Genomic DNA, 72,089 nt, shown 5'->3' with positions numbered 1-72,089 from the left:
GAACATTATAAAAGAAATAAACAAAGACATGGTCAGAGATTTTTACCTATGACAACCTACTACTCGCCAGCCGGTAGCACCAAATCTGGGTCACCCTAGAAATTCATCCCAGCATATGGATACTTGGCATAAACCATCTGCTGAAGGTTGAACCACTCAAAGAAGGCATCAGAGAATGAAATCTGCAATTGACCAACATGCCTTGCCATAAGATCGACCCATCTCTGCATCTGTGGTTCTGTCGGCACTGGCACTCCGAGTGAAATGTACTGTGGTTGCATCAATGGGATCTTCTCCAAGGCAAAAGCGGTCAGAATAGAACCATAACCAAAGTTCTTGGATCTTTCGTTCTTCACCTTGGTAAGCTGTTCTTTTATCACCGGAAGTACTGCATCACACCAGTTGAATACCTTTGGTTCAAGGCATTCCAAGGCATACTGCATATAGGACCTATTGGCCAAGTGAAGAGCCGTGCTGCCAGCCAATCTAGAAAAGGTGAATAAGATAGTCCTCAAGGACCGGTCAGTAACATCTCTAATACTGATCTTGCCATCCTTGCTCGGCTGAGATCCATCTCTATAATATCAACGAATGTAATCCCTCACGGATTCGCCCCCACGGGTGGAACCTGATAGTGAGAGAGGGGCACCATGCCTCGACAAACCGGTCAAAAAGTAGACATCCTCAATAGTCAAAGGGATGGATTTACCTCTAATCTAGAACACTTGGTTGGTAGGATCCCAGGCATCAAGAAGATATTGCAACAAGTTGATTTGTTGCCTCATGCTAGATATGCGGAAGAACTTGAGCAAGCCACAGTTCCGCAATGCAGTTACCATACCCAGGTCATGTAAGGCAATCATATCCTCCTCTTCATGCTTGCGTTCACACCATGTAATGACCATCTTGCTCCGATGAATCTCTGAAAAACAAACAAGAGAAGAATTAGGATCCTGATTTGGGCAAAAACAGGCAAAAATTCCATCAAAAATCAGTGCATAAACTTTCCTCCTTGTACCCATCGCACCCTAGCTGTGTAGTGGGTGGGATGCATACTGATTGGCCAATGGCTAGCTCAGTATGCATCACACCTTTCGATGTGTACTAGGTGCGATGGGGAGAGAACGAAATGTTCAAACCCCAGAGGCTCAGAAAAGCAGGAAAACATGCTCAGAATCAGAAAAGGAAAGAATGCAATTGAAGAACTCAGGTTTAGCTCCTACCTGGTCTAGACGGCACCGAAAATCGTCCACAGAATCTCCCGGAATGAGCTGATGAAAATTGAGGGGGAAGAACACCTCCAGAGCTCCAACAATCCCAAATTTGAATGAAATGGTAAAATCAGAGGTTAAAATTACTTTTTGCTCACGTAATTCAAGTAAGGTATTAGTTTTTTTTCACATTTTCAAGCATGTATGTACATTTCTAATCAGTTTGATGGAGAAATTGAACAGGTAGTACGACTGTCAAGAGAACATAGTGTTAATGGTGAATCGAACATCTTTGACTATTATCACGAGTAATGTTTCCGCAAAGTTCAAGCTCATTAAAAAATAAACCTAGTAATGAGCATATGTTCCCCTAGAGTTCAAGCTCATTAAAAAATGAACCCACTTCTAGTAAATAACCTTTGTGATCACATTACTATGAGCTTTTGAGCCTTGGTCATGTTCTTACCAGCACCTCCACTTTTTAGCTGATCATCTGCCTCCACTTGGTTGTTTACCCTTTGAGGAACAGCTGCGACAAGTGATTCTATTAGCCACCTTCTTTACACTGTCATGATTGAAAAGTTCCAAACCTTACCTAGAACCAACTACTACCCAAAAATATCACTCGTTCCTCAAAGATGAGTCTCTTTTAAGCTCTTTTTAGACTCATAAAATATAAAAATATTGCCAAGAAATTAGCCTCTCCAGCTCGTTAAAGTGATTGGAAGTGCCATCCCTCCTCTAGATTTTAAACTTTTTGGACTTGAGGGATCATTACACAAAAAGATTGAGTGCTTGTCTTTTTCGGCTCGTTAAAGTGATCGAAAGAGTCATCCTTTTCATATTATTTTATACTTTTTTGGACTTAAAGGATTATACTACAAAAAAGGATTACTGGAGTTTCCTTTCCATCTCTTTTCAGACTCTCTAAAATTGAAAAGGGTGGAGTTATCTTTGTCATTAAAATCGTTAAACAATAGTGACAAACTTGTCCATGCAGACAAGAGCGAGTTTCACTGTCGCTAGGCTCACTAAAACATAGCGACAGGTTTGCCTGAAGGGAAAATTATAGAAGAAGCATATGTTATCCTCGTCAAGCTTGACAAAAATAAAGAACTACTGGTCAGAAATGATTGGGGAAAAATTGGGAAGAAAACTTGAAGAAATTTATTGGTAGGAGGTCACTCTTGAACATGACACTTTCACTCCATCACCATGATTGAGTTGAGTTGGGTTATTCCATTCACCGGTCTTATCACCATTGGTCCTCTGTACCATACATTTTTGGGGTTAATGCTACCAATCCATTTTAGTGTCACCGATATGTTCAAGAGAAGTCGCTCAGAGAATTCACCAACCCAGCTAACATCTCATCTGCTGCAATACCTTCACGCTTCATTCATTCATGACTGCCACCCTGAACCTTGTATCATTAGATCGTTTTCACCTCCACAAAAGCATTTGCTCCGTTTCGTGTCATAGATGTGGGATTCGTTAAGGCCCTCCTACGACGGGTCACTTCTTGTCGACATTAGCTCATTATCCAAGAAGTTAACTTAGGAAAAACCCTTTTAGTACTTTCAAGCTTGCATGCCTCAATGGCAAGTTTCTCACTTCCGACGATAGGTTTACATCAATGGCCTTCGACCAGAAGATTTTGCGTGGTGTTTGACATCGACTCATGTATTCGCACCACGTGAATTGTACTGCAATACCTTTAGGGTCATTATCATTATCAGCGATTCCTCTCGCACCTATTAACAGCTTACATCATTAGCTGGTAATCAGGCAATGCCTTTCCATGTTCGACACTAGAACATCTTTTCACATGGATTGACTTGTACTTCGGTCGAATATTGAATGAGATTGAAGACCCTGGATCTAGTTTCATCCATCCGGGCTACAATATATTTAGGAAAATAAAGACATCAAATGTACATCATAATTGCACAGATAATCATCCAAGCTAAGGGATGATGGCTCTACCAGAATCATCAGTTTGCCACATAGACGGTTGTCTGTCCTGTGTACATGAAAATGAATTTATAAAGCTGAGCGTGGGAATTCCTACCTCATCTAGATCATGAAAATATTATGAAGATAATGTATTGTATTATATCTTATTACAGGTCACCTTCCAGTTCGAAAAACCTTGGATCCTCATGATAAAGCATTTCACCCGACATCAAAAGATTTACAACCTCATGCTTTAGGGGGCAACCGTTATAGACATATTTGGGCACTACAACCCCAATCTCATGTGACCTCCTGGGAAGTCCTGGTTACCGGGTGCAAGCCCCGGAAGTGATGATTGATGCTATGTGATTCGTTCTCCACATTTCACTAGTTTCAATCCCACTTCTTCACCCCTGTGAGCATCACCCGATGCAATGAGTGCTAAGTGAACTATTCAAAAATCATGAGAAATTAGTCAGTTACGACTACCTCTCATGGAAATGGTCATGCGTTTGAATGACTTACTTAACGCAGTTGAATCCCAAAAATGATATCTAATATAATGCACTGCGTAAATCCCCCATACTTAAATTCAAAAAGAGTCAAGGGATCTCTACTTGAATGGTTCATGAGGCACAATACTTGCTAAGGTTTTGCAAATGGGGTAGCAAGCTAAGTGGGCTTGATTGTGGGAAAAACTCCACAGTTAAGCGCGCTTGAGCCAGAGGAGTTCTGGGATGGGTGACCTCCTGGGAAGTCCTGGTTACCGGGTGCAAGCCCCGGAAGTGATGATTGATGCTATGTGATTCGTTCTCCACATTTCACTAGTTTCAATCCCACTTCTTCACCCCTGTGAGCATCACCCGATGCAATGAGTGCTAAGTGAACTATTCAAAAATCATGAGAAATTAGTCAGTTACGACTACCTCTCATGGAAATGGTCATACGTTTGAATGACTTACTTAACGCAGTTGAATCCCAAAAATGATATCTAATATAATGCACTGCGTAAATCCCCCATACTTAAATTCAAAAAGAGTCAAGGGATCTCTACTTGAATGGTTCATGAGGCACAATACTTGCTAAGGTTTTGCAAATGGGGTAGCAAGCTAAGTGGGCTTGATTGTGGGAAAAACTCCACAGTTAAGCGCGCTTGAGCCAGAGGAGTTCTGGGATGGGTGACCTCCTGGGAAGTCCTGGTTACCGGGTGCAAGCCCCGGAAGTGATGATTGATGCTATGTGATTCGTTCTCCACATTTCACTAGTTTCAATCCCACTTCTTCACCCCTGTGAGCATCACCCGATGCAATGAGTGCTAAGTGAACTATTCAAAAATCATGAGAAATTAGTCAGTTACGACTACCTCTCATGGAAATGGTCATACATTTGAATGACTTACTTAACGCAGTTGAATCCCAAAAATGATATCTAACATTTTTTTCGGAAAACTGGGGGCAACATGGGTCCATGTACTAATGTTTTTCTTCCCAAAGTTGTAGTTCTCGAATAGATCTTTCTAACGAGATATTGTGCATGTCAAATGGAGATCGTATGCCAAAGTTACGACCCCGGGAAGTTGATGTAACAATTTACCCAAACGGGGCCCATAATTTGGCATTTCATCTTCTAGGGTTAGGTTTTTGGATGTTTATGGTTTTCCATTGTTTCTTAACAATAAATAGGCCTTCGAGCCTCATTGTAACATACTTCAGAGGCATGTAGCCGCCACATCTCTTCTCAGAGATAAGCTACCATTGCCCTAGCTGGTTTATTTCCATTTTTGTTTGTAAGCATATTTCAGTATTTTACATTAATGAAAAGAAGTATTATTTCCACTGCATCTATGTGTTTATGGTTATCTCTATAATTTGTTGCATTCCTATTTGAATCCATATCAGTGGTATCAAAGTGGTCTGCTTTTTCTCTGCTTTTCTTTGCATGTCGCCGACGAGGTCGGGATATAAGGAGTTAGGGCTGGAATTGGTCGAACCTTTGCAAGACCAGCCTCGCAAATCCCGACGGCCTCCCATGGCGGATGAAAAGAAAGATGAGGGGGTAGGAGATCCTATCAAAATGTTTCTTGAAGAAGCCCTCAAGCGACAAAGGAACGCGATGATGGATAGCTTTGCACAGATCCTTCAGTGGCTACCCAGAGGCGATGCATCGGCTTCCAGCAGCTACTCAGGAAATGCCATGCCCTTTAAGGTACAAGTTAATCTTGAAATCCCCATCTTCGAGGGTCAAATATATGTAGATGCCATAGATAAATGGTTAAATCTGTTTGATGGGTATTTCTCTGTTCATGAATTTTCGAGTCGGGAAAAGATTGTTTTCGCTCTTCTCAAAGCAGTCCCCCACGTGAAGGATTGGTGGGAAACCTACTGCGAGCATAAGGATGAAAGTACAGGCTCACTATTTTCAGCCGCACCCACTTGGGATTCATTCCAAGTTGCCATCAAAGAGCAGTACTACCTTGTCGGAAGCCATGAGGGTCAATACACAAAGTGGACCATGTTGCGACAAGGAAGGGACCAAGATGTGCTAGAGTTTACCAATATTTTCCATACCCTTCACACAAAGTTGGGTATCAAGGATTCAAAGCAGCATTTGGTACTCAAATACCGCAACTTCCTACACAAGTGCATCCATGAAGAAATGGAATTCCTGAACATCCCCTCACTCAGCATGGCATACCGATATGCTGTCAAGGTCGAGAAAAAGTGTAAACAGAAGAAACGAGACTTTGGATCTATGAATCTGGAGCAAGGGAAAGGTGCCCCCAAACCGTAGAATAAAGGGCAAAGCTAAGGTAGGGTTTCCCAAGAGAACCCGCCAATGCTACAAGCAAAGAACAGCACCGTGAAACCGAAAAAGGACACTGGAAAGTGGTGTGAGTCCATAAGAGCTCCACTCACAACAAAAATGAGTGTCAGGCCAAGCAGTCACTAGTGGCCGAGCTAAAGGTTTCAGAATCAGATGCATGTTCTGACTCTGAGTCAGAAACCGACAAGGGGAATGACAAAGGGAAGCAGATTATCGATGTAGAGCCCAACGCCACCATTGCCACCATGAAGATCCAGAAGGAGGAACTCGAAGATCCATAGGAGGAGACGTGGGTAAACGACTCCCCGCTATAGTTCATTGTCAACAGCGGGAGCCAAAAAAACCTCATTTCAGTAGAGGTCGTGAAGTAGCTAGGCTTACTGACCACAACACATCCACAACCATACACCATTGGGTGGCTTCACCAAGGACAGGATCTTTGCTTGAGCTAGCAGTGTTGCCTTCCATACAACATCAAGCCCTTCACAGATGAGGTATTGTGTGACATTGCTCCCCTTGAAGTTTGTGATGTATGATTAGGACAACCATACTTGTGGAAGTCACATGCTGTGTATGAATTAAGGCCCTGTGTTGTTATTGTTACTTTGGGAAATAAGTTGTACAGGATATCGGAGGTAGCACCACCTACCTCCATCTCTTTGATTACTGCAAAACAATGCAGTAAGCTCATTTCCAAAACTGGGAAATTTTCTTTCCTGATGATACACCCTCAAGGAAAGAAGAAGACATTGGCCACGACCTCCAGACAGGGACCCTCCACATGACAACTACAGATGGACAAGGTCATGGAGGAGTACGAAGACATCTTCACCTCCCCCACATGGGTTCCTCTGCACTGTCAAGTCAAGCACTCCATATTTTAGCAAGATCAATTTGAAGTTAGGATATCACTAGGTGCCAATCGAAACCCTATGATGTGTGGAAGACTGCCTTCAAAGCTAAGGAGGGCCTTTTCGAATGGTTGGTTATGCCTTTTGGATTGACGAATGTGCCTGCAACCTTCATGAGGCTAATGGATGATATGTTGTGGCCATTCACCAACTCATTTGTAATGGTATACTTAGATGACATCCCGATCTTCAGCCAGAGTTGGGAATAGCACCTCCACCATATCCGACAGGTTCTCCAAACACTGCAACAACACAAGTTATGTGCTAATTTGGAGAAATGCACTTTTGGCATGACCAAGGTTCAGTATCTAGGATACATTATTGATGAACAGGGGCTGCATGTGGATCCATCCAAGATCCAAGTCATTCGAGATTGACCATCTCCAACCACTCTGATAGAGCTTCGCAGCTTTCTAGGTCTTGCCAACTTCTACCGCAGGTTCGTGTTGGGATTTTCTCATATCACTTGGCCCTTGAGTCAAGTCACCAAGGGAGGAGCAAAAGAAAAATTCTTTTGGTCTGAATCTCAACAGAAGCCATTCACGGAGTTGAAAGATCGCCTCTACACGACACCAGTTCTTGCATTACCATACTTGCAACAACCATTTGAGGTCGAGACAGATGCCTCTGACTATGCTATTGGGGTAGTATTTACTCAACACGAGCATCCAGTGGCATATCACAGTGAGACATTTCCATACACAGTCTGAAAGTATCCCACTTATGACAAAGAGATCTATTTCATTGTGCAAGCCTGCCAACAATGGAAGAAGTTCATTTTGGGGAAGGAAACGGTCATCCACACAAACCACCGACCCCTGCAGTTCATACAGACCCAAGAGAAATTGTAGAATGATCACCATCAGAAGTCATCCACATACCTGCAACAATTCCATTTGAATATCAAGTATAAGAAAGGTAGCACCAATAATGTTGCAGATTGCCTCAGTCGACCACCGATCATGGCGTTAACCACTGTGCTCAACTCTTGTGGGCACAAGACTTCTGATTGGCCACTTCTCTACAAAAGCGACCCAGAATTCGGCCACACATACTAGACACTCTTGGAGCGCCGGCATGTTCAAGATTTTCACCTCTAGGATGCCCTGTTATGCCATGTGGGTCACCTTTGTGTTCCTTCAAGCGAGCGTGCCAAGATGATTTGGGAAGCACAATATAGTCGGGCTGCTGGACATTTCGAGGTTGAAAAAATGGTGGCAGTACTGCAAAAATATTTCTATTGGCCGAATCTTCGACAGGATGTCAAGAAGTACATCAGATCATGCACTGCCTGCGCCATTGCCAAACCGACCATCAAGAAGCAAGGCCTCTATACCCCGCTACCTACCCCTAGTCAACCTTGGGAATCCATCTCCATGGATTACATGTCAGGCCTCCCTTCCACTAAGCATGGAAATGGCTGTGTTTTTGTGGTCGTCGACAGGTTCTCGAAGATGGCCATTATGACTGCCTGTAAGAAGAATATCACAGCAAAAGCTACTGCTGAACTCTTCTTTGAACGAGCGTGGGTACAATTTGGGATCCCACACTCTATCATCTTCGATTGGAATAGCAGGTTCCTCTGTACATTTTGGTCTAGTCTCTGGTTGATGTTCGAGACCAAACCCACTAAGTCCACAGCCTTCCATCCTCAAACTGATGGCCAGACAGAGGTTGTCAACAGGATGATGATACACATTCTACACATGTACAACTCAAAGCATCCACGCACATGGGATGAGAGCCTCCCTTATGTCCAACATAGCTACAACCAGGCTCTCCACAGCTTGACTGGCCATAGCCCTTTTTAGGTGGGCCTGGGCTTCTAGCCACTATGTCCCATTGATGTGGCCATGCCTTTTGCTGCTACTCACGCAAATTCGACTCATGTCTAGTCTGAAACAAATAAGGAAAACAGCTTCATTGAGCACATCCAACATACTCGCCAATAGGTCCATGACATTTTGGAGAAATCAAATGCTAAGTACAAGCAGCGACATGATCAACATCGGGTGCCACACAAATTTCTTGTGGGCGACAAAGTCTGGTTGCATTTGCAAAAGGAACGCCTTACCGGAGCTTATTGGAAACTCAGACCACTCCCACATGGTCCTTACACCATTACCAAGGCTATGGGAGACAATTCATTTGAGTTCGTCATTCCCCCCCATTCCTTGGCCTGCACCCAGTGTTCAATGTGGACCGCCTTCAGCCATACTTTCCACCATTACTATACACATCCAACATTGCAGAACAGCTCACACCCACAAAGTTAAATCTAGATTGCATGGAACAAGCTGCAACTGATAGGATCATTGACACAGAGATCAAGCACACTTGCCAGAAGAATATCCAATTGTATCGAGTTGTCAAAGCAGGCCAACTCCTTCACCAGGGCAAGTGGCTCACTAGGGACCAAGTTCAGTAGAAGTTTCCTCATCTCATGGAGGAACGCAACACAATGGAGACCATTGCTTCCTAAGGGGGGGGAATGATCCAGGTGGATATTGGTGGCCACCTACCAAGTCCACTTTGACCCCCACCATTGTTTCTTTCAGCTTTTTAGTTTCCTAAATTGTATTACAGTTTACTATTTTTAGCAGTTTTTCAGGTCCTGAACTTCTAGAGCCGTTTTGAGGCCTAAATGATGTTTTTGGGAAAACTAAGAGCAACATGGGTCTACAAATCGATTTTTCTCTTCCCAAAGTTGTAGTTCTCGGAAAGATCTTTCTAACGAGATACTGTGCGCGTCAAACGGAGATCGTATGCCAAAGTTACGACCCCAGGAAATTGATGTACCAATTTACCCAAACGGGGCCCACAGTTTGGCATTTCAACTTCTAGGGTTAGGTTTTTGGATGTTTAGGGTTTTCCATTGTTTCTCAACAATAAATAGGCCTTTGAGCCTCATTGTAATATAGTTCAGAGGCATGTAGCCACCACATCTCTTCTCAGAGATAAGCTACCATCGCCCTAGCTAGTTTATTTACATTTCTGTTTGTAAGCATATTTTAGTATTTTACATTAATGAAATGAAGTATTATTTCCATTGCATCTATGTGTTTATGGTTATCTCTATAATTTGTTGTGTTCCTGTTTAAATCCGGTTAAGCGTGTTTCGAGAAAAAATATTTCTGGGGACATAAGTGATCGGAGGATTGATGCATTTGCTCAAGAGATCGACAAGATATGGTCATGATGGTAGGAAAAACAGAAGTTGTAGCCAAGGCTTTGCTTAAAAGGGATGATCAGAGTAGAATTTATTATTGTCAAATGAGGTTTGAGAAGAGGCTACAGCTTGTAGATCACAAGGTGAAATTCCCATTAAGGCATGTGATGTGTGCCAATGAACATTGTTCAAAGTTGTTCTCAGCTATTCACTACGAGGAGCATGATGGTAAATGTCCATTCAAGTTGTTTCCCTACAAGAAAATTTGTAAACTTAGTATCTTAATGGAAGACGCGAGAACCACTATTCCACAATCTTCCCAAATAAAGTGGTCCCCTGCCCTTTCAACAAGGTTGGTTTTCCTACTGTTCTTACACAAGGTTCATTGGATCAACACTTCAATGATTCTATAACCTTCCATTCCTCAATGTCATACAAGTACTCCAAAAGAAGGATACTATAGCTGTGAGCCAGGTAGAGTGCATTCATCTTCTTAAAAAGGTATGCCAATCAATTTCACACACATAGACTTTGATGCATGGAGTAGTGGTAGTTTTCATTTTCTCAGTTTTCAATCTGGATCCTATTTTACTCATGGTTTTATGCTATAAAAGGTCCCTTGAGGTTTTTATAATAATTAATTCAAATATCCTTCCTCTAGGGTTGACTCTGAAAGGAAGAAAGATTAATTCATATCAATATTTCCTGGTTTCTTGGTCCATTGCTTTTTACTGAAAGAAGCATTGAGCTTTAGGAATAAAGCCCATATGCATTCTCAAAATTTATATAAAGAATCAATTAATAATGGATATATTGGTTCTAACTGTAAAATATTTTCTTCCTAGTCTTTTATTTGGACATTGTGCATCTTATGCTATTCCTCTACATTTGTGGATCTGAAATATTTTCTTTTGGTATTTGGACATCAGAAAAATATCACAACCATGATTAGTGGCTTTATTTATCTCATTGTTTTTACTTATTAGGACTTTTGTTCCAATTTTATTCAAATCAATGTTAGTTGTTCAGTGACGACACAAAGTTATACTAATTTTCTCATTAGTAACAAGAAGATTCCAGGTTTATGTGATATCATCCTCCCTCTCTCTGGTACTAGAAATCACTTTGGGATGTATGTTTGGTTTGTGGATTCCCTTACATGTAATTGCTTCTCTTTGTTATGATTTCTTAAATGCAAGCTAGTTACAATGACAGTGGAATATCTCTCATTAGAGATATTGTATATTATTTCACTAAAAAGTGTAATATCTCCTAGTTATACTACGGTTAGGGGAAGAATTTGAATTTCATGAAGGAGATCTCATATCTTTCTGCATTCTTTGCAGACCTTATCCATAAGTCAAATATTCGAAGTAAAACATAAAACAAAAAATGGAAAAAGCATAGGAAATTGGTATGAAATAAATGAACCTATTTAAGAATCATACATACAGAAAGGCATGCGAATAAGAGTAAATAAACTAAGCAGACCATGTAAACATCACAGACAAAAGTCTAAGGAAATCAAGAACAAGAATGAAACAACTTCAAGATTAAGGAAACAAAGACCAAGAACAGGAACAATTATAAATAATATATAAAGGAAAAAGCGTTCTTCCTAATTGCCATACATGTTGCACACTTAATTCATAGGAAATTCAAATCCTTAACAGTAACATTAAATTTCTCCTTCTTTATGATAGTTCTCCAAATTCTAATTTATCTGTAACACTAACATGCAATAAGAAATCTTCTATAGAAAAATAATTACAATATAGGCATAGTCCTATAAATAAATTTGTATGTTCCATGCATATAACACAATCATTTATCTCCACGACACATCTTAAACACTCTTCAAAGACACTTTCTGGGTAAAAACAACCCAAGTTGTTGGCTACATTCCTTGATTCGAGGGAAATGCGTTAAATAATTTTAGGAACATTACAGTCACCCATCTTCAAATATATTCCATTTTATCTCCACTTTAGCATAAGAAGAAAAGTAGTTGTTTTTAGGGGGGAAGAATAGTTACCAACTCCTAGAACGAAGAAATAAAATTGCTTAAATTTCATCAATTATCTCTTGGTTTCAATAGCTGCATTTCTTCAAGACTGAGCAAACATAACTGAAAATGTATGTCCTTTGAGCAGTAAATACCTGGAAAAACAACATATGTAAACCAATCAAAATTTCCATATTCCAAAAGACTGAGCTACTCCAATGTCATGGCCATTAAAACAAATATTGGTCCAGGACTCTACCCTTTTTCATGAATTCCACATTAATCATTCTTCAATGGCACTTTGGAGAAGAACATTCCAGTAAGCCTCTAATGGACCCACCATATCCATTGTGGCCTGAAGAATTTTCCTTAAACACCTAGAGAGATTTCAATAGTGAAATAAAAATAGATGACATCCAAATATCTTAAACATACTTGATATTTGTAGTGGTGGGAAATTGCACCGGCTTTGGTATCAATCGAATGTTCTTCCCATATAGTCAATTAGCTCATATGTTGGGAAATCTTGGTGTAGATATTTACATATTAGACATAGTCATCATATGTTTTGGAATTCCAATGGGTTAATTGAGGTATATTCTGAGAGAATTTGTGTATGTAGGTATATTTCGAGAGAATGTGTGTGTGTGCATAACTAAAGTAAGAAATATTTTGGCAAAGTAAAATGTTCCATTTCAATGAGAAAACAATGACCCAAATATTTTAACCATAGAGAGAAACATGTTAGTTGCATAGAAAAGTGAGATGGATTTATTTTATTACCCATAGAATGCAATATCTTATTGGATATGAAGTATCTGTTGAGGTTGTCAAGCAATTTGTTACAACCTTTGAAGATTAGACCTTCAATTCACCACTAACTGAACTTAATAGAAAATAAATGAGCTAGTAATCTAGGTTTGAGTCTCTTCTAAAACTTTGGCTTACTTTTTATAGGCTTTGAGTCCTATAAGATTCCCTTCCCATTTAGTTTTGGGCATTTTATGTGTTTTTTGGGGTAGCTTGACAATTCCCTCACTATTTTTTAAACCCTCAACCTTTGTTAGGGACCTACAAATCTCTGTTTTCTTAGTACCTTTATTACAGACCTCAAAAATCTCAATTTTCTCAGTGACAACATTATAAAACCTCTATTTTCATTACTGAGAATCACCTATTTTTTCTTGTTGGTCTTCTTGGAGGAATTTATGCTATCATTCAATTCCTCCAGTGGGGGATTGATTCGCCCCTAAACAATTGGAATTGCTGGAAATTATGATGTTGTGCCCGATTTTAAAGAGTGTGGATATTATGACATGCAACAAGTTAATTTGATTGTCTGACAATTGTTAAATACTTTAGTTGCAGTTAGTGTGGAGAAAGCCTTTGCATGTCCATTCAAGAAGCCAACCTCTTTTGCAGAAGAATTAAAGAATGAAATGTTGGAATACTTGCATCAGCAAGTTGAAGCCTATGCAACTAGGAGTGGGAATGGTGGGATCCAGAGCCCAATTAACGTCTTAGGGGATGATTTACAAAGCTTTATAAGGTCTAAGACAAGTTTTTAGTGGAGATATTGGTTCTAACTATAAAATAATGTTCTTCCTAGTCTTTTATTTGGACATTGTGCATCTTATGATATTTCTCTACATATTTGGAGTTGAAATACTTTCTTTTGGAATTTGGACATTAGAAAAATATCACAACCATGATTAGTGGATTTATTTCTCTCATTGTTTTTAGTTATTAGGACTTTTGTTCCAATGTTATTCAAATCAATCTGAGTTGTTTAGTGATGACACAAACCTATACTGATTTTCTCAATAGTAACAGGAAGATTCGAGGTTTATGTGATAGCATCCTTCCTCTCTCTGGTACTAGACATCACTTTGGGATGTATGTGTGCTTTGTGGATTCCGTTACTTGTAACTGTTTCTCTTTGTTATGATTTCTAAAATTCAAGCCTGTTACAATCACAGTGGAATATATCTCGTTGGAGATATTGTTTATTATTTCACTGAAAAGTGTAATATCTCTTAGTTATACTACACTTAGGGGAATAATTTGAATTTTATGAAGGTGATCTCATATCTTTCTGCATTCTTTGCAAACCTTATACATAAGTCAAATATTCGAAGTAAATCATAAAACAAAAAATGGAAAAAGCATAGGAAATTGGTATGAAATAAACGAACCTGTTTGAGAACCATACATATAGAAAGGCATGCAAAGAAGAGTAAATAAATTGAGGAGACCATGCAAACAACATCACAAACAAAAGTCTAAGGAAATCAAGAACAAGAAAGAAACAACTTCAAGATTAAGGCAACCAAGACCAAGAATAGGAACAGTTATAAATAATATACAAGGGAAAAATAATTCATCCTAATTACTATTCATGTGGCCCACTTAATTCATATGAAATTCAAATCCTTAATAGTAACATAAAATTTCTCCTTCTTTATAATAGTTCTCTAAATTCTAATTTATATATAACACTGACATGTAATAAGAAATCATCTAGAAAGAAATAATTATAATATAGACATAGTCCTATAAATAAATTTGAATGTTCCATGCATATAACACAATCATTTATCTCTAGGACACATCTTAAACACTCTTCAAAGACACTTTCTAGATAAAAACAACCCAAATTGGTGGCTACTTTCCTTGATTCTAGGGAAATGTGTTAAAATAGTTTCAGGAACATTGCAGTCACCCATCTTCAAATATATTCAAGTTTATGTCCACTTTAGCATAAGAAGAAAAGTAGTTTCTTTGAAAGGGGGGAAGAAAAGTTACCAACTCCTAGAACCAAGAAAGAAAATTACTTGAATTTCATCAATTAGCTCTTAGTTTTAGTTGTTGCATTGCTTCAAGACTGAGAAAACATAAATGAAAATGTATGTACTTTGAGTAGTAAATACCTAGAAAAACAACATATGTTATTAAGTGTGGAGCTTGATTATTGATGAGGCCCAAAAATGGGTAATTATATGGGCTCATTTTGCCTCTTAATTCGACTTAATCCCCCATTCTCATTAGTTTATTGCATGTTTTTGAATATATTTATGCTAATAAAGTGAATTGGGTTAGACATTTTTCCATGTAGTCTAATGTGTGCTTTATGCAGATTTTTTGGCCAATTTTGGACAAAGTCAAGGGATTTATGAGCAAATGGCAGCAAATACTTGAGGGAAATAGGGAAGAGAATTTGTAGGGGGGTGTCTCCTTCATTTATTACCCCTTTCCTCGAATCCTCCATCACCAACGCAGAGCACAAAGGTCCACATTCCAAGGGGCAGTTGAGCAAGTAAAGAAGGACTGTTGTTTATCTCCAGTTCTAGGAAGTCGAGCTCCTTGATTTTAGGAGGATTGTTGGAGGACTCCATTTGTATAAATAAGGGGTCTTAGAACCTCAGTAGGTTAGCCAGTCATTAGTAGAATTTTCATACTTTTGTGTAGCACTTGTTCAGCTCATTTCGAGTTTCTTTTTTAGAACAGTTCATGTAATGTGACTATTATTATTGATAATGAAGATGAAACAGTTTTTGAGCCATCACTGATATTTTTCAGATGGCTGAAGCTCTTAGGTTAGGGCCCAACCCAAGTTGCCCAACACCTCTTGCTTGTACTTATATGTTTTTGCTTCAGTTCATGAGTTAATTTCTGTTACATAGATTCATTTTACTTTGCTTAGATTAGGTTGCTTTTGATGGTTTGCAGAGCTGTTTTTGTTTCAGTTGCTCAAGTAGGTTAATGCAGTGATAGAATAGGTTTCAAAAAGGCCAACAACAGGCCCTGATCTCCTTTCTCCCTTCTTGGGACTATGAGGTCAAGGCACTACTGCTGCCACCAAAAACACAGTTTTACTCTTCCATGCAATTTCTAGTGTGATGACTTGATTTGGAAAGATTGATATATTGATTTAGATTCAGTTGCCTAGATCATTTCTTATTCTTTTACAATAGATCTCTCTGCATGCTTTTATGTTCAAAGGTTACTATTCAGCATTTTCTATTTGTAGGTCAGAAATTACGTCAAGCTAGAGAAATTTATGTTTTCATGGCATAGTTAGTCCTTTCTTTGATCAGTTTTTGTAAGTAGATGTGCAAATCTCTTGCAAGACACCTCAGCGTACCATACATCCATAAATCAGCCAGCACCAGCTCACTTCTCATAGATTTCCCAAGTCATTCGCAACATTTCGCCAATCTTCCCTAATTTCTGTGTTTCTCCATAAGCTTCCCTCTTGCCATTTAAACAAATCCAACCATAATGTTCTTTCTTGATCTTCATTGACAGGCTCTAGACACCTCAACACCTTCATTTAGCCTTCAGTTACCCTTTCCCATCATTTTTCCACCTTCAAAACTCCAAAAATAGCTCTCGGCCTCCTCCTGTAGATCCCCTGCAGCCTCCTGTAGAATTCCCTGTAAGTGGTTTTTCGAAATCCAATTGTAATGGAAGTCTTCAGAAGGGTACTAGGGGTTTCTTAGGATCTCTCCACACCTTCCTCCACTTCTGCAAAAGCCAAATCCATATTCCTTTGCCACCAAACCTCTGCACAATCACAACCAGATAAATCAAAAGCATAATAACTTCACATAAAAGCACTCAAAAGCACAAAAAGATGTTTTCTTCTCATTTCTTTTCAGAAGTAGTTTGAATAAATGAAATTTACCTTTTCAGTGGTCAATGGCACTCATTTCATCAGTTTTCATCTCTTTTCCTGCAAAAGTAGGGTTAGTAGGTAAATTATGGTTTGCTAGGGTTTGTGTTACATTTCAGTTTTCCTTCTCTTTCTGCAAATAGAATAGCCTCTATCGAGTTAGCTTTCTTTCATCACAGTTAAAAGATTCTTATGGAAACTCATAGAAGTTGGCTTAAGCTCCTAGTGATCTTGTGCCAACTGACCAAGTGACAACCTGTAGTAAGAGCTAGTACTTATGCATACAGCACCATCACTTCCAAGTTTGTTACGAACTACCGGGTTGACAAAAGTAAAGTAGGAAGCCCCAGGAGTTGCAACATTATTGCTACAATATTGGTGCTCACACTTTTTGGTGCCGTTTTCGAGGAAGCATCAAGGTATTTTGTGATTACTGCTTTGTTCTATTTCCTACTGCAACATCCTACTAAGTAGTTTTTTTAAGCAAAATTAGAGTAGTTGTTTCATTTCAATTCTGCAAAAGTAGATTAGGCATTTCCTATTTTCATTTCAATTCTGCAATTTCCATTTCAGCAATGTTTATTAGGCATTTCCTGCTTTCATTTCAATTATGCAATTTCCATTTCAGCAAAAGTAGATTGGTCATTTCCTCGCTTTTATTTCAATTCTATAATTTCCATTCCAACAAAGTAGATTAGTCATTTCCTTGCTTTCATTTCAATTCTACAATTTCATTTCAGCAAGTTCATTTCAGTTAGTTGCAATTTGTGTGTTCAATCAATTTCAGTTTTGCAGGTATAAGTAGAAAAAACCAACAAAAATCACCTAAAAAGAGATTTCCTTTCATGCCTCTTAGGAACAGAGATAATTTAGGGAAATTCCTACCCAACACCTCCACCATGTCACAAAGTCACCCTTCTCTCTTCTTCGGTGGTAGTGGTCTAGAAGAACCTATAGGTGAACCACCAGAGATATACAAAGATCCTATAGCAGAAGAAGAGCAAGAAACCATCCCTCCTGAGACCATGGCTAAAAACAGAAACGTTAGAGGGAATGGGGAAAGAGTAGAGGGTACCTTTCCCATCCGAGAGACCAATGGAGACACTAAAATGAAGAACATAAGTCCTTCAACCTTACCTCACTTCCATGGGTTGACTACCGAAGATCCTAATACCTTGTTTGAATTTGTTGTTATCTATTGGACCTATGACTATGTAGAAGATGAGTAGAAGTTGAAACTATTTCCTTCTACCCTCAAGGATGCAGCAGTGTGCTAGTTCATGGGGTTACCTGGCAACAGCGTCACAACTTGGGCTCATATGCAACAAGCCTTTAATGACAAGTACCGGGACTACTGTAGGTCAAAGGATACCAAGGAAGAAATCTTCCGAATGACCATGGGAAGCGATGAATCTTTGGAAGATTATGAAGAGAGGTTTCAGCTCAGTTATAAAAGGGCTAGGTGCACACTTGACCCTGAATCTCTGAAGTTGGTCTTACTCAGAGGAGTCCCGAAAGACCTTCTAGATACCCTCCATTTACTGGCTGGGGGGGACATCTACCAACTAACTTATGAAGACATAAATACTGTGTTTAGAAACCATTCTAGGGCAACCAAAAAGAGAGGTAGGGGAAGTTAACCCTTAGCCAGTACATCCTCATCCAGTTCATCCCTTAGAGGTGAATTTGGAAATCTTCTTGAAGATTTCAAGAGTGGGATGATGCAGACTCTTGCCATGAAAATGGATACCTTGCATGTCAAAAGGAAACAAGAGGAGGCAGAGAGGGCTTTGGTCATTTTTTGTCCTAGGTTCACCAGAAGGCATCCTAGGAACGAATGTCCATTGAACTCTACAGAAGTGTGTTCAGTTTGTGAAGAATACCATTCTACACATCAGTTTCCTTTCTTGCTCGTACTTAAAGCTGCATACCAGGGGGCCGAAGGAGCCACTGAACCACTCTATTTCATGAAACAAAGGAGGCCACGTGGGCCTATACCTTACGAGCAGGGAATGCAAGGGACATCCCAAACATATTACCACCCCATTCAAGCCACTTCCATGCCTTCTTGGGGTCCCCCTGCTCATCCTTCCTGGTCCACACCCCCTCCTTGGTCATATCCATCTCAATACCATGCTCAACCAGCTGCTCATTCATTCCACTCTTATGCTCAGCCACAGCCTCAGTGGAATGCACCTCATCAAGGGTGGAGGCCCTAGTACAACTCTCCTCCTACTCTTTTTCCTCCACCACCTGCTCAACCACATCCATTGCCTCCTGCTCCAGCAAGGCAACCCCAAATACTTGCTCAACTAAACCTGAACTTGAATAATAGACAAGCCTAGTAGGTATATAGTGGGGAAACATCATGTCCGGCCTATGCTATGGAGATTGAGGAGATTAACCTATGATCTGGGAAGGTTCTCCCAGATAACCAGCCTCCCCCTAAGGAGGATGCAGAAGAAAAAGAGGAAAGTGAACCAAAAGCCATTCCACCCTTTCCTGAGAGATTATCTAGAATAACACAACCTGCCCCTAAAGAAACTGAACTTCTGGGAGAATTGAAACAATTATGTGTAAAGATACCACTTCTCCAAGCCATAAAGAATGTGCCTATATGCTACAAGATGATCAAGGAAAAGTGCTTCAGGCACGCAGGTAGGCGTAGGAGGGATGCTCCAACTATTAATGTCATAGGACAACTGTCCTACCTGATGTTGGGGCAGGTAATTTGTCCAAAATATCTAGACCCTGGAAACCCTGTAGTCGATGTCCACATCAATGGCACCATAATCCCCCATACCTTGATTGATCTAGGGGCTACCATTAATCTGATGACCAAGGACACTATGCTCAAGCTCAACCTTCAGGGCTCCCGGAGAAAGACCACAACAGTAGTACAGTTAGTAGACCGCTCCACCATGACCCCTGAAGGGATTGTGGAAGATGTAATGTCTCCATCAATTCTTGGGAGTACCCTGCTGATTTCCTAGTTCTCCAACCAAAGGAAAAGCTCATTAGGTATCCTCTCATCCTGGTAAGACCTTGGTTGGCTACTGTATATGCCTACATCAGTTGTTGAGCGGGGAACATGACAATCAAGTATGGGCATATGTCCAAGTAGCTAGTCCTATATCCTCCTACCCAACCTTTGTTAGAACATGATTTACCTCTCTGGTTGGAGGAGGAATATGAGTATGAAGTCTATTCCACACCACAATGGGCAATGGAAGCTACCATGGGAGGGGGCCCACAAACCGAGGATGATCTTATCGAAAACTTTATTCAAAATCCACCCCCCAGTGTGTTGCCATTAGAAGAGCTACTAGAAGAAACCCAAGCCAATCCTTTAGTTGATCTCTGTGTGGCTGACCCAACCTCTCTCCGAGTTAAGAATATGGAATTCGGTCTAGAAAGAACCTTGAAAAGCAACTCATCCCTATCCACCTCTCAAGAGAAAGAACTGTGTAGCTTATTAAGAAACCACTTGGATGCTTTTGCTTGGAGCTATAAGGAGATGAAGGGAGTGCACCCTTCAGTCTGTACTCATCACATTTACATTAAGGAAGACTGAAAACCAGTCAGGCAGCCTCAAAGGAAGATGAATCCAGCCCTTAAGGACATTGTCAAAGAAGAACTGCAAAAGTCACTAGATGCAGGATTCATCTACCCTATCTTTGATAGCGAATGGGTCTCTCCTTTGGTGCTAGTGCCAAAGAAAAATGGGAAATGGAGAATCTGTGTCGATTATCAAGAACTAAACAAGGCCACCAAGAAGGACCATTTTACTTTGCCTTTCATAGATCAAGTGTTAGATGGTCTGGTAGGGAAGACGTTTTTCTCCTTCCTATATGGGTTTAGCGGGTACAACCAAATCTAAATCAGCTGAGAAGACCAAGATAAGACCAATTTCACTTGCCCTTGGGGTACCCTTGCATATCAGGTCCTTCCTTTAGGATTGTGCAATTCTCCCGTCACTTTCCAGAGAGAAATATTGAGTATATTTTCTGAACTGGTTCATGATGTAGTGGAAATCTATATGGATGACTTTATCCCTTATGGTTCTAACTTCTAGGAAGCTCTGTCTAACTTAGGAAAAGTTTTGGACAAGTGTATTGAAATGAACCTATCCCTCAGTCTTAAAAAATGTGAATTCCTGATGACTGAAGGGACTGTGCTAGGTCATGCAATCTCTCAGCAAGGATTACAGTTGGACCCCAACAAAGTTGCCATCATCCAAAGGGTCCCACCTCCTCAAAAAGTAAGAGATGTTTGAAGTTTCCTAGGTTTAGCAGGGTATTATAAAAGATTCATTAAGGATTTCAATAAGTGAGCCTCTCCATTGTTTGGTCTTTTGGGAAAAGATGTCGAGTTCATATGGACAGACAACTATCAGGAGGCTCTGGATACCTTGAAAAATAAACTGGTGACTGCCCCAATTTTGAGAGGTCCGAACTAGGCCCTACCTTTCCACATTCATACAGATGCCTCAAACAAAGTGATAGGAGAAGCCTTAGGGAAAGTTGATGAGAAGCTGCCTTATGCCATATATTTTGTAAGTAAAAACTTGTCGAAGGTAGAATTAAACTACACTGTAACTTAAAAGGAGGTCCTAGTTGTAGTCCATTCCCTAAATAAGTTCAGACACCACATCACCAGCTATCAAACATTTGTACACATTAATCATGTTGCAATTAGGTATTTAATGAACAAACCAAATGTAAATTCTCATATTATTAGATTGTTGCTTTGTTGCAGCAATTTGATTTAACCATTGTTGATAAGCCCGGTAAGGAAAATGTTGTTGTTGATTTTCTGTCTAGAATAGATCTACCTGCAGGTGAAGAAGGAATGGTTGATGATCAAATGCCAGATGAACACCTATTTGCTATCTCAGTACTCTCTCCATGGTTTGCTAATCTAGCAAATTACTTGGTTTCCACACAATTTCGGCCACACTTGTCCTCAAAAGAGAAGAGCAAGATCGTGATAAAAAGTGCCCCTTTCACCTGGATTAGGGGCAATCTCTTCAAACTTGGCCCATATCAGGTTTTGAGGAGATGTGTCAGGGAGGAGGAAGTTTTTGACATTCTCCTAACCTATCATGATGGGCCCTATTTTGCAGCAAAGAGGACTGCCTTCAAAATCCTGTAAGTTGGTTACTATTGGCCCACTCTTCATCAAGATGTAAGGAGATATATCAGCTAATGTGACCAATGTCAAAGGATGGGGAAACCTACTCCAAGGGATGAGATGCGCTTGCAACCTCAAGTGACTTTCGAGCCATTTGAAAAGTGGGGCATGGAATTTGTGGGTCCTATCAACCCTCCTTCAAAGCAGAAATCTTACATCATCATGTGCACTGATTATCTGACAAAATGGGCAGAAAAAAGGTGATCAAGGCAGCAACAGAAGAAAAAGTAGCTGAGTTTTCGAAAGAGAATATATTCTACAAGCTTGGATATCCAAGAGAATTAGTCACAGATCAAGGGAGTCTATTTACCTCAAATCTAATTGAAGACCTACTCACACATCACAAAATTAAGCACAGAACTTACACCCCTTATCATCCGCAAGCAAATGGATAGGTCGAAGTCACTAACAGAGCTTTGGAAGGGATTTTGACCAAGGTAGTGAGCAGTAGCAGAAAATATTGGGCAGATCGATTGGTTGAGGCCACCTGGGCCTATAACACCACCTGGAAAACCACCACAAGGTTCACATCCTATGAGCTGGTCTATGGGAAGAAGGATTTACTGTCAATAGAATTTGAATATAGCACACTAAGGATGGCAACTCAGCTGGACCTAGATCTTAGCCATGCACAAAAGGAAAGGTTACTTCAGCTAAATGGATTGGATGAACAAAGAGTGCAGGCCCTTCTCCACTCAGAGGTAGTCTAGCTTCAAAGGAAAATATGGCATGACAGACACCTCAAATAGAAATGAAGGAGATTAGGTGCTGCTATATGATTTAAGGTATAAATATTCCAAGGGAAAACTGAGGACAAGATGGCAGGGACAGTACACAGTAGAAAGGTGCAATGACAATCGTTCAGTTTTGATCAAGACCATCGATGAAGAAGCCATCCCCATGCTTTTCAATGGGCATAGGTTGAAAATCTATAGGGAGCCCCTCTCCAAGCAATAATTCATTGAGAATCTGAGTAAAACAACATTGGTAGTGGGGCAAGTCTCTGCCTCCACTCCAACCACACCCTAAAAAAGAAAAAAAGGGAAAAATGAGGAGAATAAAAGATCCCTGGGTGAAAACCTCCCCTTGGAGGTGCCCAGGGTAGGCAGTGAGGGTGAAAACCTCCTGGAGGCACCCTAATTTTCTCATAAAAAAAAGAAAAAGGAAAAAAAAAAAAAAAAAAACAGAGAAAAAAGAAAAAACAGGAACAGAAAAATTAACATCTTTTGAATGTGTTTCAGATTGCAAGAGGGCCATAGAAGGAAAATGAACATGGCCAAGCCAAATACACCTTTGATAGATCATTTCTCCATTGCTATTGTCTTTTCCCAGCCCCTGGTCTCACTTGTTCTGGAAAACTATGCATCCTACAGGAGGCTCTGTGCATTCTACAGGAGGCTCCTGTAGAAATCACAGAGAGCTCAAAATCAAGTCCAGAAAAGGATCAAAGGGCTAGAAACTTGTCCAAAAGACCTGTGGACCCCCCTGCCACCATTCATCCTCCTAACTCTCCATTCCATACCTACACCACTGCATTTCCACTCACTTCTTTCTTCCCTGCACAGAAAACACAGAAATCCTGTTTCTTTTGTTTAAAAAAAAAATGAAGAATAAAACAACAGCATCCTTAACTTATCTCTTACCTAGTGCATACCAGCTGCTTTTCCTTGACCGACAAAACCTTCCTCAACTACCTCTCTAGTCCCTACTCAAGCCCCAACAAAAACTCTTAGAGGGATAAGTAATTACAGGAAATCCTGCATGATTCCTGTAGCAGCTAATCCCCTTAAAAATCGAGCTCCAGAGGTAGGGTCAGTGTAGCCACAGATGATAAAATGTGCAAGGAACCAATCCTAATTAAAGATCACCAACATGAGGTAGGCAAGGCACCAATTCAAAAGCCACGGGCACCAACAGCAACAATCCATGAATAGAACACCAAAGTTTGAGCATGCAATACCACGGTAGCGACTATCAGGTAAGCGACTAAACCCGTTCCTCTGTTGCATGAGTATAATTTAAAAACTGCATGGACAAGTGAGATGGTTGCAATTAAACGAGATCGGCAGCCAGCTAACTGGCCACCCTCGTCCAGTGCAAATAGCACTCAATAGGTGCAATCGGCACGTGTGTTCAGTCAACTCGGGAAAAGCTCAAAATAGGTAGTGGCAGTGTCTAACGGGAATGATGGAAATGATCGTAGGTAGGCGGCATGAAGTTTCATAACGGCATTGAAGTAGGGACCAACAATCTAGATGAGGGTAATGTACCCTTCCTGCCACCTCACCTCGTCACCACAGAACACTCCGTAAGCTTAAGTACGCTGCAGTCGACTGCCTCCACCACCTTTGTTTTCATTGTATCGATGAGCTCTTGGCTGTAGCAACCTACCTACCACCTCCAGAGCCTCAAAACAGTCACTCTCTGTCAGTTTCAGAACCCTTCCACTTATCAGGCTCTACAAGAGCATTATCAGACTCTACAGGAGTGGAACCACAGTCCTACAGGAGCCTTTCTATAGGAGGGCCAGTGAACAGTACTGCAGATGAAAACTCAGGATTTCAAGACAAATTCAGGCCGAACAAGGTAGGCTTAGTAAAACCCACTCTGCATTTCCATATATATACAAAAGGTGGTGGGATATGATGTGAAGTATTAAGTTGAAAAGAAGGGAAAAGTGAGAATAGAGTCTGCCTGTGTTTTCTTTTAAATATATGCAGTTTCTCCATTTACTCTTTGCACTAAAATACTGTCTCTTTCTCCTCCGTGGTATTCCCCTCTGTAAAGAGATGATGCAACTCTAGAGAATTAAGCATGTAAAAAAGTGAATTTGCATTGGGTAGTTTGCTTATTTTGTGAAAGGGAAAAAACATTGTCCTGTATACTCTCTGTTTTTTAAAGATATTGTTTCCCTCAAACAGACCGAGAAGTAAATTAAGTTTAAGAACAAAGTTTGAAGGGAAGGGAAGTTGCGATTTTTTTTTGTTAAAAAGGAAGAACACAAAAACTCTCTCTGGTTCCAGAAAGAAAACCTCAATTGTTCCTCTATTTTCAGGTTTGAAACTTGCTTCCTTCCTCCTCACCTGAGACATTCCAATAGTACCTAAACATCATGATAGGGGGTTTTATGAGGAAGGAGCCTCTGAATTCAACTAAACTGCATGAACATATAGAAGTGGTAACCCTCTTTACCAGGGAAAATTGGATGCCTTTCTTTGAAAAATTTCATGGGTATGATGAGGAAGTCACAAAGGAATTTTTATTGTCTTTAAAACCTCACTCAAAAGACCATGCCACTGTCAGTTTCAGGGGTCTAACCATATAACTCACACCAAAATTCATCAGTAGGGTCATCGGTCTCCCACTTCGGCTACCCTAGAGCAAATAAGAAAAACCACTGGGTCAAGCTGCCAAGAATACCTTTTTCCAGCCTAATGAACATCATGTGGAGGATAAGAATGGCATCAGGAGGACAAGTATACCTTATCCATGGGGTGAGGTCAGTTATCAGATCATAAAATATATCTCTTGTGAAGGAAGATACAACATAGTTTATGGGTATCATTTCAGACTGTTACATGAACTAAGATATGGCATGGACCTTCCTGCATCCAGAAAACTCAGTATTCCATATTTTCTCCTCCAATCCTTGATAGAGTCTAGCACCAAATTGAAGGCAGGGGTTCCAGACCAATTGGCTCACCATAGGCTAATTAAATTACTCGTGGAGGATGCCCTCCACACTTTCACAATCCCCATAGCCTGGGATATTTTCAGGAACATGACTAAATAGGATGATATAAAAACTCTCACTAATGACCGTAGTCCATTTGGAAGTGAAGAGGAGGAACAAAAAGGGGAAGCTGAGAAGGAAATCCATGAAGAAGAACAGAACATTCAATTAGAAGAAGAGGAACCCCACATAGAAAAAGAAGAAAACCAGAGAGGAGAGGAGAAACATGACGCCACCAAAGATGAGCCTAAAGCAGAGAAGAAGATAGAATCAAAAGCAGAAAAGGGTAAAACCACAACAAAGAAAAATAAGAGACTATGAACTAAAAAGAAGAAGCCTAAGACAATGCAAAATAAGGTTGCCACAAGAAAAGCAGAAACTAAGCAAGCAGAGGAGAAAAAAAAATCAGAGACAACAAAGACAAAACCAGAAGAAACAGGAAAAACAACAGACGAAGAAGAAGAAGCAAAGCAAGAAGAAGTGTCTCCTGAGACACTAGCAAGAGAGGCAGCAGCTATTCTTGGTTCACTTAGTACTCCAGCCAAGCCCAAAGGAAAAAGGAAGAGAAAACTATCTATGTACTTCAAGGCTCGAAAGAGCACCAGAATAAAGATGGGGAAGCCTCAGCCACCTTCAAAGGATCCCATCATCATTGAGGATGTCCCTACTGCAACAAAGGAGGAATCTCCCTCCAAAACCCCCATCACTTATGAAAGAGGAAGTCCTAAGATCTCTACCCAGAAAGGAAGGATCAAACTAATGGATTCTAAAACAGTCCTACAAGAGGTGCAGACCTCTCTACAGGAGACATTGGCAAAGCTCCAAGAGACTGAAAAAATTGAAAATAAGGGAGAAGAATATACCCAAGAGGAAGACAAGGCAAAAGAGATGCCAGACCCTGGACCTCAACCTAACTTAGGCTCTTACTACAACCTTCTAGAAGGGGGGAAGATCATCCCACAAAAGTTTGCAGTCCCTCTTTTCTTTGAGCTGGAAAAGGAAAGAGTAAGGACCCATACACGGATTCAAATTGCAAAATCAAAAGGGGTGGAAGACATTGGGCACATGGAAAACAAATTGAAGGAAATGGGAAAAGAATTGAGCATGGTCAGGCATACAGAAAGCATCAGAAGAGCTCAATTAGAGGGAGAAAATGAAATGTTAAAGAAACAGCTGCGAGAAAGGGAACCTCAAGGAGAAAATGAGCTGTCAATATTAAAAACACAGCAACAGGAAGAGGAACCCCAGGTAGACAGTGAAACATTAATAAGACAACAACAGGAAAGGGAATCCTAGGCAGAAAATGAGGTGTTGATCTTGAGAAGGCAACTACAGGAAAAGGAAGCCCAATTAGCCTGCATGGCGAGCTAGGCTATGGAGGCATTACAGTGCAGGCAGCCAGCCAATTCATATCCAGTGTACCTCAAGGATTAGTGGCTCCAATTTCGGATCAAAACACTGACCCAGAGGTGCACAATACCTTTTCACGGTTATTCCCAATTCATGCATCTATGTGATCACAGTTTAGCTGAGGACAAAGTGAAGCTAGTAGAGTTTTACTTGCACAACATGACCCTTACTAATATGAACCTATGGTATCCCAATGCTACGTTGGGAGACTTGCAGCTGATGGCCATGGCATCTTGGATGAGCCATGAAGAGAAAAGGGCAGCAAAAATCCAGAAAATGATGGAAAAAGAGCTGAATGAACCCCTGATGGTTAGATCAGAACCATCAAACCCCATGGCTCTCATCTATGCCCACCAACAACTTGCAGCTAATCCTCAAGTTGTCCCAGAATATGTTCATAAGTAGGCCCAGGTTATTGCACATTTCAAGGACATGGAGAGATTGTCTGGAGATGACTACATTCATGCTTGCATGAGAAGGTGGAACACATTGCCACACATCCTACAGATCAGGGAGTATCACTCCCCAAATAGGATGAGGGAAGCCATGAGGAGAGTGCCATTGTATAAGCACTCTATGCAAATTTTGAAGGCCAATTGGATTGGCCTCAAATTTAGTCCTCCACTGCTGCTAGGATTGTTGGAAGGAGTAAAAGAGGAGGAAGAATAGAAACAATGGAAGAGGTGGATAGAAAGGAAGGATTCCATGATAAAGAGGAAGATATCACATCAAAAGCATGGGATGTCAGGGAATCTATCAGAGCCATCAAGGATGAAGAGTTGGACTAGTTGCTCAGAGGATGAGAAACCCATTCAGTAGGGGGTGATGATGAGCCCTAGAAATGGGTAATTATATGGGCTCATTTTGCCTCTTAATTCAACTTAATCCACCATTCTCATTAGTTTATTGCATTTTTTTGAATATATTTATGCTAATAGAGTGAATTGGGTTAGTCATTTTGCCATGTAGTCTAATGTATGCTTTATGCAGATTTTTTGGCCAATTTTGGACAAAGTCAAGGGATTTATGAGCAAATGGCAGCAAATCATTGAGGAAAAGATGGAAGAGGATTTGTAGGGGGGTGTCTCCTTCATTTATGACCCCTTTCCTTGAATCCTCCATCAGCAACTTGGAGCACAAAGGTCCACATTCCAAGGGGCAGCCGAGCAAGTAAAGAAGGACTGATGTTTATCTCCAATTCTAGGAAGCCTAGCCCCTTGATTTTAAGAGGAGTGTTGGAGGAATCCATTTGTATAAATAAGGGAGCTTAGAGCCTCAATAGTTTAGCCAGTCATTAGTAGAATTTTCGCACATTTGTGCAACACTTGTTCAGCTCATTTTCGAGTTTCGTTTTGAGAACAGTTCATGTAATGTGACTATTATTTTTTAGAATGAAGATGAAACAGTTTTTGAGCCAGCACTGATCTCTTTCAGAGGGTTGAACCTCTTAGGTTAGGGCCCAACCCAAGCTACCCAACACCTCTTGCTTGTACTTATATGTTTTTACTTCAGTTCATGAGTTAATTTCTGTTACATAGATTCATTTTACTTTGCTTAGATTAGGTTGCTTTTGATGGTTTGCATATATATATATATATATATATATATATATATATATATATATATATTTTTTTTTTTTTTTTTTTTTTTTTTTTCAGTTGATCAAGTAGGTTAATGTAGTGATAGAATAAGATTCAAAAAGGCCAACAGCAAGCCCTGATTTCCTTTCTCCCTTCTTGGGACTATGACTTGAGGTCAAGGCACTACTACTGCTACCAAAAACACAGTTTTGCTCTTCCATGCAATTTCTAGTGTGATGACTTGATTTGGAAAGATTGATATATTGATTCAAATTTAGTTTCCTAGATCATTTCTTGTTATTTTACAATAGATCTCTCTACATGATTTTCTGTTCAAAGGTTACTGTTCAACATTTTCTGTTTGTAGATCAGAAATTAGGTCAAACTAGAGAAATTTATGTTTTCATGGCATAGTTAGTCCTTTCTTTGATCAGTTTTTGTAAGTAGATGTGCAGATCTCTTACAGGACACCTCAGCTCACCATACATCCATAAAGCAACCAGCACCAGCTCACTTCTCACAGATTTCCCAAGTCATTCAGAACATTTCGCCAATCTACCCTAATTTCTGTGTTTCTCCATAAGCTGCACTCTTGCCATTTGAACAAATCCAACCATCATGTTCTTTCTTGATCTTCCTTGACAAGCTCCAGACACCTAAACACCTTCATCTAGCCTTCAATTACCCTTTCCCATCATTTTTCCACCTTTAAAACTCCAAAAATAGCTCTCGGCCTCCTCCTGTAGATCCCCTGCAGCCTCCTGTAGAATTCCCTGTAAGTGTTTTTTCGAAATCTGATTGAAATGGAAGTCTTCAGAAGGGTACTAGGGGCTTCTTAGGATCTCTCCACACCTTCCTCCACCTCTGCAAATGCCAACTCCATCTTCCTTTGACACCAAAACTCTGCACAATCACAACCATATAAATCACAAGCATAATAACTTCACATAAAAACACTCAAAAGCACAAAAAGATGTTTTCTTCTCATTTCTTTTTAGAAGTAGCTTGAATAAATGAAATTTACCTTTTCAGTAGTCAATGGCACTCATTTCATCAGTTTTCATCTCTTTTCCTGCAAAAGTAGGGTTAGTAGGTAAATTAGGGTTTGCTAGGGTTTGTGTTACATTTTAGTTTTCCTTCTCTTTCTGCAAATAGAATAGCCTATGTCGAGTTATCTTTCTTTCATCAAAGTTAAAATCTTCTTCTGGAAACTCGTAGAAGCTGGCTTAAGCTCCTAGTGATCGCAACGCCCACTGACCAAGTGAGAACTTGTAGTAAGAGCTAGTACTTGTGCATACAACATTGTCACTTCCAAGTTTGTTACGAACTACTGGGTTGATAAAAGTAAAATAGGGAGCCCCAGGAGTTGCAGCATTATTGCTGCAATAATGGTGCTCACCAATTATCTTCTTTATTTAGTGGTATCACCACATTGGACTCCAGTTCGTAATGTGGCAACAACGCCGCCTGTAAAATTTATGCCGTCAGGGGGGTCCAGGGATATGTTGATTTAGATATGGCGGGTGATAGAGATAATAGGAGGAGCACCACAACGTATGTGTTTACTGTAGGTGGAACAAATGTCAGTTGGCCTTTAAAACTGCATAGTGTTGTTGCACTCTCAACAACAGAAGCAAATTATGTTGCTCCTACAGAGGCTAGTAAAGAAATTATTTGGTTATAAAGGCTTCTAGATGAATTCGATAAGAAGCAGGAGTTGGGTAGGTTATACAGTGATAGCCAGAGTGCCATACATCTTGTAAAAAACTATGCATTTCATTCCAAACTAAACATATATATCTCAAGTACCATTTCATATGGTCAGCATTGGAAGATGGACAGTTGAAGCTAGAAAAGATACACACTAGCCAAAATTCTATAGATATGTTAACAAAAGTTTTAACTAGGGAGAAAATGAGATTCTTCTCAGTTTCAATTGGTCTTCAAGTATGATGAAGAAGATGAGAAACAAGCAGGTCCAAATTGGAGTCATTGTCTAGCAAATGAAGAAGCGATGGAGTTGATGTAATCAGTTTCCAAGTGGGAGATTGTTGGGTGTGGAGCTTGGTTATCTTCTTTATTTAGAGGTATCACCACATTGGACCTGAGTTTGTAATGTGGCAGTAGTGTTGCCCGTAAAATGTACACCACCAGCGGGGTCCAGGGGGGCAGGCGACGATGATTATTTGGAGCCCCCCCCCCCCCTCCCCACACTGGGGGATCAGGAGCAGTGCCCTCGAAGCTAAAAATAGATGTAAATTTTCCTTGTAAAATGTTGTAATTTCGTAGTCAATCTGAGCCTTCATTAGGCAGAGATCTGACGGTAGAAGTTATGTTTAATTTAGGGTTTTTTACCCTAAAAGTTAACCCCTCACTAAATATGAGGGAATTGTAATGCGTCTATGTAGATCTATATTTTGAGTGAGAAAGAAAGAGCAGATTGTGTGAGAGTGAAGAGGGTATTACAACGGGTCTATTGTAGGTTGTATCTCTTCATTTTGTTGGATAATATAAAAGGAAGGATTGGCTGTTTCTCCGTGGACGTAGCCCAAATTAGACGAACCACGTATATCTGTGTCTCTCCTGTTTTATGTTTTTTCTGTGTTTATATTTCTGCAATATTTTATGTGTTCCATTGCTCTTTAATATATAATTTTCTAACATATGTAAACCATCAAAATGTGCATATTCCAAAAGACAGGGATACTCCAATGTCATGCCCATTAAAACAAATATTGGTCTAGGACTCTACCCTTTTTCATGGATTCCACATTAATCATTCTTCAATGGCACTTTGGAGAAGCACATTCCAACAAGCCTCTAGTGGACCCACCATATCCATTATGGCATGAAGAATTTTCCTTAAACACCTAGATAGATTTTAATGGTGAAATAAAAATAGATGAACTGTAGATATCTTAAACATACCTGATCTTTTTAGTGGTGGGAAATTGCACTAGCTTTGGTATCAATCAAATGTTCTTCTCATACACTCAACCAGCTCATATGTTGGCAAATCTTGCTATAGATATTTACAAATTAGACAGAGTCATCATAAGTTTTGGAATACCAATGGGTTCATTGAGGTGTATTCTGATAGCATGTACATGTGTAGGTATATTATGAGACAATGGGCATGTGTGGATAACCAGAGTAAGGAATATTTTGATAAAGTCAAATGTTCCATGTCAATGAGAAAATAATGACCCAGATATTTTAACCATAGAGAGAAACGTGTTATTTGCATGACAAAGTGAGATGGATTTATTTTACTACCCACAGACTACAAGATCTTATTGGATATGAAGTATCTGTCGAGCTTGTCAAGAAATTTGTTACAACCTTTGGAGCTTAGACCTTCAAGTCACCACTAAATGAACTTATGATAGAAAATAAATGAGCTGGTAATCGTAGGTTCGAGTCTCTTCTAAAATTTTGGCTTACCTTTTATAGGCTTTGAGTCCTACAAGATTCCCCTCCCATTTAGTTTTGGGCATTTTCTGTGTTTTTTGGGTGTAGCTTGAAAATTTCCTCACTATTTTTTAAACCCTCAACCTTTGTTAGGGACCTACAAATATATGTTTTCTTATTACCTTTATTGCATACCTTAAAAATCTCAGTTTTCTTAGTGAGAACCTTCTAAAACCTCTATTTTCATTATTGAGAAGTTGCTTATTTTTTCTTGTTAGTCTTCTTGGAGGAATTTCTGCTATTATTCAATTCCTTCAAGGGGGGATCGAATCGCCCCTAAACAATTGGAATTGTTGGAAATTATTATGTTGTGCTTGATTTGAAAGAGTGTGGATATTATTACGTGCAACAAGTTCAGTTGATCGTCTGACAATTGTTGAATACTTTAGCTGCGGATAGTGTGGAGAAAGCCTCTACAGATCCATTCAAGTAGCCAACCTCTTTTGTGGAAGAATTGAAGAATGAAATGTTGGAATACTTGCATCAACAAGTTGAAGCCTATGCAACTGGGAGTGGGAATGGTCGGTTCCAGAGCCTAGTTAACATCTTAGGGGATGCTTTACAAAGCTTTCTAAGGTCTAAGAGAAGTTTTTCTAGGCGTGTTTTGAGAAAACCCGTTTTTTGTGACATAAATGATGGGATGATTCACAAATTTCCTCAAGAGATTGACAAGATAGGGTCATGGCTGGTAGGAAAAATAGAAGTTGTAGCCAAGGCTTTGCTGAAAAAGGCTTATTGGAGTAGAAATTTATTATTGTCAAATGAGGTTTGAGAAGCAACTAGAGCTTGTAGAACATAAGGTGAAATGCCCATTAAGGCTTGTGATCTGTGCCAATGAAGGTTGTGAAAAGGTGTTGTCATCTATTAACTACGAAGAGCATGATGGTATATATCCATTCAAGTTGTCTCCTTGCAAGAAAATTGTAAAGCCAATATCTTAAGGAAAGACATGGAGAACCATTGTTCCACAATCTACCCAAATAAAGTGGTTCCCTGCCCTTTCAATAGGTTGGTTGTCCTGGTGTTCTTACAAAAGGTTCATTGGATAAAATCTTCAATGATTCTATTGCCTCCCATTGCTAAGCATCCTTCAAGTACTCCAAAATCAAGTGACTATAGTTGTGAACTAGGCAAAGTTCATTCACCTACCTGAAAAGGTATGCTAATCAATTTCACACACATAGACTTTGATGCATGGAGTAGTGGTAATTTTCATTTTCTCTTTTTTTCAACATGGATCCTATTTTTCTCATGGATTTATGCTCTAAAAGGTCCCTTGAGGTTGTCAGAATAATTACTTCAAATAGCCTTCTTCTAGGGCTGATTCTGAGTGGAAGAAATATTAATTCATATCAATATTTCTATGTTTCTTGGTCCATTTCTTTTCAGTGAAAGAAGCATTGATATTTTGGAATAAATTCCATATGCATTCTAGAAATGTATATAAAGAATCATTTAATATTGGAGATATTGGTTCTAAATGTAAAATATCTTCTTCCTAGTCTTTTATTTGCACATTGTGCATCTTATGCTATTTCTCTACAGACGTGGAGTTGAAATATTTGGTTTTGGGATTTCTAAATATAAAATATCTTCTTCCTAGTCTTTTATTTGGACATTGTGCATATTATGCTATTTCTCTGCAAATGTGGAGTTGAAACATTTGGTTTTGGTATTTGGACATCAGAAAAATATCACAACCATGATTGTTGGTTTATTTCTCTCATTGTTTTTAGTTATTAGATTCTTTTGTTCCAATGTTATTCAAATCAATGTTAGTTGTTTAGCGATGACACAAATCTACACTGATTTTCTCATTAGTAACACGAATATTCCAGGTTTATATGATAGCATGCTTCCTCTCTCTAGTACTAGACATCACTTTGGGATGTTTGTGTACTTTGTGGATTCCCTTGTAATTGTTTCTCTTTGTAAATGATTCCTTAAATGCAAGCTTGTTACAGTGACAGTGGAATATCTGTTGTTGGAGATATTGTGTATTATTTCACTAAAGAGTGTATCATCTCTTAGTTATGCTACAGTTAGGGTAAACATTTGAATTTCATGAAGGTGATCTCACATATTTCTCCATTATTTCCAGACCTTATCCACAAGTCAAAAATTTGAAGCTATGGATGTTGGTTCTTTATCTCTCACTCTTAAGGAGCAAGAAGAGAGAATCAAGTCTCTAGAGAAAGAAGTCAACAAGCTACAACAAGACGTTAAGGCTATTGATGTTTATGTGGAAGTATTGTAGCTGCGTAGAGGGTTATGTAACTTACATAAGCAGATAGAAAATTTCAATCATACTTGATGAAGCCTATTGGGCATGTACATTTAAAAATGATTTTCGAACTCTTGAGAAATTAACATAAACATCCTAGCATTTTGAAAAGAGTAGCCATGCCCACTTCCTGAATTGTTATAGTTGAGCACTACTTAATGTAGAACAATGACTAACATTTAGTTCAATTATTTCAATTATAGAAGAGGGTAACAAATAATTTTTTTTTCCTTTGAGGCTGAGGACCTTACAAGACCTAACCTTTTATCTCTTTAAGGGGAAAAATATATTTAGATAAATAAAGGAAGAAATTAATTATGGGAATAATTAGAGAATTTATTCTACTATATCAATAGTATCAGGTATATTAAGTTAGAGGGAGGTTCTGTGAATAAGTGGTAATGGGCACAAGCATATATAAGAGTGTAATATCATCCCTCAACTTATGCTCTTTTAAGATGGGGAAAATATTTCACACCATGTTCTCCTGCTTGGCTATATGAATGGTTTCCAATTTTGGGATGTTGAGGAAACTAATGATGTGAGGGAGTTGATCTCAAAGCAGGATGGTCCTATTTCATTCCTACAAATAATACCAAGGCCAATCACCTCAAGGAGTGTAGATGATGACTTCAATGTTTTTAAGCTGCTATTGTTGGTTGTTACAGGAGATGGAACTCTCAATGGAGGTACTATTCAAGGTGCGTTTGGCTCTAGATATAGGGGAGTCTTTGGCAACCCTCCTCAGTCAGGGAGCAATGGTTTTATTCCCATGGGTGTTTGATTTTACTCGTTAAGATCACACAGTTATGTACATGTATTAAGCTTAAGGTCATTTGTTTATACATTTCGTTGTAGTTCTTGAGTTATAGATGTTGCCCTTGCTACCTAAGTAGGAAATTTGTGTTCATTTACTTTTTTCTATTTCTTTTGGTTAGTTCACATTCTATAATCTAGCCTCCTCACTCTTATTTGGTAGATATATTGTTTTGATATGGCTACTCTCTAGAACACTTTCAGTGTCCTCACTTACCCTATCCGTCAAGGGGGACAAGCTACAGGAAGCATAAATATAAGCTAGGACAACCTACAGGGAGCATAAATATAGGATTTATTTTAATTTATAGTTTTTACTCTATTTCACCATTCACATTTGTATGTTTTATTGTAACAATAGAAAACTTGGTCAAGCTTGGTCACTCTCCAACAATTTTGTACTTCTATATATGCATAATATAAAGAAGAGTGTACCATATGTGGACATTATGATAATTTCCTGTCATCTCATACTTGCATACTTGATCTCTTATTATTTTGTACTCTTATCAGCATCATGCACCATTATGTGACATCATAGTTATGCACTTTGGCCACTAAGGCAGACCTTTGAGAGATTTTTTTTAGATATGGAGGATGGATTTCAAAATTTTGTCTGCATTAGAATTTTCACCTCTACATCTACAACATTTTATCCAAATTAGGTTCAAAATAGAGTTCTCATTCCTCCACCTATAGGTCACCCTCAAGTGGACTGGTTATAACTTATGATAGATGCTAAAAAAAATTAATGATATTTTCCACGAAAAACCTTATGGGGAAATCCAATGGATCCTTCCCCACATTTATGGATGGCATCTCTAGTAGACCCATTGGCATGGACTAGTGTTCCTCACTCTACGGGATTAGAATTGGGTACCTATTGGCATGGAACACGCCAAATGCCCAACAACATGGGTGACATCCAGTTGAGCCAACCTTATGGGATAATTTTTTTATAATTTTTATGCCTATCTAATGCTCTTTCTATGCATGGGGACTTCATTGAAAAAGCAATATGATATCACGTATGTTCATATTGGGGCATAAAAAATTCAAAAAATACAAAACAATATATTGACTTTATAATAAGGGGTTAGAGGGGTTTTATTTGTTATATATCAATATATATATTATAAGGTATTTTTTATATTAAAAGTTGGCCAAGCGGAGGCCAAAACAGGCAGGAAGTATCGTGGTCGGTGGATCAGGTTCATGGGAGTGATAGTGCACACTCTAGCCGATCTTTTTAAGAGCTAGAAGGGTACTAAGAGTGTGCACACTAAGAGGATTTTTAAGGTTCATTTCCAATCGATATGCTACTCTTGAAAACCTCTATAAAACCTCTCCCAAATCAATATATCAAACTTTCTCTGAGTAACCCTAAGGTTCCTATGCACTCTAACCATAAAATCCATCCATTATATTGTGTAATTACATCAAATAATTCTTGCAACTTTGTCTTATAGGCTAAGATCTCACTTTCCTAGTTCTATCTTGCTTTAATTTAACCACTACCAATGGGCTTGCAAAGAAGTGATAGGTGTAGGAACAAAAGTCATCTCCATAGTTGTTTTCAACTATAGTTACATTTACAGATTGTTACAAGATTCCAAAATGGGGAAAACATGTGGAGTGTGTGTCCAAGGACCGTTTTTCTTGATTTAACTTAGCAGTGTCTTCTATTGATCTCTGTATTGATGTTTATAGTTCAATTTCCCCATTGTACCTGTGTTTCGTCTCTTCCACCATTCTTATGTCTTCAACAATTTGGCTCTGTGGGTTGTGGGGGTATGTTTGTATTCTTGTGGATCCCCACAAATGTGGGTTGTACAAACTTATCATGTTTTGGAGGCCTGTTCATGCTTCTTGCAACCTAGAGTTGCAGTCATTCTAGATTTGCATAGCTGGGTCTTGTGGTTTCTACTATATTGTGGATATGTTGATTTTTGGTCCTCAGTTGGACATTGACAATCATTCTTGCAGTCTCCTTGCACTCTGCAAATCTTCACTGTGCACACTGCAACTTCATACATCCTGTAGGTTGCGACTAACTTAACTGTCCATGAGCTTTACACCCCTACGAAATCAACAAATCTGATTTAGATCGAATCTCACCACTTTGAAGTTGATGTTCCTCATTGACATTCAAGTGTTGGGGATTTTCACTGGAACTTGTCTCTTTCTTGGATGCATCTCTTGTCTTTTGCTCAACTACTATCAATTTAATATTCAGACTGGCATTGATTAGGTGCTTCTCTAACGTGATTATAATCAAAGAAACCTTCTCCTCCCTCTTGTACGAATTAATTAGATAAGGTTTGTCATCCTCTTACAATTTATATTGATTGGCACACCTTAAGGTCATTACATATCTTCTCCACATGTAGGGACTATCTACCTTAATCTCACAAATGCCCATGGGCAGTACATCACATTCGAGTTGACTAGTAAACTGGGAAGAACTCATGAACTTGAACTCACATTATTTTGTGACTATCAACTCTATACATTATATGGAATTGTCCTAAGGGATTTAGAGTTGGATGGGCCTTAGATATAATATAAGTTTGTCAATAAAAAAATCTAATATAAAGTTCTTCTGACTTCCTGGATTGAATATTGTAGCCACTGTAAACCTTTTTATCTGCATCTTGACAAGGAACATATTTTCTCTTTAATTTCTTGCAAAAATTATGGGTTTTTAGAATGGTATTGACGATCTTTGGGTCTTGTTACCTTGGCCTAAATGTACATAGCTTTTGCATTCTTCACTAAAGGTGTAAAAATCAAGTGACTCTTAACTCCTTTTTTCAATGTATTCGTGCAAGTTGTTGTCTCTAACTCATTTTCAGTGGAATTGCGCAACTTATTGATGATTCTAATATGATGTCTTTTTCTTCTCTAGAAAGTTGCAACTATATGGTATTCTTGTGGAATTCAGCACTGTAATCATTAACTATTTTCCATGATTTTTTCCAAGGTGTTGTCATTCTCTTTCATACCCTCAGGGTAGAACTTTTGCAATTTTTTCTTTAATAATTTTTTCCCAATTGAGGATGGGAAGTCTTACTTGTTTGCTGTGAGTAATTTCTTTTCCACCACAACATGAATTTTCATTGTATGTATTCTTGTGGGATTTGGAGGTTGTCATGAAGTCTAAAGAGTCCAATTCACCAGATGCTTCTTACCTATCTAGTATACCTTTTCTGGCTAATTTTTACCAGTCTTTACATTCATTCTACCAGTAGCAATCCAACATTCAATATGTATTCCCATGGTTGTTTCAAATTTATGCCCCATTTCACTGTAGAAGCACCTTTGTCTTCACTCTTCATGTGCTTTCATCTTCCCATCCTTTTCATCAACCTAGTGTTCTAAAGACTTTACCACATTAGAAAATAAGGCAAAATAAACTCACTGTTTAGTTTCTTTACCTCCTCTTTTGGTTTGTTGCTTGGCCATTCTTTTCCTAGTTGAGGAGGTTAATTTTCCCTCACATCCTCTAAGGGAGAGTAGTTAAACAATGTTAGTAATGCTTTGGGGAGTAGCTAAGTCACCAGACACATCCCCACCTTTCGCGTCCTGAATCCTACATGTTAGACACGACACGTGGGTGACACGTGGGTGACACATGTCTGACACAAGTTTGACTCGGGTCCTCTTTGTAGGACATGCGTTTGAGCCGTGTCAAGCATGAGACCTACTATTGTCCCAAAATTTAGACACATATATAGTGAAAAGACATCTTGAAATTGATCTATTTCCTCATTGTCATGCAATTTAGTCACAATTTTGGATTTTCAAAGTTTTGGAGTATAGCTAAGGACAATTAAGCAATATTAGAAGGGATTCCAAGTGTTGGGAAGTGGATTTGTCCAAGCCCTACTAATGCTATTAATGGTAATGTTAAATTATTATCCTTAATTTTCATCCTTTTACTTAAATTTTTAACATTACCATTAATTGACTCAAGATGTTGGAGAGTGGTTTCGACCTCATTGGATTTCATATGGAGAAAATAGAATTTTAGATCCCACTCAAAATCCAATAGACTTAATAGTTTTTCAGGATTTTAGGATTGGGGGGATTACAATGTTTCTGTTGGAGTTTGTCATGTATGAGGGTATGGAACAAGCATTTAATTAAGAGGACCAAGCCCTCTATGTATCTTGATGTTGGTGGTATTTATTTTTGAACTCCTTTGTCATGACCCTAGTAAAAATGCACCCATCACTCAAACAAAATTTCAATTTGACATGCTAAGATTTTTCTATCTTATTTTAATGCTTAGAGGGTGATATTGATTATGAGGATCCCAATATAGGCAATGATTTTGATGATATATAGTACTAGACTACTAGTTATTTTTTGTAGCATGATTTTTTTGGGACTATACAAGCCATTTAGGGCCTCTTTGTTGATGTATTTTGGTTTAGAGATGGATTGCATTTGCACTCAATGCTATTTTGGTTATATGCATTAGTTGTGTGATTGAATTTATATCATCATCATGTAAATGTTTTATATATTTCATTTTCATATTTTAAGTGTAATTCACTATATATATATATATATATATATATCTATATCTATATATATATATATATATATATATATATATATGTATATATAGATATATATATATATATATATATATATATATATATATATATATATATATATATAATGTGTCCTCTGTGTCATGCTTGGGGGGTCATTGTGTCATGTGTAGGACACTCATATTTTCATGTCCTTTGTGTCCCGTGTCTCCATGGAGTAGTGTACTTTGTTACTTGCTTTCCTAATCCACTATCAATCGGCATTTTCTTACCTCTATTTTGGAGCAATTTCACCTCTTCATCAACCTATGCATCTTGCACATCAATGCCCATCAACTGCCAATGATTGCCCTGCATCAACTGTTTACCTTGCACCTGAGATGATTTTTAGTCTCAAACTGATAACCTACATTAGATTTTAGATTTTCTCTAGGGTGAAAACTACTTGTTTTCTAATCAACAATGACATCATTGTTGATGGTCACTATTATTGCAAAATCTACTAGCCTAGTGCAAAGCCTCACTAGGCACTCTAGGTTTAGGACAACAATGAGATTAGCCACCATTGTTACCTTGGTGGCTTCACCCCTTTTGTTTTGTTGTTAGATATTATCCCCACAAGGGAGGATTCCCCAATAAGCTTAGAGGTTAGATGACTAAGGGATTCTAAGCCAAATGGTTCTCTAAGGAGCTTGCAAATTTACCCACCTTAGAAAGGTCTTCAGTAAAGGAAGGTACGGGGGGAGAGAGAGATGATGTATTGAAGGAAACCATTGGTTAGGCCTTAGCGCCCAAATATGTCTTATAGATCTTCAAGTTATTTTTTTTACTAGCCACCATCAATTTATGGATTGTTGTTAAATTAGGTTTTTAGGAGATTTCATTTTTTACAGCATGCAAAACTTATGATAGCAATAGGAAAATAACCTATTATAAGTTTGGACAAAAAATACAAAAGGTTTAATTTGTCAACACTAGGTTTTTAATGGTTGGAAATGCACATAACAAACAAACCCTAGAACTCAACCCTAAAAATAGGGGTGAAAATTGCATAAAATGATAGATTTTTCCCTTTTAACATAATAGATGCAATGCTTAATTTTATGATAGTAACATATTGTTGGCATTATGATTCAAGTGTTGTCCTTGATGGCAACTCACTCAGAAGTTGGTACAGGTGCTCAGAGGTTGGTACAGGTGATGGCAACTTAATCAGAAGACAGATCTTAGTACAGCATGCCAAGGAAGTTCATATACGCAGGTTCGTTAAGCCCAAGTCGCGTGTACACGCTAGTTGGATTCAGAAAAAGCGCGTGTATGTGGAAAAGTACCTTTGGTCCATGGTGGTTAGTCCTTGGAAGTTGTGCCTATGATTTCGGACCATTGTGTCTCGACGGGCGTGTCGATCCCCAGTTTTTGAAGTTGATGGTATTGTGTTACTATGGTTTTGGCTCTTGGTATTGAGCAAGGCCTAAGGCTATATAAGGAGAAGAAGATCATTAGGCAAAATCATCTTTCGACAAGGCTTGAATATCTAAGAGAGAAAGAGATATGATATGCAGGGTCTGGGTTGCTTGATATGAGCTAAGGAGAAATCACATCGGTGGATGGAAGACTAGATCTAAGGATAAATCGGGATCTAATGGTTTGAAATGCACTATTATGATTGATTATGCGTATTTCTAAATCTGCATACTGTCGCAATATTATGTTCTGGATCTAACTGATGTCTGGTACAGCTGCAAGTTGAGAGAATCTATTTTTAGATCTGTACGCAGGTTGGCTTAGGTAAAAGCGCGTGTATACGCGGGTTTCGCTCATTGAAGTAGCGTATATCTCTTAAAGCTTGATTTTTGGGTTTGCAGTTGGATCTGACTGTTATTACAGAGTTCTGTAGACTGCTCTGTGTTCTGGTATCTGGTGATTGACAGGGTTCAGTGGTTCAGTGATTCAAAGTTTGATAATACTAGTATTGGTTGTTTTATGCTTCAATGATCTGTTGTGAAAGTTGAATGAATTGGGGTCCACAGATTGTAATGTTGTGCTTCAGGAATATCCAGTCTGAAAATGTATGAAAGGTGGTACCTGAAGGAAAGAAGATTGTAGGTCAGCACCTACGTACTAGTATCTTGGCTAGTACAAGAGCAAAGGGGGTTGGAGCTCCCTTCCAAGGAAGTTTGGAGAACGAGGGAAGGTTGTAGCCTTCTGCAGGTTGTAGCCTGCATACTGGTATAAGGCTGCACCAGTACAAAAGATTGTAAACTGAAGTTTCATATTAAAGAAAGATAGAGACAACTTGCAGCAGGTTTTCACCCACATTGGGTTTCCACCTTATATCTTGGTGTTCATGTGTGTGGCTTTTTGATCTGTTCTGTTATACTGCACCTGCTTACTGTTAATGTGCTGAATAATGTCCTGATGAACTTAACTGAAGAATAAGCTAACTAAATTATGAGTTTTCTTCTTATACGCTGTTTTATTTAGTCACAGTAGCGTGTACACGCTGGTTCACCTAACTGAAGTAGCGTATATGTTTCTGAGCATTGAAAAAGTTTGATTGATCTGATAATACTAATTCACCCCCCCTCTCAGTATTATTTCCAACAATTGGTATCAGAGCAGGTCCTTCAGAGAAGCTTGATCGCTTGAAGGTAGATCATTCATCATGAGCAACTACGAGAAAGAAGCATCAATCAGGCCACCGATTTTTGATGGGACAAATTTCAATTATTGGAAGGTAAGAGTTACTGCATATCTTTAATCTCTTGGTACAGAAGTTTGGAACATTGTAGAAACAGGCTATGCTTTTCCTTCAGCTACTCCTACAGATCCAGCTGAGAAAAAGCAGTATGAAACAAATTCAAAAGCAGTCAGTACTCTATTAGGAAGTATATCCCAAACATAATTCATGAAGGTCATGCACTTCAAATCAGCAAAAGAGATATGGGACAAAATGATCACTAGCTATGGAGGAGATGAACAGGTAAAGCAAGCTAAACTTCAAACTCTCAGGATTCAATATGAGACTCTCAAGATGTATAATGATGAAAGTGTGGCTAATTATTTTCTTCGGGTAGATGAGATTGTTAATTGTATGAAAAATTTGGGTGAAGAAATAAAAGAGACTATAGTAGTTCAAAAGATTCTAAGATCATTATCCCCCAAGTTTGAATCTAAAGTATCTGCAATAGAAGAAAAAGAAAATCTCCGTGTTCTCACTATGTCTCAGCTACATGGAATTCTAACTGCTTATGAAATGAGAAAGGGAGGTCCATCTGACAGAAGGGAAGTTGCTTTTAAGGCATCAGGAAAAGAAGATTACTATGAAGCAAGCCATGTTCCAAAAGAAGAGGAAGAAGAATCAAATTTTGTCAGAAATCTTCAAAGGGGTTCTGGAAGGTTCAGAGGTAAGCTACCTTTCAAATGCTTTGCTTGTGGAAGAGTAGGTCATTATGCTGCAAAATGTCCTTATAAGGATAAAGGAAAAGAACCTGCTAGATGGAACAAGAAACAAAGTGCAAATAAGAAAAGCTACTACACCCATGAAGATAGTGATGGCTTATCAAACAGTGATGAAGATGAACAAGGTAATAAATATAAACTGTTAATGGCATTTGAAGATGATGATTATGAGGATGCTGTAGATGTGGATAATCTCTATAATGAAATTACTAGACTCAAGAGATGCATAGAAGAAAAGAGTGTGATCATTGATACTTTGCAATTTCAAATTGATGAAAAGGAAAAACATCTTGAAAAACTAGAAGGTGAAATTGTTGGTCTCAGAAAAGAAATTGAGAAAACAAAAGCTATTAATCTTAAGTTTGTCAAAGGATCTGAAACTTTGGATGAGATTATCAATGTGCAGCGGTCTCCTCTAAACAAGACAGGTTTGGGCTATAATGGAGAAACCTCTCAAGCATCCACCTCAAAAAGTTATCTTGATGCAGCAAGAAGAAATGAGCAGAAGAACAATGAAGATAATCAGGTAAAGCAGGGACGAATTACAAACAGAAACTATCAGGGACAATCCTTCTTAAGAGTGAACAAAAGCTACAACCAACCACAGGTAAAATCTTCTCAGTTTGGCTCAAGAATAGATGAAAATAGAAATTACAATCAGTTGGCTGGTAGATTCAATAACCGCAGAAGCTTCTTCAATGGACAATGCTTTTCTTGCCATAACTTTGGTCACAAAGCAGCTCAATGTGTTGCATATAAAACGATCATGACTAGGGAAGCTCAAAAACAAAGAAGTATGACAGGGATTACAAAAAGGACCTATAACAACTTTTCGGTTCTTGAAAATGAAGTTGAATGTTCTATTTGCAATAATTTTGGTCATAAAGACTCTGAATGCAGGAGCAGGTTTCAGGAGAAAAAGGAACAAGCCACGAGCACCAAAACATGGAGAATAAAGGAACCTCAAACAGAAAGATGTGGGATAGCATTTTATGCAGAAGGACAGGAAAATCTATGGTACATTGATAGTGGATGTTCAAAACATATGACAGGTGATAAAGAAAAACTTGAATCTTATTCTACTTTAGAAAAGGGAAAGAAAGTTTCTTTTGGAAATGATACTCCTGCAACTATAAAAGGAAAAGGTATTGCTCCTTTGAAAGAAAAGGTCAAGGTTGGAAATGTTTTGTATGTTGATGGATTGAAGCATAATCTACTAAGTGTCAGCCAGATGTGTGATCAAAAAACCGAAGTTATTTTCAGATCGAATGGATGTCTTGTTCGTGATCTTGATACAGGTAAAACAGTTCTCAAAGGCAAAAGAACTCCAAATAATCTGTACACATTTGAACAAGGACAACAACAATGCTATCTTAGCAAGGATGAAGAGCACTGGTTATGGCATCGAAGGTTGGGACATCTAAGCTTCTCACAAATAAGGAAAGCATGCAAATATCAGGCAGTTCGCGATCTTCCAGATATCAAAATTCCAGACAACACCATATGCAAATCTTGTCAGTTTGGAAAGCAAACCAGAACTAACTTTCCAGAGAAGGAAGGATCAGCTAGCTTGCCTCTTGAGCTAGTCCATACAGATGTATGTGGTCCATTTAGGAAAAGGACACCTCGAGGAGAAGAATATCTGATATTATTCATTGATGATTTCTCAAGGTTTGTTTGGTTAGGGCTTATGAAGCACAAAGATGAAGCATTCGAAAAATTCAAATCCTTCAAAGCATTGGCTGAAAATGAATCAGGACACAAAATTAAGTGCCTCAGATCTGACAGAGGTGGGGAGTTCACATCAAATGAATTTTTCGATTTCTGCGATGAACATGGGATAAGAAGAGAATTCTCTACAGCTAGAACTCCTCAGCAAAATGGGGTTGCGGAAAGAATGAACAGAACTATCCAACAAATGGCTCGTGCTATGCTCGATGAATCAGGTACTCCTGCAACCTTCTGGGGTGAAGCTGCACATGCTGCTGTTATTATTCTTAACAAAACAAATGTCCGAGTAAACAGCACTCAAACACCTCATGAGCTTTGGAGTGGTAAAACTCCTTCCGTGAAGCACTTCAAAATCTTTGGGAGCAAATGTTATATTAAGAACACTGATGAGCAACTTGGCAAACTTGAACCAAGAGCAGATGAGGGCATTCTTCTTGGTTATTCTCCACATAGCAAAGCATACAAGTGCTACAATAAAAGACTTGGCAGAATTGTTGACAGTATTGATATAGTGGTTGATGAGAAGGGATATATTCCTAGGCAAGTTCATCATGAAGACATTGAAGAAGATGAAGGTTACTCTCAAAGGCGAAATGATGAAGAAGAAGAACCTCAAGAAGAAGAAGAATCTCAAGAAGAACCAGAGGAGCAGACAAGAATAGAAGAGAAGACTCCATCCAGATATGTTCAAAAGAATCATCCAGAAACTCAGATTATGGGGCAGAAAGAAGCAGGAGTACAAACAAGAAGGACACTTGCAGAAGCTTCAAGCTACTTGGCATTACTCTCCTCCACTGAACCACAAAATGTGAAAGAGGCATGCAAAGATGAATGTTGGGTCAAAGCAATGGATGAAGAACTTGAGCAAATCGAAAAGAACAACACTTGGGAATTAGTTCCTAGACCAAAAGATAAGAATGTAATAGGAACAAAATGGGTCTTCAAGAATAAATTAAATGAAAATGGAGAAGTAATTAGAAACAAGGCCATATGCACAGCAAGAAGGAATAGATTTTGAAGAGACCTTTGCTCCTGTGGCAAGACTTGAGGCCATCCGAATGTTCCTTGCTCTCTCAAGCTTTCAAAACTTCAAGGTATTTCAAATGGACGTGAAATCAGCCTTCCTGAATGGAGACTTAGAAGAAGAAGTATATATTGAGCAGCCAGATGGTTTCATTCTTGGAAATGATCCAAACCTTGTATGCAGATTGAAAAAGGCTCTCTATGGACTCAAACAAGCTCCAAGGGCTTGGTACTATCGGTTGGACAAATATCTTCACCAACAAGGCTTTTCAAAAGGATCAGCAGATAGCAATCTCTATATAAAAGTTGAAAATAACAAATTGCTAATTCTTGTTGTTTATGTAGATGATATTATTTTTGGCAGCAATGAAGAGACTATGAGTCAAAACTTTGCCTTGGTTATGCAGAAAGAATTCGAAATGTCACTTCTTGGAGAATTGGCATATTTTCTTGGACTGCAAATCCAACAAAATGAAGGAGGTATCTTCTTGTCTCAAACCAAATACCTCAAGCAGATCTTGAAGAAGTATGGCATGGAAGAGTCAAAGCCAGTATGTACACCCATGGTTACAGGATGCAGCCTCAGTGCAAATGATGAATCAGCAGCAGTTCACCAACCCACTTATAGATCCATGATTGGGAGTTTGCTTTATTTGACAGGTACTCGACCAGATATTACACATGCAGTAGGAATGGTTGGAAGATTTCAAGCCAATCCAAAGGAAACTCATCTTCAGGCAGTCAAAAGAATCTTCAAATATCTTCAAGGGACCCAAAACTATGGCTTATGGTATCCTAGAAATACAGATCTCACTCTTCATGCTTACACAGATGCAGATTGGGCTGGAAGTGTGGATGATAGGAAAAGCACAAGTGGTGGTGCTTTCTTCATGGGTTCCAGATTAGTATCTTGGTTCAGCAAGAAACAGAGTTCGATTGCCTTATCTACAGCTGAAGCAGAATATGTGGCTGCAGCATCTTGTTGCACACAACTTCTTTGGATGATGCAGACCTTGCAGGACTTTCAAATCACTTGCACTCCACCCGTCTCTATCTTATGTGATAATACAAGTGCAATCAGCATTTCAAAGAATCCAGTCATGCACTCAAAGACCAAGCACATACCAATCAAGTACCATTTTCTTCGGGAACAAGTGCTTGAGCAGAAGGTCAAGTTGGAGTATGTTCCTTCTAAGGAACAAGTTGCTGATATTCTCACAAAACCACTGCCCAGGGAAACTTTTGAATATCTCAGACAAAAGCTGGGAGTAGTTGATGCTTCATCCTGCTGTTGAAGCTTGTCTGTTCTACAGAAAAGTTGGTATACGCAAGTTACGAAAGGTATATACGCGTATACACGCGGATTTATGTTGGGAAAGTCGCGTGTATGGTGTACGCATGTTGCAGGATGATATCTGCGTCCATACGCTGTTTCATGCAGGAGAAATCGCGTATATGAAGTTTTGAACAGCAAGGGCAAACTCTGGAGTTCTGAACAGCCACGGGTATGTCAGAATTCTTCAGGCACGGTTTCAGGGGGTGCAGTAGGCACAGGTTCAGGGGGAGCAGCTTAAAAGTCTCATAAAGTATAGTTGGCATTCAGATGTTTTGGTTGTTGATTTCAGGAAAAGGAGCTCAGAAAGAAATCCTGGTTGCTGATCTAAAAAGATGTTTATCATATGCTGCTGGTGACTGTCATAAGTCTTGATCTAGATCTGTTGTCTCTATGTCATGTATCTCTCTTGTGATATCTCTTTTATGGTGTCAAGGTCATGTAACGGCCTATGTTGGTTTCCCCACTATGCCTGGGATGAATGCTGTAATATAATTGGTTGTTTCTGATATGTCCCCTCTTGGTAGGGAGTATGGATGTATGTATTGAGTCTTTTGGTGATAGGAAGGTCCCTTATGGTGTATAAGTCTTGGTTCTTGTTGAAGAACATCTTTTGCAGATCTGGCCTACTGTCAGGGGGAGCATGAGTCAGCACAGCCAAGCAGAGGTATCAGCATGTCCTCAGGGGGAGCACAGCCCTTTGCCCTTGATGTCAAAGGGGGAGAGTGACTTGGTGTGGTGGTTGCCATCAAGTCCAAAGGGGGAGATTGTTGGCATTATGATTCAAGTGTTGTCCTTGATGGCAACTCACTCAGAAGTTGGTACAGGTGCTCAGAGGTTGGTACAGGTGATGGCAACTTAATCAGAAGACAGATCTTAGTACAGCATGCCAAGGAAGTTCATATACGCAGGTTCGTTAAGCCCAAGTCACGTGTACACGCTAGTTGGATTCAGAAAAAGCGCGTGTATGTGGAAAAGTACCTTTGGTCCATGGTGGTTAGTCCTTGGAAGTTGTGCCTATGATTTCGGACCATTGTGTCTCGACGGGCGTGTCGATCCCTAGTTTTTGAAGTTGATGGTATTGTGTTACTATGGTTTTGGCTCTTGGTATTGAGCAAGGCCTAAGGCTATATAAGGAGAAGAAGATCATTAGGCAAAATCATCTTTCGACAAGGCTTGAATATCTAAGAGAGAAAGAGATCTGATATGCAGGGTCTGGGTTGCTTGATATGAGCTAAGGAGAAATCACATCGGTGGATGGAAGACTAGATCTAAGGATAAATCGGGATCTAATGGTTTGAAATGCACTATTATGATTGATTATGCGTATTTCTAAATCTGCATACTGTCGCAATATTATGTTCTGGATCTAACTGATGTCTGGTACAGCTGCAAGTTGAGAGAATCTATTTTTAGATCTGTACGCAGGTTGGCTTAGGTAAAAGCGCGTGTATACGCGGGTTTCGCTCATTGAAGTAGCGTATATCTCTTAAAGCTTGATTTTTGGGTTTGCAGTTGGATCTGACTGTTATTACAGAGTTCTGTAGACTGCTCTGTGTTCTGGTATCTGGTGATTGACAGGGTTCAGTGGTTCAGTGATTCAAAGTTTGATAATACTAGTATTGGTTGTTTTATGCTTCAATGATCTGTTGTGAAAGTTGAATGAATTGGGGTCCACAGATTGTAATGTTGTGCTTCAGGAATATCCAGTCTGAAAATGTATGAAAGGTGGTACCTGAAGGAAAGAAGATTGTAGGTCAGCACCTACGTACTAGTATCTTGGCTAGTACAAGAGCAAAGGGGGTTGGAGCTCCCTTCCAAGGAAGTTTGGAGAACGAGGGAAGGTTGTAGCCTTCTGCAGGTTGTAGCCTGCGTACTGGTATAAGGCTGCACCAGTACAAAAGATTGTAAACTGAAGTTTCATATTAAAGAAAGATAGAGACAACTTGCAGCAGGTGGTTTTCACCCACATTGGGTTTCCACCTTATATCTTGGTGTTCATGTGTGTGGCTTTTTGATCTGTTCTGTTATACTGCACCTGCTTACTGTTAATGTGCTGAATAATGTCCTGATGAACTTAACTGAAGAATAAGCTAACTAAATTATGAGTTTTCTTCTTATACGCTGTTTTATTTAGTCACAGTAGCGTGTACACGCTGGTTCACCTAACTGAAGTAGCGTATATGTTTCTGAGCATTGAAAAAGTTTGATTGATCTGATAATACTGATTCACCCCCCCTCTCAGTATTATTTCCAACACATATAGGTGAAATCAAGCTATTAAATGTAGATTTAACCAAATCTAACCCTATTTTACCATTGAATAAAGAAAAATGGAAAGTTTAGGTTGATCGACACACAAGGACTAGTGCCTTCTATCATTTTGGCAATGGAGTCAATAGGAAAAGGTTTAAGTGGACCCTTGGACAAAGAGGGAGGAGAGAGAATTTGTTCTACTACCAAACCCTAGTGACTTTCGATTCAAAGAGTGGATACTTGATGACAATTTTTTCATAATAAGAAACAAGAGTGCATAAATAATATTGCAATTTTTAATATGGCACAAGATAAACCCTAATTTCAACAATTAAAGTAAAATAGAAGAAAAATAACTTTAAACTTACACCATTCAAGAAGGCATGACTTCAACAATTCAAATAAAGTCTCCCCATGCAAAACATATCCTCCCCAAGACAATTCACATACTTGGTTAGCCATTGTGTCCAAGTGAAAGAGAGAGAACTAGTGTGCACTCTTTGCAAGAGAAAGAATTGAGTGTCTATGACAATGATCCACTCAATTCAACTCCCCTCTATTTATAGGAGGGTAACCAAGTCGAATTGGACATAAAAGCCCTAAAATTACAACTTTAAGTGTTCACAAGGAAAATAGGTCATAGGTTGACCTATAAGATAACTTTCATAATGTTGAAACATAATAAAATTCCATCATCATCAAGTGAACATATCCATCAAGGAAAGTTCCAATGAGTGTCCAAGAGTGCTCCTCACTCTGAGACATCCCATCAATGTGAAAGGGTGCATCATCAAGCCACAACTCCTCAAGTCGTATGTCATCATCAAGAGGCCACATGTCATCACTTTGGGGTTTGCAAGGGTGATGTTGCAAACCTAGTGCATGAAATCATCTTGAAGGGGTGTACCAACCCTCCCAAAGTCTCTCAAGTCATCATCATCCTCATTTGGGCTTTGGAACAAGACAATTCTCATCAAGATGGTGCAAGGACAACTTGGGGGCATCCTAGGTCCTCTAGGGCACATCATCAATTTTGGCAACATCCTAACCCCTATGTTGAATTGGACACACAAGGACTAGTACCTTCTATAATTTAAGCAATGCAATCAATAGGACAAGGTTTAATAGGACTCTTGGACAAAGAGGGAGTAGAGAGAATTTGTTATACTACTAAACCCTAGTGAATTTTGAATCAAGGAGTGGATACTTGATGACAAATTTTGCATAATAAGAAACAAGAGTGCATAAATAATATTGCAATTTTTAATATGGAAAAAGATAAAAACTAATTACAACAATTAATGCAAAATGGAAGAAAAATAACTTTAAACTTACACTGTTCAAGAAAGCATGACTTCAACAATTCAAACAAAGTCTCTGCAGCTAAAACATGTCCTCCCCAAGACAATTCACATACTTGCATAGCTAGTGTGTCCAAGTGAAAGAGATAGAACTACTATGCACTCTTTGCAAGAGAAATAATTGAGTGTCTATGAGTATGATCCACTCAATTTAACTCCCCTCTATTTATAGGAGGGTAACCAAGTCAAATTGGACATAAAAGCCCTAAAATTATGACTTTAAGTGTTCACAAGGAAAATAGGTAATACATTGACCTATAAGATAAATTTCATAATGTTGAAACATAATAAAATGTCATCATCATCAAGTGAACATCTCCATCAAGGAAAGTGCCAATGAGTGTCCAAGAGTGCTCCTCACTCTGAGACATCCCATCAATGTGAAAGGATGCATCATCAAGCCACAAATCCTCAGCCATGGCTCCTCAAGTTGTATGCCATCATCAAGAGGCCACAGGTCATCACTTTTGGGTTTGAAAGGGTGATTTTGCAAACCTAGTGCATGAAATAATCTCGAAGGGGTGTACCAATGTTCCCAAAGTCTCTCAAGTCATCCTCATCCTCATTTGGGATTTGGAACAAGACATTGGTCATCAAGAAGGTACAAGAACAACTTGGGGGCATCCTAGGCGCTCTGAGGCACATCACCAATTTTAAAAACATCCTATCCCCTATGCTTAGTGTTTCAAGATTTGAATGTGTAGAAGTTGTCATATATCTATGTGAGGACTCATCTATGTGGGGCTAACATTGTGGTTGCAAGGTCATAAGTGTAGTCATGTTGCACTAGACTCCCTCTTCAAGGTACTGTAGAAGTGTCAAGATATCCCTCAAGAGATATCCAATGCATTTGGGAGGAAATAACTAATACATACCCTTAAGATCAAGTGAGATAAACATTATTAGGTAAAGAAACCATGGAAGTATCATAGTGGGCAATATTTAGTGCTAGGGGCACCAAAATACTTCACACAAACCTTGCCTTCAAATGTCATTCTAGCTCATGATTTATAAGCAAGTTACCAAACTTATGTTTGTGATGGCTATTCATTAGCCCTATTAGGTGTTTCCAACCCTAAGGGGAAGGAACAATCCCAGGAAGACATGCCAATCCATAGGTGAATGTGATAAAGGTGGACATGGAACGGGAAAGACTTTAGAGATGATTCCATTTCCTTGTTACCAATGGAATGTGGTTGAACATCTTGAGTGTAATGATGAGAAGATGGAACAATCATGGGGGCTTCAACTACCCTTTCTTTGGCCTATTTTTACCACCCCTCTAGTGTGCCTTTTACTTAATGATTTTTATTTTCGTTCTTGCATTAGCTTGGGTAACCTGCTTGCTTGATTCTTTCAAATACCCCTTAAATAGGTAGTGGTTTCTCGCTCATCGGGGTTGGGACTTTCATAAGTTCCTTATATTTAGATAGAGCATGATATGTGAGGAATTGGGTGATGGTTAATGAGGGGAGTCGAGCTCAGGCCAAGGCTTTGTCCAAACACTTTACTTGTCCTAGATATCTTTTGCATTTTAAATTTTCTTTCATTTGTGGCTATAAATTCTTTTATCTTTCTTTCAACTGCATTAACCTCTTCTAGGCCCTTACTTAAAGATGAGGATGAAGGGTGACAAATGACAATCAACCCAAAAAATGGAAGTGGATACAAAAGATTGTTTTAAAGTGATAAGTTTGAATTACCTTGGGCATGTTGTATCAATCAGTGCCTCCTATTTGTGCCCCTCCTAGATGGTGAAAAGGAAAGGCCTTAGGGAAGGTCACATTGGACTAGGGACAAAGGAATCACCTCCTAGGTGAAGCATGGGAACAACAATCAAGAGCGGTCAATCATCTAGCTAAACCTATGATTCATATTAGAATGTCCTTAGCATTAAATGAAAGCAGATGATTATAGAAATGGTTAGTGTACCTTATAATATATGAACCACCTTCCTTCATGTATTCTAGGTGAGGAAGAAAGCATTGACCGAACATATGTGGAGAGATCTGAGGCATAGCTATATGTCAATCATACTAGGGCTGCTGGATGTTAGGTTGCCATTTAGGAGAAAAAAATTCTCCTAGTGGTTATCTGCTTGGGTGGGAAATAGTCACCTTGTTAGAACTTGGACGTAATATCTAACAAGATATAGGCCTTTAATTGTTCATTATATTCAACAAACATCAATTTGTTGCATTTTGGATCTAAGTTGATATTTCCTCATATAGAATTAGAACATATGCTACTGGAGCAAAAATATTTCAAGTTGCAACCATGCAGTTTTCTTGTGGACTAAGCTTCCATTGGTGTGACATTCCATCCTGCCTTTGGTAGGATTCCTCTTGATATGGTACACTGTAGTGTGCACTCCTTTCACTCAGTACCTGTCTTGAACTTCCCTACATCCCAACAATCATCCTATTTTTTCCTTCTCACAACCCTAATCCGTTGAGGTGTATATGTTGCAGAAACAAGCCTTTGGATACCTTCCTCCTTACAAAATTGAGAAATTCATTAGAGTGGAATTAACATCGACTCTCAAACCGAATGATCTTTATAATTTACTTGATTTCTTTTCTTCTATCTTAATGTTCTTAAATTCAACATATGCATCTGACTTAGTTTAAGAAAGTAAACCCACATCTTCCTAGAGGAAACATCTACAAAGAGAAAAAATACATTGCACCAAATATTTACAGTCACCTCAATGGACCACAAATGTCATAGTTGACCAATTCCAACATTTCCTTAGTCCTTCAAGCATTCTCCTCATAAAAAGCTAATCTATGTTTCTTTCTAGCTAAAAAATCTTTGCAAAGATCCCCCTTTTCATCTACATCTAGCAAACCAAGCACCATAGTTCAGCCAAATATAATTTAAAACAATCTTCATGTTGGAAACATTTATTTTCACATCTTATAAATAAAAAAATTCAACTCTCAAAACGAGTGCCCTATTCTTCTAACCATAGTATATCTGCAGTGCTCCATTAGCCTGTCGATATTCCATGATGTTGTCTTCATTTTCTTATGATTTCTAGGGAATTAAACAAGTTAGAAGTTGTCCCTTAATAAATGAGTGAAATAGTCATGCAAGCTAGGAATCTATTGATTTTTTAAGGCCTCCATGGGATCTTGTGAGGTATACAAATTAAAGAGTGCATGAGGTGAGCAAGACCTCTTGTTTACATTTGTTCAGGAAGGTCTTTGAGAAGAACATGTTGGGTCCTTGTTTTGTTTCTAAAAGGCTTATGGCCTTCTGATGACATGTGCAACCTTGGAAGGTGGCTAAGAATCTGGACATGTCTAGCTAGATGAGGCCTTATTGTTCTGTGAATTATTTCTTCCCACCTGTGTTCAACATTCCTTTAGCAAGATTTTGAGTGGTTGGTTGAGCATGAGGAGCTTAGGGTTGTCAGTTGTCTGGTCGAGCATAAATGAATGTTTCCAAATCTTGTGGTCAAGGGTCTGACACCTAAAACACCTGTTGGGTAGATTATTATATTGCATTGGATGGTGGAACATTTTATCCAGAATAAGAACATATTATTCGATGTCCATGGACATATTTACCCTTGATATAGATACATTTTTACATCGCAAGGTTGTAAAACCTCAGGCTTGTGATAGTTAAACTCCTTAATAGGATTGGCGAGAATGGCCAAAATTGCATAGGTAAGCTTCATAATTCAATCCATATCAGGTAATGTAATTGAAAAATTTTCTCAACAAAACATCTTTGGCCCAAGGCTATTTGGAAGCAGGAAGCAAGAGTGGGAGTGACAATTTTCATAAACTTTCGGGTCGGGAAGCATTGACTATATTTTGTTGTTGTGTACTCAGTTGTCTTCTATTCCACTATTGCTATGGAAAATCCATCTAAGAATTTTCAAACTATGACATTCAACAATTCTGTCTATGCCAGAATATAAACTTGATAGTTCTCTTAATATTCAAAAGATTGGGAGTCTCTAGCCAGTGTTGAGGAAAAAAACATATCATGGGAGAGATCAAGGGCCTGAAGACAGAGTAAAATGATCCAGTGTAAGAATACTGAACACTTTTCCTTATCTTTACTTAGGCACTGGCATACTACCATGTCCTACTGCAGTCTTATAAATTCATGACCACTAAATTCCATTTTACCTATGAATACACTTCAGTTGATGTAAGACTCTTGCATTGAGTGTGCTTGATGAATGTTTATTCAAAATGAGAGTAAAGATTGGATTTCTTAGAGTGTTTTGTTTGACATGAGCAGGATTGCAGAGATCCTCAATGGGGGTGCTGCTATGAAAGGTATAATGAGGATCCAAACAATGACAGAGATAATCTTTGGTCTACAGGGGCAACATCCTACCAATTCCACAAAAAATATTTTGACAAGCATTATATGTGTTGTAATAAATTGTTTTTCTTATGACTTCATGGTAAGTAAAGTATGCCTTCTGTTTTCAAGGTGGATTTTTTTATTATTATAATTGAGTTGCATTTGATTGCATTGTCTATTTCTCTCAGTTCTTACTGGTTCCATATTCTTTAGTGAAGATTCTTTCATGCTAAAACCATAAAGTTAAGAAAGAATTGTTGTAATTGATTTTACCTGCAATATTAGAGTTTTATTTTTCTTCCAAGATCAATAGGTTGAAACTTGCAATCATTGTGACAAGTCATAATACAGGAAATTATGTTACTGTTGTACACATTTTTCACCCCGATACAATTGGTCAATATGGAAAGAAATGAATATGTGACTACTTTATCTTGTCATGGCTAGTGGTCTTTATTCCTTGACTATGTTATCTATTCTTTTTTCTTTCCACATTCCTTACTGAAGTTATCATTCTCAAGCCTTCAAGGCAAATGAGAGTTGTGAAATTCCTTCTTACTTGCTAGATATAGAGGTTCCATCTGCTAAATCAGCAAGTGTATGTTTTCAACCATTGCTACAAGTTGAATTTCATGCAATTGTATCAGTGGGACATCGTAAAATTATAACCCTGCTGATGGATGATGGGGCCTTTTAACTCAATATAGATACTCAATTATCTCTAGTAATGGTTTTCCTACAACTAAATTGTTGTTTTATGAATGTTCATATCCCTTTTTCTCCTCATGCATAGATTTTTGGCATAAATTTGTTTATTTTTTACAGCAAGGAAGTCCCTTTTCCTTTCAAACGTAAAAACCTTACATCAGTATATAGTTGGGGCCGTTCATCTCTTACTGGAGCTTGATGTACTTTCTATTACCATTTTCCTATAAATAAATAACTATCAGTGATTGGCATATTGTGAATGTTTCTGTTTTTCCTTTACCAATACATAGATTTTTGGCATATTTTTTTTCTTCAGCACTGCAAGAAAGCCCCTTTATCTCTCATGTCCTCAATTCTAGAATTGAAGGTGCAAATTTCTTATTAGTCTTTAGTTTACAAAATGTAAAATCCCAACATCCTAGACAGTGGTGAACATTGCATGTAGGCTATTATATTTCGAGTTGTTCACAATCAGTTAATATGGTTTCTGTGAGGCATAAATTTTTGTGATTCTTTCCATTTTGAAGTGGATATTCATACATAAATACATGTATATCTTGCGTTAGAGGCTAAAAATGGAAACCTCCCACCCGGGGTGATAAATGAAATTGTAAAGGAGCTGAAGAGTGTTGATGAATCACCTCATGGAGGTATAAAAGTGGTGGTGAATGATCGCAACTTTTCAATCACAGTTGCAGACATTGAAGGACCAGGTACATTCTAAAAGAATAATCCATAACAATGTAACATATTTTGGATGTTTTATGCTTGAGAAAGTGATCATTTTTTCATATTGCATTTACTGAAGGATCCGAATTCATTTTTTTTGCATGGTTATTACTAGATTTGTGGAACATGAGCTAAATGTACATTTATTGATGCTTTTTCCTGTAGCTGGAACTCCATATGAATTTGGTGGTTTTCGAATGAAATCGGTTCTAACTCCTAATTTTCCAAAATCTCCTCCCAGAGGTAATTGTTGATCCTTATAATGATGCTTCATCCAATTTACATTCTCTTAAATGGATATTATGTTTTTTTTAGATGTTTAGTTTCCTATAGGACATTCTTTTTGTTTTTATGCTTACTCCTTATCTAAATCATCAATTATATAAGGGGGATGCATGACTTGTAAAAAAAGAGAAATAAACTTTTGCGTCTTTCAATAGTAATGATTAGCTTGGACTGCAAGGTATTTTTTTAACAAAAATATTCCACCCTAATATTGCAAGAAATGGAGAGATATGTGTCAATACTCTAAAGAACAATTGGAATCCAACCCTTGGACTGTGACATGTTCTTCTTGTACATGTTCATCCACTTATCAATTTAGCTTATTTATCATAACGTTTGTTAAGAATTGTAGTGTGTTACATTTGGCTAGACACAATTGTCCTTGTTGCATATTTTTTGCTTAAAAGATATTTGGAAACTGAAGATGCACATAAGCTATTTGAATGGAATTTTAGTGTGTTAATTGCTTCGATACAACACGAGCTACAATATTTGCACTTATTGCATACTGCTTAAATGATATTTGAAAACCGATGTTGCGCATGAGCACAGAACACAATGGATTTTTCTCAACTTGTGGATCATTTTTTAGTGGCCACTTTTAACTTTCTATAATTAATTAACCAAGAAACTTAGGGATGAAATATTTGTGGTTCTAGGATTTAGAAGTGAATTTTAAAATTGTATTAAAAATGTTACATTTGACATGATCTGTGCGCATTGCATGGTGAGAACTAACTAGACTTCATGTGAAGAAGAAGAAACTTTGTTGGAATATATTTTGTTGTGATTTGATGTATATTTAACACACCTTGTATTATTGTGTTAACTCCACTTTTTATCAACTATGCAACAGTAAAATGGCATGGACATTCATGCAATCTATATGCATTATTAGATCTTAGTTACAGGGTCCAGAGTACATGATTTTATAAACAATAGTAATTTCTTTCCCTTTCTAAAATTTGGATTACTGTTGTAGATCATAAGATGCCTACTTGTAGAACCATTCCCGAAGCCTTCTTTGAATGAACACTAAATGAACAGGTTGGGAATATTCTCATGGAACACTATGAAGCATATGTAAAGCATCCCAGGTATGATATATTTTTTCATCTATATTTGGAAAGTATTTACATGATTACATTTTATTCATATAATTTGGTATATATATGGTTAACCTAATATTTCTCTCTGTCCTTTGAGAAAAGAGTACGAGGATATAAAATTCGATATTAACAAAGTGATTGGGGTACTGATAAATAACTGAAATGTTGAACATACCCCTATCAGAGGAAATGAGTACTAATCTTCAAATCTCAATTTTGTAGTTATTGACATAATTCTCGACATTTTCCTTTGTAAAGTTAACCATGCTTTAAGTATAGTTTCTACTAACATTTCCCCTAGTGAGCAGGGTCCATAACTTCTTCACATTTTCCTTTAATTTCACCCTTAAGTTTTGTCTACACATTAGATTTATCAGGTTCTTCACTGGTTGTATTCTCTCTACATCTCCGTCTACATATGCCTACACTATCTAATGTTTAATAGAGCATCTCCCTTTTCTAGGGTTAATACTCACAGGTCACCATTTCTAAGGGTCTTCTTTATTTTTTTCACTTGTATCCCATAGCTTGTAGCTTGGGCTTGTGAATTGGGTTTTCTAGCCTTGAACTTCATTCACCTGTTTTCCTTGTGATAATTTTTTCTTTCTCAATAAAATAAATAATAGTGTGAGAGGTTCTTAATGGGTCTAGATCCACACACCTACACTTGTCTCTGCACATATGCCTTTGGTAGTTGTCTACCTGGATCTTCTTATGTGAGTCTGCCTTTGGTAATCATCTACATGGGTCTTCTTATGCGAGTGTGCCTTTGGTAATTGTCTACGTGGATCTTCATATGCCAATAGTAATATTAGTAATATGTAATATGTAAATTGTTGAGACATGTTGTGGATCTAGTCAACTCTTCTAAAAAGGGTATCATAAAAAATGCAAACAAACTTGTGTGCCTAGTTAATTATACAACCTGATTTATTTCTCTTCTTTCCAAATATTTGTTTCTAAGAGGTACGATGTGCTTATGTTACAAACAAAATATATTGATATGGGTTTATATTGTAGGCTCTATACAAGAATTCACACTTTGAAGCCTAAATTGAAGAGTAAAGTGGAAATTTTAGAGTCTACTGCTTTAAATGAAGGCCCAAAAAATACCCTCGTGACCTCTCCTACCCCACTTGTACCATGCACAAAAAATAGGAGAATAATATTCAAGATCCAAGCATAAATGTTGCTTCAATAGAAGCTATAGGAGTTGGTGCATCAACAGTTCATAAGAAGAAGGATCTAGCTTCTACCAAAGTGCACATTGATAAGAAAAACCTCGATGCAAGGAAAAAAAGTCTTAAAAGATCATATAACTTTAGCCCTTCTTATCAGTTATTTGAGCCTTTTAATTGGTAATGTTCAAAGTTGAGCTAATTTATTCTATGAAATTAAAATGCACTGATCCTTTGAGGTCAGATTGAGTATAATGTATTTAGAAGATGGAAAGGTTTGGTGTCAGAATTTTTGGGAGCCAAAAATTGGGTACCTAAAACATAGTTAATGGAAACTACTACAAGTTTATTGGTTGGTATCTATATTTATTATTTTTGGCACCCCCATAAATAATTTTATATTTTTGCATTCTTTCATGGGATTTCATCCATGTAAATCTAGTTTGGTATGTAATTTTAAATGATTGTATGTAATGTTCGAAATAGTAATTTTGTTGGTGCTAAGTTATTACTCCGAACAACTAGACCCATAATGGAAACATTGAATCAACATGAAATATTGAGTTTCTTTGGCAATATTGAAATTTAATCCTTTCACAACAATCAATTTTTTGTTTAACAATGCCTATTTTTCATTTCTATGGGTATGATGTCTATTAAGAGGATGGAAAGGCTTGGTCTTAGAACCTGCTCCAATTATAAAAAAAAAATCACTACTTAGACAGTGATGTTTAAACTTGATATCAAGAGTGCGTTTTTCTCAGACTCAAAAATATTTTCTCCATTGAATTTGCAATCGATTCTATCCGTTGTTCTTTTTTTCACCTGATTCGATTCATTAAGAACGAGATCATGTACTTATTGTTCCAGATTTTCAAGTTTAGGCTATATATTTAAACATAAAACTACATGACATATAGGATCGCCTGTATGCTATTATTAGCGACTATACATCACAATTCTTGCAAGAAAATTTGGGTCTCCAAAGTTAACTATAGGTTGATGGTTAGGCATGCAATTTCTCCCCTTTCATATTAAAAATTTAGATTGCAACCTTGATTTGAGATTTGGGGCCCCAACCTTGGTTGTAGATATTGTTCTGGCATTTAGAGGGTCTAGACTTGTGCTTGAACATCTTATTTGGTGCAAACCATTTGTTGACTTCTGGGGGATTGACCCAAGTTCAGATTTATTTAGCCAAAAAAATCCCTACACTACTGGCCCTTTCAGCATCAACCTCCAGGGCGCAGACTGATGTCTCACCCAAAGCAATATCGGGGGATGCTGGAACCAAGTTTCCACACCCTTGAGATGTCTATGATGTCGATTTAGTCCAACTAGACCTTTCTTTGCACAGGTCGCTTTGTGCACTGTCCCAACCTTTAGTACCCTTGGGAAGTGGCACAATCATCTTTCGTGCAACCCTAACCAGGGGCTGAAATGCTTGCATGCTGCTATGGTAGCGATCTATGCTATTCCCTAACCTAGACCGAACATCTTACTTATCTTCTTCAACTGATCTTAGTTAACTTCACGTAAACAAATATTTTATCTTGCATTCACTAAATCAACACCATTATACGCGTTCGTGCATCATATAACTATTAGAAGTGACTCTCAAACCCAACATAACAGATGCATAAAATAGGAAATAAATACATAGAATTGATAGGAAACTTCTCTTTATTAATACTTCCAACTGATATAGACTTGAGTTGCCCTACGTACTCAGCTGCAGGGGTCCTTGCACTTAGTTTTGGACTACTAGGCCTCTGTGCACCTAGCTGCAGAGCCTTCTCCTACTCTACGACCCAAAACTAGACTTTGCTCCATAGATATGACTTAATCCTTCATCATTGCTTCTTCTTCGATTAGGCTCTTTTACTAGTTAGAGTCTCGATCTATTTATACAATCCCATGGTCCACGAACCATGGTAGATCTCTACAGTCGACACTACAATAACAAAATTAAGGGTGGAAAACCCTATGACTCTTTAAAAAACTACGTGCCCCGTGCCCACAAAATGCAGAGTCTTTACATCAAAATTACAAAATTGACCAAAATCTGGGTTCTAAGCCCCAAAACTTCCCTTGGGGGATCCCGCGCCCAACACCTATACATAAGGATTCATAAATTGATTTTTCATTATCATATAGATCAATTTATATGTTATTTTATATACGTGCACATAATCAATCTTCCTAAAACATGGTTGATCTTTTTGTGCCTTAGACCATTAAATGCCACAAATCATAGTGAGATGTGCTCGAGTGTGGGTTGAGTAATTACATTGTCGGAAAACTAATATGCATTTACAATGTATATGAAAAGAAGAAAGGTGCATTTTAGAGTGCATGTGGGGTCATAAGAGAGGCACCATGTCACTCTACCAGGGATATAAATATAAAAGGGCATAAAAAATGTTAATGAAAAAATAGATACATACAATATCTAGTGAAAATAGGGGTTTTTGAAATTGTGAAGGTGTATTCGATTTGTATTGGTAGGGGGTTAAGTAAAGTGATTTTTAGAGGTATTTTCCAATATGTTTTCAAATTAAGTGTATTGTTTCGTATTCCATGAATGCACATGTTATGTTAGAGGTTCATTGAGTGAAGTCCCCATGAAGAAACTAATCTCTAATCCCTTTAGCACCTCCCTGGCAACGGTGCCAAAAATGTTGGGGAAATTATATGTGTTATAATTTCAACATTAAATTATCAATTCGAGGCTCGTAATATTTTAGACACAAGCGAAGGTAACGCAGGATCAGAGTATCGAACCTAAATTAGAGTACAAAATCAATTTATTATTTTACTGCTATAAAAGAACACCAATTACTGCTATAAAAGAAATTCTTAAAAGAACACAGCATACACTTGCTTGAAAAGAACACCTATGATATAAATTCTAACTTGAAAGATCCTATTGAAAGAAACTCACTACAACTTAATGTATGAAAAACCTTCAATTCAAGACTCCTAATCTAAATGAAATAAATCATTCGAAAGAAAGCTCACTCTTCATAATCAAAAAACTCATAATCAAAATTGAAAAGTAAATGAAAGCCAAATCAATCTACATTAAAATGATATCTCTACTTACGCAATCAAATTCACACTGGGACTTGCTCTTACAAAGAAATGATTATTATATGAAAAATAAGAAGACTTCTAATTGAATGAATTCTGGAAATTCTAATTTAAAATCTACAAGACAATTTTAAGTGCATCATGATGTTAGATTTCACGCAACAAATTTCTCGATGAAATTCACACTTTGAATGTAAATCCTATGATATAGATAAGCTAAAGGCCTTGTTTCTAGTTGTGGTGGGCCCCTGCCACTATTGGACGAAGCCTAAACTAACTTAATAAAAATGAAATTCAAAACACAGTCATAATACTTACAAAAAATTTAAAGATGAAGCAAAATTCAATTAAGATTCAATTATTATTACAAAAGAGCTTCAATCCATCATTTATTCCTTCCCTACTTCGCTTCCTTTTAAAAAATTCCAAAGCTTACAATACAAACCATGGCTGAGCCATTTATAACATTTACAAAGCGAATTATTCATTTTCCTCAATTATGGAAAATTGAACAATTTTAACAAACTGGCCCCAAAGATATTGGAATATCTTCCTAACCATGGAGAAATTTGGAAAAATATTTGGAGGGAACATAACTTGTTATATTTTCAACCAAAACCGCTCTTGGATTTGTCTCATTCAATTCCATATCCTTGGAAATCATGTCCAAAGTTGGCTTTTAGACTCTTTTTCAAGATTCTAGAACTCTGGAAAAACAACCATTTTCTATAAAACTGCCTCCAATATTCGCTTCTAACCTTTAGAAAAATTCGAATCTGGAGAATTTTTTTTGGATATATATATTTGGTTATATGGTTAACAAACCCATTTTCTCATATTTTCTAGATTCACCTCCAGCTACGTGAAAATTGTTGTCAAACTTGGAAGTTTGGAAACAGTGCACATTTTGAGCAGATTTGTTAATTACCTCCTAGAGATCCACATGTGTGACCTGGTTGCAATCCAACACATGGAAAAGTATTAAAACATTATTTTGGATAATAAACCCCCTCGGGTTCCCCCAGAAGCATGCCGAAATGTCGAAACCCCAAATTGGATATTCTCGTACTCTACTTGTATCAACTAGTTTAACTGAATTGTGAAGAATTTCAGCGATGGAACCCTGTGAAAAATGAACTTGTCAAAACTGTTATTATTAAATCATGGAAAAATCATCTCTAACCATTGAAAATCTAAGAAAACTAAGGATAATCAACCATAGGATGCAAAATGTGATTTGGCGGCAAGTTGAGGAATTATGGTACGGAATGAGTTAAAAACATAGGGATTTAGGGTATGAATGGTGATATTGTATCATGGAAAAATGGGCATATTCGAGGCCAAATAGACATTAAATAAGCCAATATATTAGGGGAACCTTCTTAGTTTTTCTCGTTTGCATTGTAGTGTTAATAACTATTGATAGATTTCATTCACTGTTTATTATTTGTTAGCTTATATACGAAACAACTTGTGGTGATTTTAATGAGGACACAATATCTTGTATAGGAAGTGTTTTTGGCACTTCATTGCTCTAAAAATAAAATAAAATTCCTCTAGTGCTAATCTGAAAGGAAGAAATATTAATTCATATCAATATTTCCAGGTTTCTTGGTCCATTTCTTTTTAGCAAAAGAAGCATTGAGCTTTGGGAATAAAGTCCATATCTATTCTCAAAACGTATATAGAGAATCAATTAATAGTGGAGATATTGGTTCTAACTATAAAATATCTTCTTCCTAGTCTTTTGTTTGGACATTTTGCATCTTATGCTATTTCTCTACAGATGTGGAGCTGAAATATTTGGTTTTGGGACTTGGACATTAGAAAAATATCACAACCATGACTACTAGGTTTATTTCTCTCATTGTTTTTAGTTATTAGATTCTTTTGTTCCAATTTTATTCAAATCAATGGTAGTTTTTCAGCGATGGCACAAAGCTATAATGATTTTCTCATTAGTAACAGGAATATTACAGGTTTATATGATAGCATGCTTCCTCTCTCTAGTACTAGACATCGCTTTGGGTTGTCTATGTGCCTTGTGGATTCCCTTGTAATTTTTTTTTCCCATAAGGAGAAATCGTAATTTTATTAATAATAATAAAATTACATTTTGTAGATGTTGAGGCGCATATGCATAAAGCAGTACAAAAGACTGTTGTCAAAAAGAAAAACATAAGGAAAGTAACTGGAAAAATAATGTACATTTGGGGAGAAATTATGCTTTTCTCCCTTTTTTCTTCTCAACCTTTTTCCACTCCCCTTGAGTCAGTGAGGATGAAAAAAGTACGAGAGAAGAGTCCTCCATACGACAAGGATTACCCTTATCTGAATCGGACTGTTCTGGAGAATGATATCTTTTGGCTCCACTGGTGTCTTTTGTGTCCAGTATCTTCTCCGGCAAAGAGTCCATCAGTCCCTGTGCTACAAATTCCTTGGTTTTTGGCATCTTGTGTGTCTAATTGTTTGTTTTGGGGATGGTTCCTGTATTCCCTTACTTGTAATTGTTTCTATTTGTAATGATTTATTAAATGCAAGCTTGTTATAGTGACAATGGAATATCTCCCATTGGAGATATTGTGTATTATTTCACTGAAAAGTGTACTATCTCTTAGTTATACTACAGTTAGGGGAAGCATTTGAATTTCTTGAAGGTGATCTCATATATATTTTCCATTCTTTGCAAACCTTATCCACACGTCAAAAAATTGAGGTTATGGATGTTGGGTATTTATCTCTCACTCTTAAGGAGCAAGAAGAAAGAACCAAATCTCTGGAGAAGGAAGTGAGCAAGCTACAATAATACATTAAGTCTATTAATGTTTTTGTCGAAGTATTGCAGTTGCGCAGAGAGTTACGTAACTTACATAAGAGGATAAAAAAATTTAGTCATACTTCATGAGGCGTATTAGGGATGTACATTTAACAATGATTTTCAAACCCTTGAGAAATTAACAAAACATGCTAGCATTTTGAAAATAGTAACCATGCCCACTTCCTAAATTGTTATAGTTGAGCACTACTTAATGTGGAACAGTGACTGACATATAGTTCAATTATTTCAATTATAAGAGAGGGTAATATTTTTATTTTTATTTTTCCTTTAACGCTAAGGACCTTTCAAAGCCTAACCTTTTATCTCTTTAAGGGGACAAATATCTTTAGATAAATAAAGGAAGAAATTAGTTATGGTAATAATTAGAGAATTTGTTCTAATCTACCAAGAGTACCAGGTCTATTAATTTAGAGGGAGGTTCCGTGAATGGGTGGTAATGGGCAGAAGAACATCTAAGAGAGTAATATCCTCCATCAACTCATGATCTTTTAAGATTAACAACCTAATTATTTTTTAAGCAGAATGATATCAGTTGTTGTGCCAAAATTCAACTAATATTGGGTAGGATGGTCCAATTGGTAGAGAAAAATCAACATAAACCAATTCTTACACCACAACATCATTCACACAACAACCATCGGTGGAAGAACAAGAAGAAAAGGGCATGGAAAAAAAATCTGCACGCAAAGAGCAGGTGTTTCTCCAATATGATATACTATTTCCTAAAAAAATAAAACCAATTGATAAAATGACAACGAAATCAGGATTAGAATCACTTAGATTCAAGCAATAAGGATGCCCTAATTTATGACAGACACAAAAAAAAAATTGTTCTTGTCACAACTTATATTGTACGAGATCCCATATTGTGAGTTTCATCACATTGATTGAGATTTGTTGTTGTTTCCCTTAGACAATTAGACCAACTTGGTCCTATGCATGGTGGTGCTGCAAGCACAGGGGGTGGGGAGCATTCATCTTCATGTGACCTCTTCTCTTCATGATCAGATCATATCACTTGATGGAGATCTTTGGTTGGGGAATCTCATTTCTCCTTGTTTGTATCATGAATGATGTCTCACTTACATGTGCTTGCTTTGTTTATCACCCTTTCATTGCATTATTGATGGATGTGGATCATACAATATCATAATGGTGGTTTGGTACATATGTTTATCTTAGATATGGATGAGAGTTCTACCCCCCTAAACAGGGTTAGATGATGATGGCTAGGAGATATATTTTCCATGATTGTTGAAGTTTCCTACTAACTTTTGCATAATAATGTGGTATTATTTGGTTTCACTAAGAGAAATTATACATGGTCCTTATGTTGGATGTGTGATGGGGGACACACTTTTAAGGTTAGATGATTTAGCCATTCTAATATGTCTCTTTCTCTAATCATGTTTATATGGTGGGATGATTTAGGATACCTTTGTGAGTTTTTTATAGGTGATTTAACTTTATAATGTCACATTTGCTAGATATCACCTAGGGGTAAGGTGTTTAATGATGTTAATACCCTCATTGATATGTTATATCTTAAGTTGTTAGAGTTATATAAGGGGTATTAATAATTATATTATGACTTGATGTGATCTAACCTTTTCGTAATGTTAGATGGTGATTTTGATTTAATAATCCCTTGTTGTTGGTGCACTCTAGGTTGGACCTTTTGTTTTGTTGTTATGATGGGGATCTTTTCCTAGGGTAAATTTTGTATTCTTCTTTACGCATTGTGATCTATATTGTTATATTGTTCTTGTATGGTTGATTTTTTGAAGTATAATTGTTCAATGATATATTGGAATAAAGTAAAAGAAGATTAACATCAAAATTAATTATCAGTATTTCAGAAATATTGTGATAGCCTACATTGCACTTAGAAAATCAACATGGCTATGATCCTTGAGGAGGCATAAGTATAGGCTATTATCCTTCAGGCACCTAGCGATTGAATTTGGAAATGTTTCTAGTAGGGATTCCTATGGTTTTTAATGTTGTGATTCTTTCACCTCATGGTTATTTTGGGAAAGAAAATGTTTTAGGTATGTCAGACAATACATCAATTGTCAGGTAAACAAATTTTTTATAGTTACAATGTCTATTCCATGATATCATCTCTTTATTGTTCGATTTTATTTTGAATGTTTCTTTCTAATTTGTTTTGTATTTTAACTATGAAATTGAAAATATTTGGTATCATGTCCATTTAAACAACATCCAAAGCTTAAAGATGAAATTAGTATTACACAATGTTGATAGAAATCATTTTAACTCTTTTGTCTTAAAAGAATTTCATGACTATTAGAAAAGTTTAATTTCATGTTGTTATTTGAGAACATGTTGTTTATATACTTGACCAAGTTCATGTGTTAGAGAATGAAATGTTGTTGTGAATAAAATGACAAGGATTAGACATCACACCTCAAATTATTTGTTTTCATAAGTTATTTACAACTTGATCTTTTTAGCATGTAACTTAGTTAGTGTGATTGTGCCTAACGTTTTCCTAAAGGTTGAATACTAAGTTACTAAGGTGTTTTTCTCTATGGTCACATTTTATTTTCTTTGTTTATACAGGTCCTCTAACCACATAGTGGCCACTATCCCTCAACCGAAGAAAACTTATTTGAGTTTCTTGCTTTTGTGGGGAAAAATGGTTTGACATTGTTGATATTGAGGTATATGTCATATAAATCTTTTGTAATCTATTTTAGTTTATATTTTAGTGTTCATCATCTTTCATGTCTTACACTCTGTATTTATCTTCTTTTGTTTTCAAGAAACGAACTCAATATTGATGGTAAGAAACAAGAATGGAAGAAAGAGGAGAAAAATAACATTCGAGTGACAAATGCAAAAAGAGAGAGAAGACAACTGGTCTAGTGATACCCTTAGAACCAATATCCTGCATAAAACATACACATATAGATTGATAGTCAAGTCATCATAGTTGGTGAATTCGCCTGCAATGTCTTGGTGATACAATGATAATGTTTTGAAGTGATGAAACAACATTTCATGTGTAAATTATAGTCCAACCAATATTAAGTTGGAAACTCATATTGTAATATTTTACATTTCATATAATATAATTTGTGGTTGAATTTTTTTTATAGTTGCACTTGATATTATTTTATTTAGTATTTTAATTAACATATGTAACTCTACGTTTTCATGTTAGATGAATATGCATGTTGTATGAAATATTTTTAATTTAGTTGCAAACTCATACTAATTAATTTATGTTGATTAATAATGAACATATAAAATGAATCTAAAACTACTAAATTAGTAGCTTATATTGATTAATGATGAACACAAATAAAATGAATATACGACTAAATTAGTCATTTATATTGATTATTAATGAAAGTAAATGAAATGAATATAAAATACTAAATTAGTCGCTTTTATAATGAATATGAAACTATTAAGAAAAGATAAATGGCTACTGCAAATGTTAAATTTTTGATTACAAATGATGGCTAAATTTTGCATATATACGACTATTAGTAGCTAATTTACAGTGTCTTATAACATGACCAAGATTTAGTCATAAATTTTTGGTTATTAATTGGTTTCAAACAATGACTAAAATTTGCATATATATGACTATTAGTAGCTAATTTACAATATCTTATAACACGACCAAAATTTTGGTCATATTTATAAGGTCATTAATTGTTTTTCTTGGATGATGATATAGTAATATATTTGGTGATTAATTGTGGCAATTAATGACTAAATTAATGACCAAATTCATGACTAATTATACTACTAAATGATAAAATTGAAACAACCAATTAATGACTAAGCTAAAAACAACTAAAAGTTGGTCGTGTTATAAGATACTATTGGTCATTGTTTGAAAAATGGTCGTTTATATGCAACTTTTAGTCGTTTTTCTAGTAACTAATTAGTTGTTTTGTACTAGTTATCAGAGTGTTGTGTTCAGAAATCTGAGATAGAGTTGAGAAGAAGATTCATAATTTATGGGTTGTTTGTGATAGAAAATTGGAAATTTGTGGTGTGTTTGAGAGCATTTTTTTGGTGTGAGAATAACTGAATAATTTTCCTCCTCTGGGTTAGAGTTTTGATTCATATTTTATGTGTAGAACAATGGTGTTGTTGGGTTGCTCATATTGAGAGAATTGAGAGCCTAGTTTGAAAATATATGAAACGTGGTTCACATGGAGGAATAAAAGGGATGGAGGCTTCAGAGTAGATAGTGATTTGGCATATTCAACAAAAGGAACAAATTTCTCCATCCAATAGAGTTTGGATAGTCCAATGGTATTTGGGAAAAGATCATTGGTCATGGGAGCTTCCAGCAAATGGTAGTCCATAGATCCATGAGAGAAACACATTTGCTGTTTGATATGTCATACAACACTGTGAATGAATCTAAGTCTTCTGGCTTATGGGTGTAAGCTAATCCATGTAAAATTTGTTCAGCAGATTAATAAAAGAATTGATCAACGCATTAACAGTAGGGTGGTTTTCTCCCAAAGGGGTTTCCATGAGAAATGCTTTTGTTCTTATGTGTGCATGATTTTGATGATATTTCTAATTGCTATTATTCTTTGAGTTTATTGTTTATTTCATATTCAGCTAAGCTAATTATGTGAATGTGAATGGTTATTTGATATTGTGGTAAAAAGTTTTAAAATTTATATAAAGGAAATCACTACTAATTCACCCTCCCCCTCTCAGTAGTAATCAAGTTTCCAACAAATGATATCATAGAAGGTGCTCTTTAGTGAAGCTTGACTGCTTGGAGAGTAGATCGTGGATCATGGCCAAAATCAAGAAGAGGATGTCTCAAAAGACAAAGGGTTTGAAAAATGAAAAGATCTAGTCTATTGCAAATGAAGCAGTAAATTCCGAAATCTTAGACATAGAAGTTGTCTCACGAAGTAATATGTTGAAAGAATTTTTGGATTATGATTCTCGTGATTATGCTAAGTTACATAGTAAAGAAAGAAATGATTTTTCTCGTGTTAAGGTTTCTCAAGAGGATAGACTAACTACTGCATGTAGAGATCATAAGAAACTATTGCAGATTTGTGATGAGAAGGAGAAAAATCTCAAGGAGGATCTCACTACCTTGAGGACCCAGCTAGCAGACTCAAAAATAATTGAAGAAGTAATGTGCAACAAGAAAAAGGAAAATAAAGACTATGTAGAAGCACTCAAAAATGTAGTAGATAAATTGTGGAAGAAACTTGAAGAAAAATACCAGCAACTTGAAAAGGTTAAGAGAAACATAGCAATGAACAGATCTAGCTCTAACCTTCAAGGAGGAAATACAAGTTTGGATGTAGGAAAGATTAACAAAACATAATAAAAGAAGGCTACAATGAATATTGTGAGTATCCATGAGAATGTTGGAGAAAAGAGGCAAAAAATTCATCATCGATATCAAAGAAGAGATTCAAAAGGAGCTTCTATGTCAATAAAATCATACACTCCTAGATTTGATAGTAACGGAGTTCAAAGGGGAAATAAGAATCCATTTTCCCCTTTGTTAAATGAGATTGAGTGTTTTAATTGTCACCAGTTTGGACATGTGGCAGTTATTTGTAGGAGAAAATTGTACAATCTATGCAGCAAATTGGAAAACAAAGAAGAAGATCTTATTTTAGGTATACATGTTTTTTTAATGGTTTATGTTATGATTATAACCTTTTTGGACATAAGGACATTGATTACGGATCTAGTATGAGAAGATGGAAATATAGTATGAGAAACAAAAGATCAGATCCCTTGGCTTCTTATCTTGGTCATGTTGAACATTATATGTGTAAAAAATTTGGACACATGGATTTGGATTTCCATATGCCTAAATCCATGAGACCTTCTATACAAAAGAAAAATCTAAAGAAACATGCACAACAAAGGAACCAACCAAGAGCTATGTGGAAGACAAAGGAGGAATAGTTAGGAAAGTGTGGTATTGCTCTTTGTTCATGTGATCAGGATGATAAATGGTATATTGATAGCAGATGTTCACATCGTATCTCAGGATATAAGAGAAAAGTTCACTTCTTGAGGAGAATCAAAAGTGGTCGTGTTATTTTTGAAGGGAGTGAACTAGGGAATGTATTGGGAAGTGGCAACGCCAACCTTGGTTAAAAGAGTACCAATGAGGAAGATGTATGGCTCATTGAGGGTCTTAAGCACAATATTCTAAGTGTGAGCTAAATGGTGGATGGAGGTAAGGAAGTGATCTTCAAATCCAAAGGTTGTTTCATATAAAAAGAAGGATCAAAGAGAGTGATAGCTAATGGAGTCAACACACCTGACAATATTTATGTATTGAAGGGAAGAGTAAGCAAAGAAAGCAGATAAAAGAATTGTTCTTCATCTTAAGATTCAAAGTAGAAGATATCAACACATATTGCAGTTTGCTCTTGCATGATAGATATTTTAGACTGCAAAATGAATGTGAGGCCTTCATTGGCTCAGGGGGAGTATATGGCACATTTTGTTTTGCATGCAGTTAGGATGTGATGTTAATTATGCTTATCTCTTTGATTGTGGTTTCTTGATGATGGATTTTTGCTAATGATGTCGTTTTTCCTAAGGTTATTATGATCAGGAGATTTTATGTTGTGATGAGTCGAGATGGCACATGTTCAAGGGGGGAACTTCATATGCTTCAAATATTTTTAGTGGAATTGATTCGATCATGGATCCTTGGAGGAATTTAATATATGTTCCATGTTGTGTGCTTATTTGGCATAAATTTGTTGCATGAGATTGCATTTTCGTTATGCATGGATTATATGTGGCCTATATGAGTTGACATGCAGTTAGCAAGTATTATGAATCTTGGTGTG

The 72,089-nt window shown here is 37.5% G+C and overlaps 1 pseudogene; it reads left to right on the top strand.

The window, feature by feature from the left end:
• The first annotated feature begins 55,220 nt into the window (after nt 1-55,220).
• On the top strand, nt 55,221-59,490 carry LOC149203726 (ubiquitin-conjugating enzyme E2 22-like; annotated as a pseudogene).
• Nucleotides 59,491-72,089: the final 12,599 nt, after the last annotated feature.

The sequence above is a fragment of the Pinus tabuliformis genome, chromosome 2_1 (genome assembly GCF_031772625.1).
Source record: "Pinus tabuliformis cultivar Carrire ecotype Pingquan chromosome 2_1, CPIR1, whole genome shotgun sequence".
In the NCBI taxonomy this organism is placed as follows: Eukaryota; Viridiplantae; Streptophyta; class Pinopsida; order Pinales; family Pinaceae; genus Pinus; species Pinus tabuliformis.
This window is presented reverse-complemented; position numbering and strand designations above follow the sequence as displayed.